The 72,089-nt window shown below is 40.5% G+C and overlaps 1 protein-coding gene across 1 annotated transcript; it reads left to right on the forward strand.

Moving 5' to 3' along the window:
• Positions 1–22,729: 22,729 nt before the first annotated feature.
• lingo1a (leucine rich repeat and Ig domain containing 1a) lies at positions 22,730–56,406 on the forward strand. Its single transcript, XM_062390644.1, has 2 exons — positions 22,730–23,406; positions 51,523–56,406. The coding sequence occupies exon 2, from the start codon at positions 51,535–51,537 to the stop codon at positions 53,380–53,382; it is 1,848 nt and encodes a 615-aa protein (XP_062246628.1). The 5' UTR covers positions 22,730–23,406; positions 51,523–51,534; the 3' UTR covers positions 53,383–56,406.
• Positions 56,407–72,089: the final 15,683 nt, after the last annotated feature.

The raw sequence follows: 72,089 nt of genomic DNA on the forward strand, positions 1-72,089 counted from the left end.
CCTTTTTCTAAAGTGTTGAATGTTCTATCAGCCCTGGTTCAATTTATTATTTTACTTTTATCCTGCATGATGATCAAAGCTGATGACAGAAACTTGTGTCACATATGATGCACAATGTGAAAAACCAAAAACATTTCTCTCTATGTCTCACTCACTTACACACACAGAGAAGGACGGATAAATAACAGCCAGTATTCAGCTCAGCAAGCTTTGCTTATTGTCTCTTGGAGCAGGAGCCTATTTTCTCCAGCCGAGGTAGACAGGTGGGGAAAAAGACAATGATCACAGAGGTATTTCCTCCTCAAGGTCAAGAGTAAAAGCATTAGAGAGAAACAGAGAAGTCGAGAAATTGCTTTTTCATCCTTGGTGACAAACAAATCTCTGAAGGAAAATAACAAAATAACAAAAGACTGCTCTTTAAACTTTCTTTATACAAAATTCAATCATAACAAGAGGCGCACTCCAAGGGAAAAACATATCTGCACTGAAACAGATTTGCCAGAAATAAACAAAATTGTAATGATTATTATTATTATTATTATTATTTTGGTTTAAATGTAGTTCTCTCCAAGCCTGGAGATCGGTGAAGCATGCCAGTGCAGTGGTAAGACAGTAAGCAGACCTTAATTGATACTACCAATTGTGTCTACTGGCAATGAAGCGCAGCACATCACAGTGAGCAGCCCATTGGTTTAGTCAGACTAGGTGTCCTGGTATTAGCTTCAGTGGGTTTGATGAGGACAACCAACAAGGAGAATACTACTGATGATGCCAGTCTCGGATCACAGGAGCAATTCATTAGACCCACAGCCAGTGGAAAGCTACACAGCCATTCCCACGCTGCCTGTGTGGTCTGCAGTGTGAGAAGGCACGTGGTCCTCCAGCACTCTTATCAAGTAGACTTCATCTAAAGCACCTGCATGGCAAAGATTTATGTTCTTTGTGAGGTCCAGGAGTGTTTAATAGCAGTGTACTGTAAGATTCTTCATCATGGCCACTTTAGTGTTGAAGTCAGCCGTCAGTCTCTTTGCTCCTATTCACTGGGAAACCAATCTAGTAACGCAGCCTCACCAACAGCATACTTGAACTACTTGTTTGACAAATAACTTGCGGTGGAACCAAGTGGCAGGTACTAATGTGTTGCATCTGAGGGAAATGGCATTGATTGTGAAAGAGTCATTTACTCCCTATTGAGAGGCGATTTGTTGGGTGTTGTTTTTGCAGAACGTGAAGGATGGTTTCTCGATGCTGGAGGTGCAGGTCAGCGGGTGGGAGGGAGGTTGCTGTAGATGATGTGTGCCACAACAAAGATCAAGCCAAAGGTGCTTTAATGATCTGGCAATTGGATCACTGAAAAAGAGCGAAGGGCAATTAATCATTTGTAAAAGAGAGGCATCAAGGTAATTGCAGACCAAGGCCCTCTGAGCACAGCTTCTAATCTTTTCCTCTACCCATGATTACTCGCAGCTCCGAGCATATCACTGTGGGAGGTTGAAAGGCACGTTAGATAATGCCACTATCATGGGAATTACATTAGAACCCTAGAGACTTCAAAATGGGTTCCTTACAACAGCAATTAAGTCGCCTTTTTTCCCCTGAAATTATTTCATGCCAGAACATTGTGCCTATAGCTTAAAAAGTGAAGGGCTAAGTAGGACTCAAGGGGCCGTGCAAAATGTCACTTCAAGGTCACCTTTAGACCGTCCGGTAGCGCAAAGGCTAGTTTAAAAAACTGAATGTGCTGCGATCTCTGGGAAGTGGAGATTGATGTTGTTTTGAGATTGGCACATCTGTGAAAGGCTTCAGCAGACACATTTGTTTGGAATCTGTATTCCAGAATGGGACAGCTTCTGGATAAATGACAGATTTGATGTTCAAACTTCAACCGAATTCAAACTCAGTATACTGGCATGCATAATAGACAGTTAATTGAATTGCTAGTTCAATAAAACACTTTTGATGCTCAGGTATCACTCTCAATGTTAATAATTCCACTTCTCCATTCTATTAATAGTTCCACTTTGTTGAAGTCTTGCTGCATATAATGTGTACAATGGAATAACACACTACCTCAATTGAAAAGTGTACTGCATATCTCTCACTTCCCCTCTTTCAATGCCATTTAGTTGTGTCACGACACTTGAAGGGAGGTTTTAGTATTAAGCAATTCACACAGTCACAAATAAAAGCACAAGGTCTTCTTTTGATTCCGGCGTAGCAGTTCCTAACAACAACTTCACTCAAATGTGTTAGTAAAATAGATGGTACCAATATTTATGAATCGGTCACAAGTTTTATAACCTAGAGTTTAAACCTTCACGATGCTCACAGCAGAAGAGAGAAAAAAACACGCAAAGTGCTGCTTTTGAAAAATTGCAATCTGGAACTATTTAAAAGCTATTTGAATTATAAACAATGTAGAAAAGGCAGTCAATGCATCCAGACGACCAAGAGTCCCTCATCATCCCCATTCAATGACATGCATCTGTCTAATGACACATAATTATCCAGCCTAAATAAACAATTAGGAATCCACTTGTACTTGAAAAGTTAGGCCATAAATCGAGCAAAAGTACAAGACTGAGATGAATGTTAAAAGTGGTGTAGGTTGGATTTCTGCATCAAGCACTTGGCATGAAGCATTGGATTTGATTATCTGTATTTAATCTCAAACTAATACAGTTTCAGTAAACAGCAACTACATTTTATAAATATTTTTTTTCAGGATACCATTACGGTTTCATCCTTACAAGTCTAAATGGCCATTAAGGAACAATTAGTACTACAACCAGTGGTTAAGGTAAGAAGGAAATAAGGAAAAGACATTTTGCCAAAAGGTGCTGACAGTACAAGAGTTAATCTTATTTAGTAACATTTCTGCAAAAAAAATCTGGAATATTGACTACACAAATAAGAAAAAAAAAACTGTAATTTGATAGTTAAAATTATAGTCACGAATGACAGAATCTTTTGGCCAGGAAAGATCTTGTTGGGTAACATCCAACTTTCAGTGGACATGGTTAAGTGCATCCTTGCACCCGGCCTTGGAGGCCCTTGGCTTGGATCATGTTATTCCAATACCCTGTACCTGTTTCCCCCCATGGCTGTAGGTGGGTGGGCCACCTTCTGCATGAATTCCCAAAGATGACCTTCAACTTAACCATGTTTTCTGCTTGTGTCACTGGTGTTTCAGCTGTCCACTTTGCATCCTGATCTTGTGGTGATGCCTGCACATCTGACTTGACCTCTGCACATCATCTAACTCTGCACTTGTTGAAACAACCTGGTAGGTGTGATCCCTTTATTTGTCTCAGCCTTTCCTCTGCCTATTTCACTGACCTGGGTATGTTGCTTCCGACAGTGCCCGAGGAATTATACCATTTAAACATGGTCATTGGGTTTACGTCAATCAATGGTACATCCTCTTCCTGGTCTATGCGCTGGAATTCTTCTCTTCTTCTACTTATATTTAGGATTGTTGAGTTGTTATAGTTAATCTGCGTTTAATAGTTAAGCTTTTCCGGATTCTGCCAATAGGTGGTGAAATTGGCAGTCTTGTCCCACTTGGATATTCGAATGTAACTGGTGATCAATTCCCTGTTGTGGTGGGAATTGCCGTGTTGAACAGGCTGTGATTGATTCATCCAAACATGTTTCCCAAGTTGAGCCAGACAACTTGATTGCCTTTGCTCTGTTTGGCCTCCTGGATCAGCTGATTAAGGACTTGCATGTCCTCCAGACATACAGGACATGCCTGAGATACCGCTACTGCTGGTAGCTTGGCCATATGCCCCTCTGGGACATCCTTAGTCCACCTAACAGCATTGGAGCAACAGAGAGAAAATGTGTTTTTCAAATATATTTGGATAATATATTTTAAGATATTATTTTGGGAATTAAGCCTTTATTGTCATGACAGTTTAACATAATTATAATTATATTATGCATTATAAGTGAGATAGTTTAAATAATTTATTCAAAGTCAAACTTCTTTATTCTGTTTTTTTTAGGAATTTCATTGACCAGTTGTTTGATTTTGTGGTTGTGGAAACCTCCGCTGATCGTTTGGCCCCCAATATAAACCTCCACATCAATACATACTAAAGCTATCCTAAGTGAGAGAATGTGACTGTTTTTAATTGTAGAATTCTTACACGTCAACTGTTTGATGAACTTACATGGTTTGTTACATTAACAAACACTATTAATTTGGCCTTTAATAGGAAGAAGCAGCATAACAAGATGCCTTTTGGTCAGGTAGCCAGTTTGACAACAAAAGTATTTGTTTTCGGGCAATGTTAAACTCTATGAAAGAGTTAATTTCCCTGTATTTTGGTGAGGGAACAAAATTACATAGCAACAATAATTTTGTTTTTAGATGAAAAACAGTATAAAGTACTGTAAGGCCACACAGCATGTGTCATTGTACACACTTTGCTGAGCTCACCTTGCCCTATGAATCGCTCAGGAGACCTTTTAATCCTGCTGCTTCCCTGTGGCATTGGCTCTTCTCCAGCTGAGAGCAGCAAGTGTTTATTGGCTTTAGTATCAGTAGGATACTTGTGGTGGCCTGCCTCACCATTCATTCCGAGATTCCTGCCAAGGCTGTTTCGTTCTTTGACTTAACCCATCAACTACAAACTCTGGTCTTGTTTGGCGCTCTTAAATAGATTGAAGCACAGTTATATCGAGGGCACCACCATAACTTCTGTTCCTCTTGACATATAAATTAAACTTTTGATCAGATCAAATACAGTGACTTAACTGAAATACTATCTACTAACATACATAATCTCTTGTAGTGCTGTCATTTGCCTGACCATGCCAGGAAGACAAATGTTGCCACTCTGTTTTAGTTTTATACTAATTGTTCAGATTAGGCGGTGTAATTAAAGGTCACAACTTCAAAAATTGAAAGGCCCTAACCCTATTAGTCCATGATCTTTTCCCAGATTGGCAAAATTCAATTAATTTATGTTTGTAAATATTTTTTTCCTGCTTATGAGAGAGCGAAAGGGAATATTTACACCAGCAGACAAGTGGGAGTCACGACTCTAGTTAGTAGAGTGTGTACATGTTTGAAACTAGGAAGGAGAGTGAGAAAACCCATTAAGGAAAAGTGATTATGATATTATGTGTTTTAGGAGATTAGTTACAGGAGAGGAATAATTTGAATACAATTAAAAAGATTGGATAGCATAACATTAGAGTGCAGGGCTGGCTATGTTAGATTGAGTGGTTCAGGGTTAGGCAGCGGATGTGTGTGTGTGTGTGTGTCATTTAGACATTCTTGGTTCCAATATAACTGTCGGTAAGTGTAAGCCAGCCCTCAGTTGAACTGGCAAACTCAACTAAACACAGATTCAGTGTCTAGTTTAATGGTCTTATTGGTCTGGTTATACATATTCACAAATCTCAATGTATTTCAGTGAAAAACAATGACTGATTTAACTCAATTGTTAACTTAAACCGTTTCTGAGTTATTGCACAAAAAGTTATTCCTTTGGTCCAATAGCTGATTGAATTATTCATTGAAAGTGTGATGCGTGTGTTTCATGAAGGCCTGAAGTATAATTTGTTTTCAACAGCACTACCTCATATGGAAATGTTATAGATGAGATTAATTTTGTACACATTTCCAAAAAACGTTGTGATTTATTTTCATATCATTAAGGACAATGGGGTTTATGAGAGGAATTTAAAATGAAGTTACGTGGTATATATTGTCAACCAATCTATTGAAATGTGATCTTGGGTGCAGCATAATCTTATGTTGAAATGTAGGATCTTTGTCTTTCATATTCAGACAAAAAGAATCACGTGTAATATCTTTGACAGCACTGACTGAATTGTGACACACTATAAATTACACAGAAATATAACTTTGAATTCCTCTTTGTTACATGTAATCTCTTCAGTACAACATGTCCATCACGCATTCATTTCTGCTCTTCTCAAATGTCGACTGATTTACCAGCACAAAGGCTCCTAAGAGAGAATCCCTGACAGGTTTATCTAGATTTGAGCATTGACACTGGACCTTAAGTATCACAGGTGCGAGTCTTAGAGTGGACATGGTTGAATAGCTATGTCTTCCCCTCCTCAGCCTTGGCATGTAATTAACCTTCAATCACCATTCAGTGTCAAATGTAATTTTTCAAATGTAATTTAGCACCACAGGGGTCTCCTTGTGAGGGAGAAGTAACGTGCTATGTTATTGATAGCTCATCTCAAAGCAAGAATCACTTAACATGTGCTGAAAGGCTTTTATTTTTGACGACATGTGCTGCCCGAGCTCTTATTTCAGGGGAACAGTGAACGCCCCAACAGTCCTCATGAGAAAATCCTGCTGTTAGTGTTAGAATCACTGTGCCATGCATCAGCAATCATGAGAAAAGACCTGAGTATGACGTTTAATGTATTTGTGATGCAAGGTGCTTTTTGTGTTCTGAAACATGCGCCAGGTGCGTTTCACAGCATGTTTCTCTGTGGGCTCCTCAAGGTCACTTTAATGACCTATGTTTTCCTCAAACTGCCGTGATGCACTGTGTGAGATTGGTGATGAAATATATTCATTTGTTGTGGGGCTGCATAAAGAAGTAAATTGACCTTAAACCTAAATAAGCCACAATGTGGGATAGCATTGAAACAATACATTAGTATATTAGGTTGGTGTGTTAGACCCTTTCATTCCTTTAAAAAACCTTGTACTCTACAGTATACCACATTTTGAAACCAAAGTAAAACACTATCATGGAAGCACGTACCCTTGTTTATGTTTACACTGTTTGTCTATTGTCCAAAGGAAGATAGAGAGATCCTGATCCCAATTACACTACATGAGTAAACAACAGCATCATTCACTCAATTTGTGCCGTCTATAGTTAGTAATCTTTTTAGACTTCCTGGGCTTATTTTCTGCACTTCTTTTCGAAGTATCTCTGATATCAGAGATACGAAAGAAGTGCATCTTTTTTTCTTGGCAGAACCCATAGGGAGGAAAAAAATCAATAACCAACGCAAGGGCATAGCACACACTCTGTGAAATTCCACTGATCACATCAACTCATACTAACAAATTCAACCTGGAAGCTACCACATCTCAGTCCGACTCAAAATTAAACCAACCTACTCAATACTGCTAATGATGCAAAAAGCTACATCTTATTCTATGAATAAAACTAGATGGGCTCGGTCCACAATTAAGTTTTCAGTGATATTTTCATCCTCAAACGTGAGCACTGCCGGGCCAAATTATCTTCTCCTCTGACATTGGACTGCATTGGGTGCTCTGAATGTAGGGAAATTAATACATCAGAAACTTGGTGGAGGGGGTGGGGGTCAATAGGAAGCTCCCTGTATTGTTTCTGGCTAAGCTCTGCTCAGTGCGGTTTAGTTCAGCCCTCTGTAATTACCAGAAGAAAAGCAGAGTCCTCTTTGATATTTTACACCAAAGTGACTTAAATTCCCCGCAGCCAATTCCACAATTGCTTTTCACCAGTGGAAGCGCAAACAATAATCAGAACGCATCCGAATCCATTCAGTGACACGCACACACCGCAAGGGGACAGGCATGGCGCTCTGAGCCACACACTGAGTAATGGCCATAACCCTTGGACAAATAAAGCCACCCAATAGAGAGCTAGTATTTCCCCGACCGATAATTGCCTCAGAAGCTGAATGGAAATAATGAGATTCTGCTGACACAATGCGGCAACAAGACTGACTGCAATATGCAGTATATTGTCTCCAGCCTTCCCACAGTTAGCTTGACTCTGTGTGTGGATATTTAAGTGTGTGTGTGTGCGCCCAAACATTTATGTAATTGCCATTTGCCTCGCCAGGGTACACAGGTTGAAAAGGTTAAATGCTTGTATTCGCTACAGCCTGTTAGTTCTCCTGAAAATCCTATCTTCATGCTCCTGTGAAATTGCCATTGTGCAGCGATAGTTATCCTCTGAAAAAAACCTGGGAAAGAAGGTTACAATAACAGATTTCATCCCATTGCTTTATACGGACCGATATGCCACGAGCAGATCACTACAAGAGAGCGAACTCTTTTAAGAGTTGTATGTTAGAAAAAATGTACGGAAGAGCATTCCTTTGGTCGTTAAATTGAGCTGGAAGTTTTAAAGTGTATTGACTGACAGGGCAACAGCTGCATCAGGGCAGGAAAAAAACAAAATGATCACTATATGCAGTTGATTACTACAAACGAATGCCTAACTTCTTTAGGATAGTCCCAGAACTCTAACACTCTTTAAAATTGTATTCAAGGGGTCCGACTATTTGCAGTCGGACACATGCAAATAGTGTCACAGGACTCATGTGTTAACTCAGACTGGGTAAAAACAACAGATTTTGTAAAATTAGGTAAGGTCTGGAGAGCCGGGGCTGATGGTGGGGTGCTCGATAAGGTCGCGGAGATCTGGTGAAATCTGTCCAAAACTAAATTTTAACAGTCCAGACATGTACGAAAAGACCCAACGAACAACGTAAGCGTTTTTTACCTGATCACCATAACCACATTTTATGAAGCGCATTTGTATAGAAGCGGATCTTTCCCAAGTTTTCGATCCATTTAAATGGTTGATCACATTTTCCACTGTATATCACTATGACCTTTCTAATTCAATGAATTTAACTGCTTCTCCTTAGCACGGTGTTACTTGGTGCAGGTATGCCAGGTTTGGGTCATGCAGTCTTGAGTGGAATCAAAGTCTTTGAAGAGTCAGTTTTGAAAATAACTAAAAAGCAGGTTTGTCCCTAACAGACTTGAACATCAATGCATGTATCCACAGAATAGGAAAATCCTCTGTGTAGTTTGTAGAGATCCAGCAGAAGGAAGTTGTTGTGCCGACCTTCGAGCTTGTCATTGCTTTGCAGCTCTATGATTTTGTGTTGTAGGTGCTCAGCCACATCCGCTGGTTCCACAATAAATGCTTTAACAAATATATTCAGGGGCAACCCGACAGCTGAATGGTGAGGGTGCAGCAGGAATATCCCCTCGCCAGCTGGAGCGTTTTCCTCTTCTCATCCCTGTCTCTGCTTCACTCTCTCTGTGTAATAAAGGCAAAAATACCAAAGAAACTAAAAGATATGTTCAATTCCTTCAGTATACTTTTTTTCGTCCTGAATTCCTGAAGGTTTGCAAACTCCCCGGCAGATGCCATAGAAGGGTTTTGCTCCTGCACAGTCGTTTAATGCACAGTGTTCAGTGTTGATTTTTTTCCCAGTGCGAGCAGATCAACAGTGGCAACAAGGCTCTCCTCCACAAATTCTTTCAGAGTGAGGTGTCAACTTCTTATCTATTAACTTGCTCTGACGTCGCAGTTCATCTAGTTAATGTACATGTTTAAAGCTCTAGAGACACACTGGCACTGGCTTTTCTTTTGATTCAACAAATAAAAATTCATGTCTTTGGAAAGTGCAACATACTGTACCTACTTTTCTTTCCATGACAGCTTTAAAATGTAAGACATGCTCTAAAAAGGATAATAATACTAATAATAATGAAGGGATAATACATTTTGCCTTTTTTATATTTAATAATCTTGCTGGCCATTTCCATCCTGGTAGAAGCTAGACATTGCTAAGTAAGGCTGTTAGATGATATGTGCTGCTCTTGCACATTATTTATTAATATTTTCTAATCTAGCTGTTCTCAACAATTCATGGACACACTTTTTTTTTTGAATTAGTGGAGGCAACAGGGAGCTGAAGTGAATAGTATCTGTCCCGCAGTCGGAAACTGAGTGTTCAAGCCTAAGCGTCAGCAAGCTTCGAGAGTGTTTAGTGTGCCACGGAGATCAATAAAGTGGAATTATTATCATATTATTATTTATTTGGTGAGGAGGGAGTTCAACACTCCAGCCAATAAGATTACACTCTTTATAACACTATGACACTTTTGGTACCAGTTGTAAAAGAAAATTCTCTCAGGTTTCATTAAAGACGGGAAAAAAAGAAAAAACTGTTTTTCTTTGGTGTGTAAATTCTACTTGTTTTTTGTTCTAAACATTTCGAGCAAACGTTGGCAGATGCAGCTCTGTTTGACTGTGTTCCTGACAGACTTTGGATCACAGTGGGTTGTCCGTGCTGGATCGCACATTGTTGTAAATCAAACAAGACAAGAGCTGTGGATTCTGTTTTCATTTGAATCACATTTGATTAATAAGCCAAACACCATGGTGTGTTGTGTCAGATAGCAGCCAGTAGACTTCCAGCAAGGTCACTCTGAAATGCTCAAGGACTTGCGCACATTAAAGACAAAGATGCAAATGAAGTACGTCAAAAATTAACAGTAGAATCTCAAAGGGCAATTTTACGCTAATTACCAATGTAGTAAAATGCCCATTATAGCACTCTGAGGGCTGCAAGTATTCACCAAATCGTGTGTGTTGTGCTCATATGTTCTGCTGAAAACTGCACAGGACGATTCCTCATGTGTCCATCCCAATCTGACAGTGGAGCTTGTGAATTGTGGTGACAGTGATTCGAAATTCAGTCAAAGAAATGTGCTGTATAGTGAAATAAATTGCATAAGCAACGGCAGCTACATCCAGCTGATGAAACAGGGAGATGATTATTAGGTCCACAGCACAGCATGGATTCATAGGCTCAGAGGGGAAATATGTTACCACCCACCATGTCTTAAAGTGAAATACTCAAAGTATCCCCTACAGTAAAAAGTGAATTTTTAACCCAGAATGAAGGCTGTAGTGGTTTTACTGTGATCACTGGCGGTGTATCGTTCTTTTATACAGCTGCTACTGGTAAGTGCTGGGAGGTGAGGGTTGTTGTTAGATGTACGTTGGGTTATATTTACTGGAAGCAGACCCAGAAGAATTTGAAGCTGTTTTCATACATACACTCTGGGAAATGTCCAGACAATGGGGTTCCGGATGTTGTGCAGAGCTTGTTTTTCACATATGAAGAACGCAGCAGGAGGTTCTCTGAGTCCAACTGGAGGGTTCAGGTGAGGGGTGGTGCCTGGGGTAGAGCCTGCAGGAGGCAGGACATTACATTTAAAGTCTGCTGTTGGGATCATCTGCTTCTGTTTACATCACGTTAACGCTGGCGTCCCCATCCCGTAAAACCAAAAGCTCTTTAAACTATAATAGTCTTTCCAAGGTGACATCTTTTTCGAAGTCTACTCCGTGAATTAGACCATTTTTCATCCTTTCAGTTTTGCATCTGGCGTGTGATAGAAACAATGCCTCGTTTTACTGGGGGGGCTGACAGGAAAAACATCTCCGACTCTTTTAACTGACAGTAATGGCAAGTGGAACTTTGTTATGGCCAAATGTATCTTGTAGAATATGGCAATTTAGTTTAGTTTAGAAGACAGCGGCAGTTCAAATAAACATTACGCTACAATGTCCAACTGTGTATAAACATAAAAGAATATGTATTAAATTACCCAGTTATCTGGAGAAAGCCAAGAAAAAAATTTTTATAAAGTCAATTTACAGATATGTATTAGTTCTGCTTTTTGATTTCAATTTCAATTTCATGTCTGTGTGTTTGAGTGTTTGTGTCTTCTCTTTTTTCTTTTTTCCATGTTTTGTTTATGTTGTACAGGAAGAGGAAGTTTGTGTTTGTTAATTATGGCTGTCTGGTTATCACAAGAGGGGATGGGCCAAATGCATTGGCATGACAGAATAATAATTAATATTCTTTGTGTTCATTAATTGTCATATATACCTGGTCCACCTTTTTGTGACATTATGTGTGTGTAGTATATTTCAAGTTTCCAACATAAAATTTGGGGGGGGTCATGAACTGACAGAATGGGAACCTGCTTGGTCCGAGTCGCCACCTTGTTCAGACGAGGCAGTGGATCCAAGCCATTTAGCATTTTCCCAGTGTGAGGGGTTGAAAAGCAATCTGTCTGTCAGGTGCTTATTATGAAGGTGCTCTGCTGAGAAAACAAATGATTTTTAAAGAGGAATGGATTTGTGCTGTCCCAGTGGAGCTGCGCTGCACAGCAAATAACAGACAGGTAAGTGGAAGACAGTTTGTCAAGGGGAAGGTAGAGCTTAGATTTTGCATTGTAAGAATGTGAAGTCACTTTGCATTCCGGTGTTTGTGTGTTGACATAATGATAATATTTATACATCATTACCTTAATGTGTCTTTTTAGCAGCAGTATATAGTCAGACAGTATGGGTCAACTCATGAATACTGGATGAATAGGTTGAGTGAATTTATTTTATACAAAGTAGAAGAAACAGCACAGAATCACAATGTTCCCCGGGGGCCTTTGTAAATGTAGCTGAATAGGCATTTATTACAAAAGATTTTCTTTCTTTTTTTCTCACATAATTAATCAAAAGCATTCTTTCTTTCTTTCTTTTTTCTCTATAATCATTAAGGTTATACAATGATTATTGAACATGATCCTTGGAATCCACCAATTTTCTTTTTAATAGGAAATTGCCCTTTTTTCATATATTTATGAGGCAGTGCAGCTCATACACGTTGCCTCGTAATTTTTCCATGACTCAGACATTTTGGTGACAATATTAAATGCATGAATAGCATTAAGAGTGGAGGCCCTGGGAAAGAAGCTAGAGGCACTGGGCCTCTATAAGCATTGTAATGTATGTTATATCAGCAAAATCCAGGAGCCCGACAATCTAGATCTTTGTAAGAAGCCTCTGTGAAGTGCAAAGTGACTTCATCATATTGTGTCCATGTTGTCATGTCAGCATGTGTCAGCTGAAGGAAGTGGCACTTCTACAATAGCCTGTATCAAGTCGGTAAAGCTCTGGGTTTCAGGATTGGTATCTTCTCATGATGCTTCTAACTTTCTTTCAACTCAGAATCTGATAAGGGGAAAATACCCAAACTTCATGTGTGTTCATTTACAGTCCGGCAGACACTGAAGAGAAAATGAGATTGGACCTTTCGCAGCATGCAATCACTCAAAGGATTGACATGGATTTGGCAGTCAACCATTTACCAAAGCCATCATGGCAATGATAAAGTGATTGAAATCTCTCCACCCTTTGGAATGGTGTGGTGATGTGGCTGGGAGGGGGTGAACCCAAAACGGCACTGATTACTTAACCAGCGTACAATATTCCAATCCGATTCCTCACCCCCTCCTTGATTCTGAAAAACAAAATGATGGGATTTGATTTAGAGCCAGATTTGATTTATGTGTGTGTGTGTGTGTATTCTGTGTGTGCTCCTGTGATCGCTTGTCTGTGGCATCGTGCGTCCAAGCACATGTTTATGTGGGTCTGTGTCGCACAGAGATCGAGGGGTGGCAACATCTTTTACAAGGAGCTATCGTGTCAGGAAGCCATGGTCTGTGCGGTGAGATGACAGGTGAGTAGCCCCGGCGATGGATGGTGCCCTGCAGATGAAAAAAATAAATACAAATGGAAGCGGAGGCCATTAGCAGAATATCTGCAGGGGTCTCAGGCCAAAGAGCTGCTCGTAATAGTTTGTCTATTGGGAAATACATTTGTCACGTTTGTCTTGTTGGCAAAACGAAAACCAAATGGCTTTACAAGATGAAATAGCATCTACATTTGTTGACCAGTAAATGTATGGCCTAGGCTTTCATATAGCCATGTGATTTTTGTCCTGCCTAGGGAGTGCATTTGCTTAAGTCTTGAATATTTCTTTAATGATATATATATATATATATATATCAAACAGTTTCCCCAATCATTTCCTTTGCATATTTTTAGTTGCATATACATCATTTTGATAATCATTACAATTCAGATCTATCATATGTCTTTTTGACCTTTTACTCCAGAAAGACAACATCAAAACACAAAAAATACATTTTATAAGAGCACAAAAAATACTTGTCTGGCTGTTGGCAATGAGTCTTAAAAAGGAAAAATGTTGTCAAAGCAAGCATGCTGAGTTATTCACACTACCTTGAGAGTTAAGTTATGCTTTCACTAGTCCCCATTCCTCAACTTCTTTTACTTTTCATCACAGCCTGTTGGACAGTTCGAACACTCTGTTCAGTCCCCCCCCCTGGGGGAGCTGTCGTTATTGATATACTAAATTAGTCGAGGCTGATGCAACTGATGCGGATTGAAGAGTTGCTTTGAACTTCGTTTTATAATGAGTGGAGAAGATACTTTTGAAATATCTAGTTTAAACCTATTTCAATATTAAAGTCTGATCCGGAGTAATACTGTGTTTAAAGACTCCAGTGAACCCAGTTGCAAGAAGTTCTGTCTCCGTACTCTGAACGAATTTGACTACACCTGGGTCGGTATATGTGGGAACTTTTTGCTTCTGCTACACATCTAATTATACGTCTATGAAACACTTTCATAAATGCAGTGTGTCAATAAATTCACCCTGTGTAATCACACAAGTGACTCTCAAAGGTACAAGACACTGCATTTCTTCTTATCCAGATGACACTCTGTTTTATATTTATAATATTAAAATAACTGACACTTACTTCTCAAGATACTTCTCATATAGTGAAAACAAATACTGACTGTTGTGCCATTTATCAATGAGAAACAGAGCATTCTAAACACATCCAACTTATTGTAGTAATGCATGATTTACAAATGCCTATTATCTCCCATGAAATTAAAAGAAAAAATACTTTATTTTCAGGGTTGAGTCCCAAATGTAGTCTTGATGCTGTTATTGTTCTGTGACAATGAGCCATTAGAGAAACAAGTGATCCGTTATATTGGCTATTACAACTGTTGCAAAACGTCTGAGAACTGAGGTCGTAATTGTTGTTATTAGTGGAAAGTTGTTCTGTGCTGACATATTGTCATCATCACGTCTGTTTGCCTGACTGCTCATGCTTTTGACAGTATGTTTAAAAGGTTACTTACCCGGCATTCATATTCGACTCGAAACGACACCATTCACACCAAGTTTTTAGCCTGAAGTATTCGCGCTGGAATGTTAAACGGTAACATTTAGCTTTAAAATATTCTCTCAAAATAAACACACAAGACGCTCGGTGTGAGAAGAATCACATCCTGCACAATGGTTATATGTTTTAATCCATTGTTGTTGTTTGAGCAGTGAAATGAAAGATTATTTACTTGTGTCTGCCTGGGACGTTGAAGGACGCAATCAATGTCCCCGAAACGAGAAATTAATGTAGTAAAATTGCCGCGGAAATCTGTGGCGATGTGGAATGCAAGAAGGCAAATTGCAGAGGATTATGCATTTTCATTTGGGCCTCAGTGATAGATTAAGCTCCAGCATTCAAAGGCAATATGTTTTGTTCAAGGGTGGAAGTGACTTTGCCGAGACATTGCAAGATAAGAAGCTAACTGTTATTAGTTTAATGGGAGTGATAGTCTGCCCCAAGCAGTGTGTGCAAGTGGCGGGGGAGCATCGCTTCTCTTTGCAGTCTCTCTTGCCCAGCGCTGAGGCTGAGCTTGCCGATTGTTTTGTTAGAAATCTAAACCACCGAAGACAAAGTGTTGCTCACATGACCACTGGCCTAACGGAGCTGGCTCCAATTTACTCCACTTTGTTTTAACAAGCCCCATTCGTATACCCCTTTGAAATCCAGAATAGATCAGTGGACGGTGTGCACCTAACAATCTGGTATTGGCGAATAATTCCATTGCTACACTCGTTGTAGAGGTAGTAACCAAAGAACGTGAGAGATAGACTTCTATCTAAGGTTTTTTCCGATCCTGTGTGGGAACGTTTGTGTGGAGGCAACTGTTTTAATAATTACTTTTGCTATGATTATGGGTTTTAAGATGCTGGGTGTAGTAAGCTGCTCGTTGAAAACATGTTGTCATCTTTACAACCTGCACAAAGACTGTCCCCTGGAGTAGCGCCTTTGTCTCCGGCACATTTTCACTTTATTGATGGCTGTCATTACCCTGTTGCTTCGACACCTTGGCAACATTTCAGTTTTTGTAACACTGCCTGTCCTTTAAATTGCTTTTATACAAGGATGCTGCATATTGCAAAGCCAAAATGGCCATCCCAGAAACCCTATGCAGCCAGTGAACACTATCCTATACAGTAAATGAGAGGAGGGTATTATCAGGTCTGTGCATGTTCAAGGATAAAACCACATGTCAGTAATGCCACATCGAATTCCGTGCACATTTGGTCGCTGCCTGCAAGCCTGTATTGTTATGCTTATTCAGGGCCTCTGCAATTCGTAACCCATTGAGGGTAGTATCCCCCCCTCCAACCTCGCCAAACACACTGCTTTCTATTTCCACTGCACCAGTCATTTCACACAGCAGCATACTAATACAAGTGAGGGCAAATGAGTGGCTGCGAGGGTGAGCGTGACCGACAATGAGTGAGTCAATGTATATGTCTGTGTGTGTGTTTGTGTGTGTTTGAGTGTGTGCATGTGTGTGTTTTTGAGTAAGATGCAGTGAAAGAAATAGAAAGTTTGTTGAAAGGAGACTAAAGTTGCACACCTTTGTTATCTTGTCACAAGGAGACAAAGTGTGACGAACTGATGAGGCCCGGATCAATTCAATCCAATTAATTTAGCCGTACTTTGCCTCTGTGTGTGTGCTCACTGATAATGTGAGGTGGATCTGACACACGGAAAATGAAAGGATGTGTCGTGCAGGACATCTTTGCGTGTTTGTCTGCCTACGTCCTGCACAGTGGGAGTAGAGACAGGAAGAAAGAGTCTGTTTGGTGTTTCTGCCAGGCAAGCCCGCAAGGAGGTACAAGCCTAGTTCAGTAATATAAAAAGTGCCTGTGCCAGTAAAGTATACTCAATTAAAAGGTCAGACGGAGAGGCATGTTTAATGATGGGGGGAATTTAGGGAGACGGCTAAAAAGGTAACAAGGAGCATAGGATGGATATATTGGTCTTATTGTGATAATGCTTTTTTTAAATCAGGTGTTAATCTAATCTATTAACAAAAAAAACTGAAAAGAGATTGCAAAAGAAAATTATACTTTCATGGATGTCAGATCTCTTTTAAAGCAATTTTCAGGCTGAACTCTTAAACATGTTTTATTTGTTTCTTCAGTTTTGATTCAGCTCCACAGAATACTGGTCTGACATGGAAGTGTCGTAACACCACTGTCACTAAACTGAGGTGTGGGTTTGATGTGAACATCTGGCTCTTCCTTTTTAACCCTTTGATACACAACATGGGTCAAAAGTGAGGGTTAGGGTGAGTTTTAATTGTAAATATCTTTGCAATAAATTGATTTCATCTTTCAGAATTACAGGATTTCCTCAATTAACTATAGATTTTAAAAAGAAATAGCAAAGAACCACAGCCATGCATGAAATAACATGTGAAATGAATACGGGTAATTTTTGACCCATGTTGGGCCTTAGAAGGGTAGTGATATGAAAATGATTTTTATTAAAAAAGTAGAAAAAGACAAATGAAAATAAGAATTTTCGATGATCAAAAACAAGTTAATTGAGGATTTCCTGGAATTCTGAATGATGAAATACATTTATTGCAAAGATATTTACAATTAAAACTCCACCGGGTCATTTTTGACCAATGTGTGTACACTTGATGTAAAAAAAAACTTTTTAGTTAAAAACTTGAGAAAGAGAATGAAAATAATGATTTGTAGTAATCAAAAACAAGATATTTAATGAATACTTTGTATATTAAATAAGGAAATAAATTGATTTCCAAAAATATAGCAAAGAAACACTCAGCCGTGCATGAAATAACATTGTAGTTCAATATGGGTCATTTGAGACCCATGTTGTGCCTTAAAAGGGGTTTGCATAGCTTATGTATCAAAGGGTTAAACAAAAGCCTCATTCCAACAGCTTGTAATTTTACAAAGCCTAACATTTAGTTGCCATATATAACATGTAGTTTATGATCGAGTAATTTTTCAGGGGAGTTTGTGGTCATTGTGAACTGACTTTGGAAGACATATCCGTATCAATTATTGCGTAGAATGTCAGCAGAATTTGGTCTGGACTTTCTCCAGAGTTTGTCTTTCACACATGAACAACGCAGCGGGGATCCTCCGCTCAGACACGTTCTCAGCCACACAGGAATCCGAGCGCTCGGGTGAGTGGGTGGTGCAGCAGGAAGTGGCAGCATGTTCCGTATCAACTCCACTGCGGAGAGATCTCATGTTTTTGTTTACAGCACATCGTCGGCCCTTACCACAACATGGCACCTTCGTCTGTCTCTTTTACACGTGGATCTGCAAATTATCTGGTTTGCACCTGTCTGGTTTTAAAAAAGTCATCAACGTGCCCACTGGTTTGCTGTGACTCCTGTGGAAGATCCCCTGCTGTGTTCTCATCAGCTCATTATCCCGGGTCTTAACCAAGGGAATGGCAGAAGAATGTCTGGAGAAAGCCTGGAGCCTCTCACTCAGACATGTGGTTGCTCACATACAGCCCCTGCTCAGAATGCCAATCATATCGATGTGTTTTTGTGCCAGTATCAGCTGCCTAAATGTGACCTTGACATGGGCAATAAGATTTCTGAAACCGACAGACCTTGGAAAGAAATACTATTGACATGACATCGCAGGCCAAGTTTAGCCGTTCACATCTGGGGTTTCTCCTCCTGCCGCAGTAGCAGAGGCTGCCCTGTCCTTGTTGACTGGGATAAATTAAGAACAGGATGGTAAATAATGATGCTATAATGTATCTGGGGTTCTGTGTCGGCTGCTGTAAAAAGGACAACATGGCGTCCATGAGACTGTGGATATGCTGCTAGGATCTGGATATATGCAGGGTGGTGATAAAGCGCTGCTCTGCATGTTCCTGAAATCAGAGTGTATAAGTAACCTGTCATGCAGCTCCGAATTATAGCATTCATATATGTTCATGTTATTTAATCTATGTCAATGTAACTGGGTGTAGTGGTGCTTGACTGTTTGTAATGAATTTGAAAGGCTTATTTAATAGAAGAGGGGTGGGGGGGGGGTCTACTTTCTATAGATCAGATTCTGTGTTTGTTTGTTTTCAGTGGGGGGCCTTGGCTGACTTCCTCTCTTATCAAGAGCAATCCAAATCATGCGCTGGGAGAATAACTGTGCAGCGCTTTGGCCGGGCTGCTGTCACAGCATGGTGCAAACTGCTGTTTGGACCTGAAACAAAAAACAATACTTTCCACTAAAGTTTCAAACTTCTCTGATAACAGACCCTGCACAGAGAGAAACTCCCTCAGTGACAAAACGTTCAACTGCAACGTATGGGTTTCATCCCCATCTTCATTCGAAGCGCTGTCTCTCAGTTTGAGAACGGGACTTGCTCTTACTCTGAACCACAAATGTCCCCTGCTTGTGAATGGCTCATCTATTATTTTTCTTCAGCTCTTGATTTTTTTTTTGCGCAATAAGTCTGCATTTATGCTTCAGATATATTATATCAACTACAGTGCAATAAAGTGGTCAAGTGCAGCCGAGTGTTGAATACATTACTGCATACGATACCTTTTCTGGGCTACATTTCTTTTGTTTCTCTGGGTCTTTTTTTTTATTTTAAAGATTATTTACAGATTTTTGTAATTTTACTCAGAAAAAAGATCATGAATACCTATTGTCACATCAAATAGAAACGATTTGTGGTATGAACCAATCCGTCACGTTCAATTGTAAAAGATATATAGGCAGAAAAAGTGTGCACACGTGAATTCTGCTTTCACCTCATGTAGATTTCACTCTTAAAATTCCATTTTGTCACCTCCTTTGGGCAACAAACTTTCACTCCGAACACCAGAATTTAATTTGACACAAGGTGGAAAATGAGTTAAGCTGGAGTACGAGCTCGACTTGCAGACACGTTTGCATGACTTTGGTTGAAAGGGTGTCTGAATTCCAACTCTGCCGCAATCTTGTCATTTTGTGGCCGTGTTGTCATGATGCAGTGAAGAGTATTAATATCAGAATAGGAGTGATGCTCATTATAGAATGAGCCTAATCAATAGCTAGAATGATCGCAATCACAAAATGGTTATTCATTGTAGAGCTATTTATTTGATAGTGTCCGTGTGACAGGCGGCCCTCACATCCAGTATTACAAAAGATTAAGGACAAGCGTGCGTGCCAGCGTTGAGGAACACAGCAGAACAAATTAATTATTGATGGGATGCTTTAAAAGCTTGTGGCGTCACTAGGTATCCATTGTTACCTCTGTTTATGTTGTTCGCAGCTCTTAGTGGGGCAACGAATGAAGACGAGGCGGGCACGGCTACAGACCAGGAATTTCCCCTCCCACTCTCCTCCCTCCTCATGAAGTGCATCCTGTCACAGCTATTCTTTAAATCTCATTCTCTCTGTGTTTTATGCAGCCAGCAACACTCGCCACACATTTTGACCGGGGCACACACACATGGGTCATGGTTGGTTTATGGGCTTAACACATTAAAGGATTGAGCTGATGAGAGTGTCACACAAGCACGTATAAAAACATGTTGATATGCATCAGTAACTAATTATTTTAAATTGTTCCGAATGGAATTCATTAGCGTTCACAGAGAAATGTAATGTCAACTGAGTTGTTTGAAGTAGCCGTTGAGTAACCCCCGTATTTGAGTTTGGATCTAGTCAGTGTGAGTGAACTGATCTGGAAAGAAAGAGCCTGAATCCCGCCCTCGAGGAGTGGTTTCACGGCCAGCCAGTAGAAAACAGCTGTAAAAGACAGAGAAAATACCATGTACCCATGGCAAGGGTGCCCTGGCCATGCGTGAACTGATGCTGATGACATTCACATGTAGCTGGGATGCCTGAGTGGTTTAAGTTGCTCGGAGGGTCTCTGCAGAGACGCTGGAGGATGCGAGGAGGACAGAGACGCATTTCAACACTGCCAGACAAATACTTTTGTGGCATTTTCTCTGTTGTGCGCTCAGAGGGAAAACTTCACGGAAACATTCACGTGATGAGTGTTAGACGAGGTGAAGCAAATGCACCATTACTTCTCCATCTTTCATCATATTCAGCTCACATTAACTACCCATGCCATATTTGAATAACTTACACATTCAATTACTGACAGGTTAGGTTAGAACCTAATCCCTTTAAACCATGTCCCTGCATTTTTCTTAGATATTCAGTGTTCTCAGAATGGTGAGGGTATAACTTATTTTTTTACCTATCGCACCATGCAACACACTCCTTATTACACCTGACAGTGTCTGGTCTCCTTCCAATAACTAAATTGCTAATTAACTGCTGTTTAGTGTAATGTAAGGGTTAAGATTTGGTGCAAGATGATCTGAAATCTCACTTCACTGCTCACTAGAGAGTAAACTGTTAGGCAAGAGTGAATGGGTAAACAAGGAAATGGTTTTAGACACAGCCAGAGGCAGCTGTTGATTCAGCGCGAGCTCTTAAGTTCTTTTGTCTCATTCCTCATGTTTTTCTGGCTACCTTTGGGAACATTATAAACCTGTTTGCCTCCAACAAGGATGTGATGTTTGTGTGTTTGTTTGTTTGTTAGTTAAAAGAATTATATAAGAGCTTGTTGACCGTTATCCATTACACGTTTATGGGGGGGCATGGCCAGAGGAACATTGCACTGCTGTGGAATCCGGATCCAGGAATTATTGTTATTTATATTTTAATCAGACATGTTTAAGGTAATCATATTTATGAGTGCGTGAAATTTGTTGCAGATCCAAATACAAAACTGGATCTAAGTTAAATGTGGTGTCAAACTGCTGCCTTGGTGAAGGTATGCATTCTGAGTGCCATTATGGATTGTTCATGGACATAATACTAATATCCATGTTGATTTAAAATGCAAAAATGGCTGTATTTGTGTGAAATGTGCTGTCACTGGCCAAAGATCTACAGAAACAATCTGATAAGAACTTCCTTGTATTCCTCTCAACCGTCCAAACTTCATGAATAATAATACTTTTAACAGATACATAGTTTTTTATTTAATTATTTTGTCACTTAAAGAATGGTATCTATAGCTTGTATTGAATTCTTGTTTAACAATTGAGATCAAATATGCCCTAATCCCCCACAACACGCAGGAGACTAATGACTAACCGGGGCCTCTCACAGTCCAGCAGAGGCTACAGTGTTGACAAACGCCCACACCACAAGGAATCCGTAGCTAATCAATGTATAACATGGGCGGCGATTGCAAATTAATTCTATCATTCGGCTGCTTATATCGACATGAGATGCATTAAACCTGAACAGAACAGATCCCGGATCCCTTAGAGATGAATGAATGAGGCTGAGTTCCCTTCATCATCATGTATTGAGAGAACAACAATCTTCTTCTTGGGCATCAAATTAAAGATAACAGACAATAACAGAGTGGACAAGATAAGAGTTTTCAGCTATGAAATATGTATGCTTCAAATTCTGACTGATTAATACCACATTTAAAGTCACAGAGGATAGACCGAGGATCAGATATGTATCAGATAAGATATACACTGATACCAGCCGCCTGGAAGAGACTGTGTTGTAACTGTACCCTTTGTGTGTGTGTGTGTGTCTGTGTGTCTGTGTGTGTGAGCAGTATATGAAGCCCACAGTGCCATCAGGCCCTCATAAGAGGAACTGCTACTTTCTTGTGCCTCCTCACCACTGTCTCCACTCCAGCCTTAAATTTGATTCTTATTTCTATTTGCCAGCAGCTTCTCTATGAAACCTTTGAACGAGTGCATGTTGTGCTGGTACTGGGAGTTCTTTTTTTGTATTCACTACACTGTCAGTTGACGTGTCATATGTGGGTGTCTCCGTGCGTCTTCGTGCGCGTAAACCAGTGGGCTCGGGAGGGGTGGCTGGGATCTTGGCAGACAAATCTGGACAGATAAGATTGCTTCCCAAAACGCGGAGAATCTAAACACACACGCAAGCAAATGGACAGACTGCGTGCGTATGGTGATCAGACTCATATGGGCACAAAACGACGCACACTCACTCTTCCACACATACACGCGCGCACACAGCTGAGTAGGACACTGGGCAGAGTGCGTTCCGCCGATCATCTCCGTCCCTCCCTCCAGCCAGTGGATTGTGTGCGCCTCTTCCTCCTGCCACAGTGCTGAGAGAGAGTGCGAGCCTGTGGGTCGAGAGACTGCATCAAGAGCTGCTTGCATCTGGGAGCGGGTGCGTGGGAGTTGTTCTCTCTCCACCTGCCATTTGCATTCTGTCTTTATTCTCCGGCTCTTTGCGCTCATCCTCGGACGAGTCCGGTACGCGCAGGGAGTCCCATTACCCACCGAGGGAGCATCGCCGCTGTGTGTGTCTGCGGTGAGGGTTTTGGCTTTTCCAACCACAGCTGTCCTCGGTACACGACCTCTAGAAATCGTTGGAAATCTGCATAGAAACGACTGGCTGCGTCGTTTTCGCCTTTTTTTCCGAGAGCTGGGTTTCAAGCGAATGGACTTGAGATAGTGCGTCTCAATTTGCGTCTTGGTGGCTGGGAGTTGCCGTCGGGAAGAAATGCGAAAGGATGCTTGGACGCAGTGAAGGCTACAGCAGGTGAGTGTCCGATCCCGATGGCACAAAAGCGGGTCCTTCTTTTATTGTCCCAACGGTGTTCGTGCGTAATGTAGCCGCAGTTTAATGTGGGCCAAGCTTTTTTGATGGAATGCAGCTAAAAACACGATCTCTGCGCTACTTGGGAGAAAAACACATCGCTCAAACGTGTGACTTCTTAATGTGCTTCCGAACAACGGAGACTTTACTTCAGCAGAGATACAGACGGAGCTCATCCCGGTATAATATCGGATCCGGCAAAGTCCGCGGTGATCACCGGGCAGCACTGGTTGTCAGGGCAGGGAAGCAGGAGCAGGTTCTCGGAGTGTGGTTAGGCGCGTCCTCTGCAGGTAAAAAACGCATCTCATCCGCGCTGATTATGAAAATTAATTTATAGATTTGTTATCGATGAACCTTCGGACTATTTAATCATCTTTTCTGGTCATTCATTCATGTGTGTGTGTGTGTGTGTGTGTGTGTGTGTGTGTGCGCCTGTCTGAGAGGATGAAGGCTTAAGCCATTAATCAAATTTAATTGTCCCGCAAATGTGTGTGAGTGTGTGTGTTGGAGGTGGAGAGGGTTGGGGGGGGGTGGGGGGGGGGGTTGAATTGAAAAATGTTATCTTAATCTAGCCTTTATTTGGCCTCGTACACGCAGTGGGCTGAGGTTACCATTCCTCATTGTGTGGAAGTGTGAGGCAGGTCCTCCCCGCATGCCATTTTATTCATCTGCAAAAAAAAGATGGCTATCTGTTAAATGGGCTGTGTATATACACAACAACAAAACAAAAAGCTGGCCAGGGCTTCTGCTGCAAAGGAGTTGTGCATTTTATATTGATTCCTCTCAAAATGACTTGGGGATTCTTGTTTTCATCAAGGCAGCAGTCGTGGGATCCCACACTGCCACTACACAGGACACAGGGTGAAACTTGTGTGTTGGTGGGAGCCACACACCGTCGGTTGTTGGTTATTCAAGGCGGCATTTGCACAGAACATATGACAGTGGCCTCCCCTGATTATTTCTTCTCCTTATTTCCCTTTTCTCGCCTTGTATTGTCCGGCACTGGCTCTCATAATGACACACCAGACACCCAGTCGCGGCAGAGTATCAGAAGACTCTGTGATGCTGTGCCTGCGGACATTCATAAAGTGCTGTAGCTGTATTGGTTATAAATAGCCGGAGGGAGCGGACAGCCAGATACAGCAGGAGCAGCCTCCTGTAGTTGGAGGCGCAGCAGCACAGCCTCTCCAGCTTTATCTGGACCCACAATCCAAGATGATAGATGGCTGATACACTCTGAGATGTCACGCAGATACAGGGGCAAGGGTGTGGCACAAGGAGGGGGGTTTAAAGGGGCATTATTGCCTATCCTTTGTTTTGTGTTTTCCCCTCAGCTTTTGTGTCCTCTCATGACCAAACAATTATTTTTCCATTTCAGTAGTTATTTTAGAGCGACCTTATCACATTAAATGTTTCTCTGTATACCAGCAAGGTGTCACAACATCCCTAAAGGCATGTTTGATTTCACTCCCAGGACTGAAATCCTCTTTTTCTGTGTGGTTTTCCGGTTGATCCAGTTGATGAATGTGTTGCTGCAGACTCAATAATGTCTGTCTCAGGAAAGCGGGGCGGCTGAAGAGTGCGACAGCTTTGTCCCCACCCCTCTGGCCCCCTTCATTAAACAAATGTGCGGCCGCTGACCTTGACCATCCACGAGCCGTCAATGAGATTCACCTCTTTGCCCTGCAGCAGGCTACAGGACATATGCAGCAAAGAGCACCACCACCACCCTTCTACCCCACAACATTATGCTACTGGGGACACGCTGTATTGAATTACAACACGTTGATCAATGTTTGCAATAAGCCAAACCTCTACATAGTGGCCAGTATAACAGAGTATCAGATGTCAGGAAAATCATGCTCCTGATAACAGCATTATATATCAGGGAATTTATGGAGTGATTATTACATCTTAGCATGTTTGTAATTTAATCGCATATGAGAAGAATGGGGAGGCTCACCAATGAGGAAAGAATACGCGTGTGTGCATAATTTAAATCATTTATGAAAGAAATCAGCCCTCGCCATAGTTTTGTCGGCGTGACAGGGGCAGAGGAGCAACCGAGACCGAGTGGGCGGCGATGGTGTGGACAACGATGCGGCTGCATGATGACTGATCACACACTAAATGACCAATAGCCTTAGTGAGCAGGGCAATGCTGGCTTATGACGGGAATATGCATGTCTCCTGGAGACAGTCATCCTGGGTGTAAAGCTGACACCTACTGCAATGACAAGGTGTTTATTAGCTCCCAGTTGCGAGGCCATGATGCCTACATAATGCTCTGATGACACAGTGCTGAGAGCTTCCACCCGGGACCGCAATTAAGTTGTTTTCATAAGACCCGACTGCCATTCTACTTGATGCCACTGCCTTGATACGTCAGTGCCCGAGGCTGGGTGGCATGTTTATAAAAGGCCCGTAGTAGCTGTTTGATTGGCGGGGGGGAGGGTGGCGGCTGCTCACAAGTCTGTGTTGTCCTTGGTAGATGTCTTTTGAATCAGATAAGGAGGAAGAACAGCAGCAGCAATTGTTTAAAAAATCCTCAGGATTCCTTTTTTGGGCCGTCTTTTACAGATTCAGCCGTGCATTCCCTTGGAGCAGGGTACGTGCCACCTATGGTTAAATTGTCCTAGTCTCTGTGGCAGTGGCATTTAACACAGCTTCATAATATCATCAATCTAATATTCAATTCACTTGTTTCAAAATGAGTCGAACATCTGAAGCATAGTAGCAAATGGTTGTCTGGTTGCACTCTGCCCCCAAAACACCAGGTCTTGTTACTTGCAGCAGTGTGCGTGCTCAGTCATTTATTGCTCTCGCAGCGGGAACAGCTTTATGGTTTGCAGGCCTCTGGGTGACCAATAATCAAAAGAAGCTCATCTGTTAGGCACCAGACATTTCATGCTGCTTTGACTAAACTCAGTCCAATATATATGAATTCATCCAGGGTTTCAGCAGTAAATGCTGCAATATATAAACACACATCAAACCTGTGTGTTGCCCTCTACTTTACCTTCATTAGTGGGAAAGTGGCTCTAACTGCATCATTTCTCCTTTGCTCTCAATCCCATGATGTTGGACACATTAACATAATGAATGTATACAATAATACAGCATTCATACAAAAAAGGTTAGCGTGTATTTTTCACATCAATGACTCTGGCCACTGATTGTGCTCATTAGTTAAGTGGCTATATTTCCACGGCTCGTTCTAACTAAACACAGCTATTAAAAAAAGACTGGCCAATTACGATGACAACAATATTTGTATTTGAATGGATTCTTTAGGTGAAGAGTCACTTCACAGTAGTTGTCAGGGGCCTGTCAAAATGCATTCACATTAGCCTGTAGGGTTCCTTCACCTTTAAAGGAATCAGCTTATTGTGATCTGCTTCACAGCGCTGAGGAAGAGAAATCTTTAGGGAATTTCTGCAAAGGTGGCCTGAGGGAGCAATTGCACATTTCATGCCTGCGTAAAAAAGAAAATCAAGATATCCACACAGAAGAGCGAGAGTCCTGTTCTTCCAAGTTTTTACCGTATTCAACCCACATGCAAGTGCATCCATGTATTATAAATGTAATGGGACTTGACCACTGCTCATATTTTGATGATCTCTTGAATTCCCTCACCTTCAACTTTCAATGAAATTATATTGCGAAGCGTTTACTTTAATTAGATGCAAACTCCTAATCATTGTCAAGCCTGAAATAACCTCCTGCTATAAAGCACTCGGAGTCCCCTTGGAGGATGCATCATTAAAAAAGGCATTGATGGTGGACGAGGTTATGGGTCAAGGGTTGGGGAGGTGTTATTGTGCTTACTAAGGCTCCGCTCCAACACCCTGGAGAAGGCATTTGTATTCACTGCAGAGGGACTGATCAATGCCTATGCTGGTGCCCCTGTTGCTAGGCAGATTTAAACTTAGACATCTCTCTTTGAGATGATTGTGTGATTGACACATAAGGGAACAGTGCTGCTGGTGCTAAAGCTCCTCATGCAGTAGATGTCCTCAGACTGGCTGCTTCGTAGAAGAGGTCGCTGCTAAAACAACGACAGTGAGTTCCAACAGGAAAAATTCTCTCTCTAACTTGTGTTTGCTGCCAGTAGCCATCTGCAATTTATTCTTGGCGCTGGTTATATTTCAAGTATATAAGCTCGACACAAAGCAGCACAAAACCAAATGTGATGTATTTTGGTGTGAATTCTAATCCCATTGTTATTAACAATGGCTTCCCTTTCTTACCATCTGCAGACAATGGATATTATTGTCTCATTTGATACTCGCATTTCTGACTAGACCCGGAGGAAATTGTTTGCAGCCGTGATGATTAGCATTGTGCAGCAAAATGACAATATGTTGCATCTGCTCCACAGCAAGCATCTATTCAAACTGCACTATTCAGTGGCCACTGGAAATACAACAGCAGCTCCACTTACACGGCCACACTTAAATGGAGCGTGTGATATTTCCAATAAATGGGAGCAAGTTTTGTCTTTTGCCTCATCTCCCTGATGTAATGGCTGTTAAAACACCCTGTTGAGATTCAGAGTTCAGTGAGTTCGGTGTTTAGAAACAATATTAGTGCTCTCAGCCCTCTCATGTCTGGGTAGAAGGCCGACCGAGTAGCTACTTAGGAGTGGAGTTGTCATTTACATCCGATCTGCTTCAGGTTTGCTCCGGTTTCAAAGTTGCTGGAGCTTAAAATATATCAATTTTGTCATTTAAAAAAAAAGAAAAACATTTTAGGATCATATTTTCCATGATGTGGAAACAGTCCACCGTTTCACACTAAGCAAATTCATTTTAAATAGATATGAACATGTCGTTGAACTTGTACTGCTCTTTCAAAAGTGCCATCAACTCATCCAATTAGAAACCATTAGAAATAATTGGACACCCCTGTTCAAGTGCTCCCACAGTACAGTACACAAAGGCTGCCCTCCGTGATGCTTGGATTAGAGCGCTCCCTGATAATTCAAATATCTGAATGTGGCCGGTATCTCCTCCTTATGTCAGATCAGTGAAGTTGCTTTATCATCCCTTGACAGTCTGGTCCCATTTATCATGTGATTCAAGACAACACGGCCATCAGCAGGAGGCTTTTCCCCTAAAAGCTCACTTTCCCAGTCTCTTTGCTCTCACTCCCTCTGTTAAACTTCCCTGAAAGCACTCTCTCTCTCTCTCTCTCTCTCTCTCTCTCTCTCTCTCTCTCTCTCTCTCTCTCTCTCTCTCTCTCTCTCCTCTCTCTCTCTCTCTCTCTCTCTCTCTCTCTCTCTCTCTCTCTCTCTCTCTCTCTCTCTCTCTCTCTCTCTCTCTCTCTCTCTCTCTCTCTCTCTCTCTCTCTCTCTCTCTCTCTCTCTCTCTCTCTCTCTCTCTCTATGCAGTGTCGGGGAGAGAGAGAGAGCAAGGAATGACAGAACAATGTAATAAAGACCCACTAATACCGTCGATGGAGGGGAGCGAAAGTGCAGGGTGGAAACAAGAGGTCGGATTTCAGGTTATCGACCAGCCTGGGTGGCTTGAGGGAGATGTTAGTTTGCTAGACATGAAGAAGCGGCAGTATTCGAGCCCAATGGTTAGACCTGAAACAGAGCTTACTCATATCTTAAAGAACTGCTATGAAAGAATACAGAGGAATTAGCATATTTGGCTCTTTAACATAAGCACCATATTCTTTTTGTATTCTGGGATTCCTCTGTCTTGGAAATTAAATAACCGCTTATGACAGCTGGGATGTGACACAATATCCTGTCTGTCTTTGGGATGTGACAAACAATGCAGAGGCAGATTCCATTTTGTCATGTGCGTTCCCGTTTAGTGGAAAACATGTCCAAGATGGAGCGAAATCTAGAATATAACAGGGCCACAAATAATAACCATTCTCCTCACAAACATTGTCGTTTGCTCAACAATACTTTAAAAAATAATGACGAATCCCGAAATCTGTTGACTGTTTAAACATATACTTAAGATATCAGAGAGTGAGAAAGTCCAAGTCAGTTCCCCAGTAAAGCCTCCACATAATGTAACACAGAGCGCTGCAAAAAGCGCTGCAAAAAAAAAACTAAAAACAAAAAGAATATAAATATCTCAGAATGAAAAAGAGTTGCCGTAAACGTAGAATATTTCAACTTGGAAAAACAACGAGAGTCAAGAGCTTAATCGACAGTAGAATTTAAACGTGTTATTGGGAATGCGCCTGAGCGGAGAATCTCCTGCTGCGTTATTCATGTGTTCAAGGCAAACTCTGAACAATGTCCTTACCTAACAAAAGCTAGAGAGACCATCATCTTTTACCTGAGATATTTTGGTTGACTTCTTGTTTAAATGGACAGAAGATATAAGAGGGGTGGGAGGGGAGGTGGGATTCCTAGTCGGACTCAAACCAGGGATGTTGTTATTTCATATCCACCATATGAAACCCCTAAATCTGTCTCATACACGGCAGCATGCTCGAGTGCAGTGGCTCTGATGCGAGAGAGATTTGATCTGAAATATGTGGTTTGTTTGATGGAACCTTGCGCGGCAGCAAAAAAACGCAGCCTCCTTCTCGGAGCGGAGCTGCACGGTGCAGGCGGGGCTGATTACGCAGAGAGCCAAGATGGAGATTCTCATTTAGTCGGAAGAGAACGCAGGGAGCTTTTTTCAGGTGCGGCTGACGACTTTGAGATTAATGTTTGCCATAAGTAAATCCACACCTCGGTCCACTCTGATTATTTTTCTCATCTGGTCTAAAAGCAAAGTGTAGCTCCGACTTCACGAGCTGGAGATCGATTGCTCCTGTTAATACCTCTGGACAGACTTTTTTTCTTAAACTCCCGTTGATGCCAGTCACATCCGTTGAAGATGGGGGAGGGCAGTTTAACCAGTGAGAAGGTTCTGTTGGTGGTGGTGGTGGCATGTGGGTGGGGAGGGTGAGACTGATGAAAGAGCCAGTCAGCGATCAAAGGCGAGAAAATGACATGGCATTTGACCTGGTTGGCCACAGAAGTGCAAAGTAGTTTGGGAACCTGTGGGAATAGAGGGGGGGTGGCAAGGATGGGCTTTTTTAGCCTTCCATCTCATAACTGATTTAGCATGGGACTCCCAAGGTGCAAAGGTGGGAACAAGTCATTACGATGACAAAATGAATATATATCTATATATATAGATATATATTGTTGTAGTGAAACGTGTTGTAGGTCTCACTGTGCATTACTGCTGTGAATAGGCAAAGCTTTTTCTGTATAAAGACACAGGAGTAATAATATGATCCCTCCTCACCCTTGTCTTAAACATGTGGTAGATATGCAAATGTCATATAAATAATTCAGATCTTCCGTATTTCTTTGTGCTCGTACCTGCCATGTTGGCAATAATGAGTCAAAGAAAAACAAGTGCATTTTCCATTTCCCATAGCTCGTCCCTCAGCCTAAGCCCCTTAACAGCATGCACCCAGTTATTTTCTTTATCATCTGATTTGCCGTCTGCTTAATAATGCATCACGGACAACAGTAGATAACAGTCTGCCCTAAATGTACACGAGTATAATTCAATTTATAGATTAAATTTAATTGTTTTTATCTCAAATGTCATACTTTCATTTTATTATATTTTTTATTTCATGTGACTCAAGACCTTGATCACATGGGATGGCGCCCAAAGAGAACGTACAAAAACGACACAGGGCAAAGGTAGGATCCATTCTCCAAAACAAGCCCGGAGTCTGGAGGGTTGTCATCCATCTTGTTTTGGCCAACAATCTAAACACAGGAAATGTTTTGCTCGATGAATACTTAGAAGGAATTGTTTGAATTATGAATATAGTTATTAATAGATTTCTCTGTTGAATGACTCATCGATTAATAGACCTATTTAATTCTGAGTGCAGCATTTAAATGATACTAAAATTAGACCACTGCAGTGCATCTGTTTATCGTCTGGTCTCTGTTTAGTTTCAGGAGAGCTTTCATCTTAGCAGGATGGTGTCTGTTAATCCACCATTGCTGTTATTTCGTCCATCGGCCAAAAGCTATAAATAGGTTTTTAATCACCCAGACTGCACCGATTTTTATTTTTAAAAAACAAGAAACATGTCTGCAGTTAGCTCTGCCTGCGTACGTCTCCTCTGTAGATGTCATACAAGTAACATCCCAACGGGGTGAACATGACAAGACCACAAAGATGGACTTTCTAAAATGTATCTGCCTGTCAGTAGCGACGCAGCGCTTTGTGAGAAGAGAGAAAAAAAAGCAGTCGTTCTCCTTAATTAAGGCAAAAGTGGCAGAGCGGATCTCACTGCCTTCGCTCCGCAGACTGACGCTGGACCAGCTTTGATACCAATTTTAATAAGACTATAAAGAGGGTTTCCCAGTGTTAGGAGATATAAATGCACACATGGCGTATATGAGCTTATCAAAACCGACCATTTGAAATCTGTTCTATCATAATCGCTTTGAGGATTTCAAAGCCAAAAAGGAGCAACATTTTAACGAATCTATTTTTCTTCTGTAATGATTTCTAAGAGGGTGCACAAGTGTTGACAGGGGATTTGCCGTGTCCCCGCCACCCTAAAGTCATCCGGTAATACTACACAGGGTCACCTTATCCCTGATCCATGTGCAGCATGTGAAATACCTAGATGCCTTTCGTAAAGATGAAATTCTGCTTCCTCTAGTACCCGGCGGATTAGCGGAGCCAGTGAGATGCGATTCTCTTCTTTTCACTATCTTTATGACCTCCTCTCGTACTACGGGGAGCCAAAGATAGGGAATGGGGAGGATACAAGGACAGCTTAGACAAGTAATTTTGCCTTTAATTGCTCGAACCTCCCATGAGTGCGGTTGCTTAAGTACTCCAAAAACTGTTGTTGTTTTCCTGCACGCAATCTTTGATTATATGAAGGTCAGCGTTTTTTCCTCTAAGCTACTTATGAACGAATTTGGAGCAGGTGGATTGCGCGGAGAGATGAGACGAAACTCCCTCGCTGGAGTCGAGAGCGAGAGTGAACTGTCCAATTTTTTCTTTCAGGACTTACTTTGCTAACTGTCTCCTAAGCCAATCTCAGCCATATATACAGAAGTATTTGTCCCCCCCCCCCCTTCTGCTTAGTCCTCATTTCCCAGTCTGTATCAATAGAGTCATTATGTGGGGTTTTATCTGGCTAATTAAGGCTTCATCTTTCTGGGCGATCTCTCAGAGGACATGGATTAAGCTCCCCTATCTCTGCACTGGAGCCACGCTGGGGTCGGCCAAGCCTGCGCTTCTCTCTCACTCTGCGCCGGGGTGGGAAAAGCATTGACATGTTAAGGTTGTTTTTCGGTGAAACGATACTCTTGAGAAGGAGAGGAATATAAATATTGCACGCCAAACGCGGGAATCACACACCCTGCAAGCTCAGAATGTGCAGGATTGTGTTTGCTTTTCATCGATTCACGTCCTGTGTGTTAAAGCTTAGACTGCCTACCAGCTACAAAAACAAAACAAAAATCTTTGTGTTTGTGTGCGTCAATGTATGTACCTGTTTTACCAACAGAAAGCCATTTGGATAGATACCCCGGCAGACCGCGGCCTTTGGACAATTCGTTTACAGTCGGTTTGACTGCCTCAACAGACTCCATTTTGTTTGCATAAACAATCAGGTTGTCCATTTGAGTTGGAGCCGGCATCCTGAGTCACCGTTTACCAGCGCAAGTGCGGCACCATATGAATTTCAATTGCCTTGTTGTTGTGGGTCCACTCGACATTTTAGCGCTGAATGTCGACAGATGAAGGTCCGGGTCAGGCCTCATTAAAACAACAGCCACATTACGCGAACCACATTACGCGAACCATCCACACAGAGGATGAGAGGGAAGACCTCATAGTGATCCACTGCCGACCCGAGGTTAAATCTCCCTTTTCTCTCGTTGCTGCGGAGAGCGTCGCAAAGAAAACCTTTTGTTTTGATGGTGCAGAGGCACAATCAGACTCAGAGCTTTGGCTCACGTGCACCTCTGGTTTTTGATAAAGCACCTATGAGACAGTGCTTTTGTCTGAGCCCGTGCCATTGGAGGAGATAAATCCTAAATGAGTAAACCGAAGTCTCTTCCCTTCGGCTGTTTTATACCAGAGCCTGAACATTTAAGAGCCATAAATCAAGACCTATGGTGTGGTGATGGTGTGGAGGGAGGGTCACCTTCATGGACATTCTACAACAACCAAGTATTTAGAAGAAAAAATAAGAAAATGACTAAGCATTTAAAAAAAAAGGGAGAGGGAGATGAATAGCCCCAAGGCTGAGGCAGAGGAGTTGTTTTATTGCTTATTTTCCTTTTTTGTGATATATGTGAAAACGTGCTAGTGGCGAAGTGTGAAATGGTACATATAGAGGCCGTGGGAGATGGATGGCACGACTGTGGCTTTAATCAGTCCAATGCCACTGAATTCTTGCTTGAATAAAAATGACTGTTGCAACTCATGACCGCATTATTAGAAATCATTTCGAGTGATATTGAACATTTTCTCTCTAGTCATAAAGGGAAAGTCATGAAGGTATATTTAAAGATAAATCCTGACATTCAAGGTTTATTACAAAGATTGAAAGCTTGTTTTAAACAAAGAAACGAAAAGAGTCAAACCAACAGCAGATTCTTGAACTACAAGGGCATTGGTGATATTGTTGTCCATTATTAAAAACGACATTTTAGTTATGATCTTATATAGGCTTAACTGTTAACAGACAAATGTTGCGTTAACACAGTTATATATTGTCTTTCTGTTCTGACATTTCTGTTAAGACTGAAATATTCAGGATAAGCTATACAAGCTACTATGGTTAGTAGTCAGTTCGATTGTCCATACAATTATGCCTCATTGTAAAACAAATATAAATACAAATTGTGATAAATCCAGGTGTGCATTATTTTAAATATCACCAATGATTTACAGTCCAATGCATATAAAGAAGCAATACGTTTATGGTAAATGGGTGGCATCAACTCAAATACTTTAAGGTGTACCAGAGTCCCTTAAAGTAATACATAAATTGGTAACAGAATTGACTGCAACCAGAACGGTGAACTAGTGGCAGAAACTTGGTCTATGGGCGGAGAAGGCTTCTGGTTCGTCTCTGGTTCGATTCCACGGAGAAACAACAAAAAGATGAACCAGGATTCTCCCTACCCTGTCTAGTGCCCCTGAGCAAGGCACCTTACTCCCCCAACATCTGCTCCCCGGGCGCCGTAGATGGTCGCTCACTGCTCTGTGTGTCCTGCACCAGATGGGTCAAAAGCAGAGGTTAAATTTTCCTACCCGCATGAGTGTGCCTGTGCATTTCTGTGCATGTGTTTGGGACAAATAAATGCATCTTAATCTTAATCTGAATCTTAAAAAAAATTGAAATAAATAATTGAAAAAACAAAACAAATCCTATTAATGTGGTTATTAAAAATGAACTGTAACATCCACGGGACATTGTACAGTCTTAAAATAAATCTCTTAGTGCTTTCTAAAAGTCAATAATTGCTACACTCTCCCTAAACTACTTATAATGCATCTATGGCATTTATGATGCTCACATTCTTTTTTATCAGGAAACACATGCAGTGAAGCGGGAGACTGTATCTGCAATTGACAATTATCCAAATCTCTAATACTGAAGCATCCAATTTATCATTTGAAGCCCATTGAACAGTACAAACACTGAATGCAGCATCTTTATCATTTGTCCTTTTCAACCACACAAGCATTTCTTTGGGCTTATTTCTAGAACACAAAGACCGACACACACAGTAATCAATGTGGAAAACAATCCTTGTTTTGTTAGAGTTCACATTCGCCACTGTTTGGTCTGTAATCTTCGCCGCTCTCCACCACAGTATGTTATGCAGCAGCATCCTCAGATGAGAGATGTCAATGCATTAGTGTGGCATTTTCTGCATCAGGGTCACCTCTCCATCAACTAATTACAGCTCGTTTTCCTTTAAAGGCCTCACTGTGCAATGCAGGGCCGACTAAGCAGCGAAGGCACATTTCCTTCACCACACTGAGAGGCAAGCCTTTCGTTGCCAGTCACTATTAAAGTCAATATGGCCTTGAGCCGCAGCACACTGTGCCCATCACATTTCCTAGCAGCAGAAAGGATATAGACTAAATTATTTATTATGAAATGTAGGCATATTTCCATGTTGACTCCCGTAATTGTGGAGCCAGTGTAGCTTGCGGTGGAGTCGCAGCTAAGGAAGCTACAAGCTACAGCCGAGTGTGGTAGGAATTGATATAGTGATTCTTCCCCATTTAGCATGAGAGCGCACATACTCACTCTGGGCAACTGCCAAATCCACTCATTTCATCTCAGGGAAAAAAATGTATTCACTCACAAATTGAGTGAGAAGAGTAATATTTCACTGGCTCCCCCCTTAGTTAAAGTTGATCCACCCTTGAATTAATTTGCTGAGATATTCCGTACGGTTCTCAAGCAGAAGTTTTACAATTTCAACATCTCCACCTTTCAAAAAAGGAAAAAACTATCCTTCCCCCATAGCACTACTCGAGGACTAGAGGTAAGAGCTTGATTTTGCGGCATAATATTAACTCATTGCTCATTAATTTTTAATTCTGAGATAAAGTATGGATTAATTTAAATCAGTGTGGCTGAACGGATAGGCACCATGTTTGTTTATGTAACTGTATATGTCCTGCAGCCTTGTGTAAATAGATTCCTCAATATCAGTCTTTAATGCCATACATAAAAACATGAACAGTGCACCGTTTCTCATTCATTTGAAAGTGGTGTCAGTTGTTGGACTCCACTGTAGATGGCAATATAGAAAAATAAAAAATTTAAGGTGAAACGCAAATGAAGCAGAGTGATTTGTGAAATTTCAGTTACTACTGGTCTCTGTTTTAAGTTGAGTTTTACTCAACTCTCTTACAGCTGCTTTTTAATAAAAATCGATTCTAGTTCTGTGCAACAAAAAAGCTGCATTGTGCAGATGAAGAAAATATGGATTATTACATACGTTAAATGTTTTCATGGCTGCTCCACAAAGCAGCAATGGGCGAACCTGCTTATTGGCCTAAGCTCCTTTGCTTCTTGCACAAAAGCCTGTAAATTCATTACAATAATAATATTGAGACATCAGTGTTTCTTCATAATCAGAAGCTTGTGCTCCCTGATACCAGAGAGGAAAAGGGGTTCCTTAATTTTGGAAATGAAAAACTACAAGGGGAGAATGAATTAAAGTGTCATTTAAAAAGTATTAACCTTTAAATTAACAACAAGTTATCTTAACTGTTAGCTCATGTTTTTAGTGCAAACAATCAGGGCCTCTTTCTTTTTCATTACTATTAAAAGGGTTTATATGCAGAAACATATCCGGGCCTATTTTCAGTTAAGTTCCTGTCGAAAAAAACGTGTATACTGACTAAGGTAAAGCAAATTGATCTGAACTAACCTTTACTACGAAATTCACTTTGTTTGCAAGCAGAAAAGTTCAGAAGTTCAGTGGCAAATATCATCTGTGTGCACAGTGCAAACATTCTGGATGCTCAGACACAGCCCTGCACCAACACTTTGTGAAATCAGTTCCACCACTGAGTTCCAGGATAACTGCTGGCTTGTTATTTGAGTAGGGCTAAAATAGATGAATATTTGAAGGACAGGTGAATTTTGTACATTTCAGTTCATTGTTATAAATAAATGTCACAAAAAGGCCCATCAGTTCCAATGGCCAAGTCTTAAAGGAGCTTACCAACCAAGAAAAAGATAAGATTTTTCATTTTGATGAAAGAAAACTGAATTACAGCAACTTCTCCAGTTTAAGAATCCAGAACGAGCTAATGTGATATCTTTCTTGATAAAGTCAATTTAATGATTAATCGCTTATCAGTCTTATCGAGCTATCCTTCGTGGATCGATGAATAAGATTGTATCGGAGGCTGACTCTTTAAACATGGCTGGCCTGACAGTCGTTTACATCTTGCTAACAATTTGTGTGACTTGTTGGTGAAACAAGATGATAATCACAAACTTTAATAAAATAGTCTGAAAAGAACTGCAAACTAAAGAGAGGACCATTCTCATTGGCCAGTTGCTTGAAACAGACAAAAGGAACCTCCTGGGGCCTTGTTAGTACTGGCCTCTCTATCTTCCAAACTAAACAAAGTAGATCCGGCCAGGTTCGTCCCACGCACATTATTTACAGCAACACACAAAACCCAAGATCAGTATCCAAGTATAACATAAAAACCTTGTGTGACCTTCATGGATTATTGTCTGTCCTACATTCACTGTCACTGTGCTTTTCCAATCTATCACTCAGCGGTGCTGCGGTGAACCGAAGGATGGCGTCTCCTGTAGTGTTTGCAGAGGAGTCAATGTGCAGCTGCTTGTGGCCCGAGACATAATCGCCTCAAGTGTTGAAGGCTCCGTCAGCAAGTTGTCCCCAAACTAAAAGATCAAGTCTCAGAGTAAGGGGCACAGTATTATGGGACAAAGCAACGCACAGACAAACAGAGATTGTATAACAGCATTGGCAGCATTGTGTGTGTGTGTGTGTGAATGTGTGCATGTGTGTGTTGCCTGACAAGCATTTTCTCTCAGCCTTAAGGGGAAAAAAAGGAAACTGCCATTCCAGCACCTCTCTCTGGGGGAGCTCAACCTTTCCCAGTGTAGCTGTTCTGTTTACTGACTTTGTGCCCAAACACTTCAGTTGGCCTGTTAAAATAAATATGTCCCCCACTCCGAGCACTGTATGTCCAGAGTAATTGGTTTATACTTTAAAAAGGTAGCAGTGTGTACGATTTAGGTGAAAGGTATTTTTGGTAGACATTTTATATAAAATAATCCTAGAGATGTTTTCACTGTTGGGTTTCATCTAAATTGTATGAATTGTTGTTTTCTTTACCCTAGAATGGACCCTTTATATTTAAATATTTTTTATATCTATATCCGGCGCAGGTCCTCTCTAAGGAGGCTGCCATGTTTTTTACAGTCATCCGAACTGGACAAACTAAACAGCTTTTGAGTTTTTATGACGAATTAATTATGCCACCAGTTCTCTTTAATTTTTAGAAGGGGTGGGTAAGGTGAGGGATATTCTTCTGCAATGTGCAACCTCACCACTATATGTCACTAAATTCTACACACTGAACCTTTAAATCTTTGCATGTTTTATCTGTATTTAATGAGACCAAGAGTGTTTTGTTTTTGAATTTTGGAAAAGACAGTGAAAATTGACTTGTCCTTATTTTGGTGATCAAATTCCTTTTTGTACAATGCCGTCATCGGGTCAGTCAATATTCTTGACCTTGATTTATGAAGCGATAACTGCACAACCAAAGACAAATGATCAGGACAACCCACTGATCAGTCCACCTGCTAAACATCAACATGTTGGCGTTGTTGTAATGATCATATTAGCCGCAGGATTTTAGCATTCAGCTCAGAAGATCAGTACTGTGAGTCCACGTAGAAAATGCTTTTGTTGAAACTGTGAACCATGGTTCCCTTTACTGAGTTTTTAATTAAAAAAATATGATATAATACAATTGTAGACAAGGTTAATAAGAGTGAAAGTCATGTAAGAACTTTATTCTTTACCTCGGAGGCACTTTAAAGACTTTTGATCAAGGTTATACAAGTAATAAATTGAATATGTTGGATATAAGGTAGCTGAGTAGTTTGATACAGACTATATGTTTTCATATTTCACTGGTTTTACAGGTTTCATCCTTTCACAGGTGAAATCAAATAAAGGTAAATAAAAAAAAAGATAAATATTATGATTCATTCAAATACAATGAATACAATATTTTGACCTCTTTTCACCAGCATATAGTTTCCTGTGGTTGTTTTTATTTAGATCTAATGTAGCCAGATGCTGAAAATATATAGAAAAGTTTGCACTGCCAAACCAGTCTTGATATCAGTCAAATTTAGTTTTCATGGGGAAATGAGGTCTGGTTTTTTAATTCCTCTAAACACACTGTTGGCTGGCTTCTTTCCATTAGCTGGATGTTGTGAAAGAAAGGCGGGTTCTCATTAGCGAGCACTGATCAGCGTCCTTCCGCATTCCTGGATCCACTTTATAAAAGTCTGACATTCTGGAGGCCGCGCCTCTTTGAAAACACGTCTCCTTAAGAGCAAAAAATTCATGGTGATTCTCCGAACAGAGCTGGGGAGACGGGGCTAATGAGCTTAATAATGATGGAACATCACAAAGGGAGGCAATGTCCCTCTCTCACACAGAACCACATCTATGGGGTTCTATTTGAGAGGGGGGAGGCTGGATGAGCTTGGGAATAATGAAATGTAACTTTCAGAGTTTCAACAATAATATTTTGTATTGACTGTTTTCACCCACAAAACTCAGTAAGGTCACAGCAGAGGGTCAATAGCCCTTACAAGTGACAATATCACTTTTGGATCAGAAAATTAAGAATTTATATAAGACTCTTGCATCGCTCATATTAACCTTTTATTTTACTCTTACAAGCCAGGTATTTAAATACATATGTGCAGGTAAAGGGTATCCACTCAGTCTCAAGGTTAATAGGGACGTCTTGCTAAAGCTAATGAAGTCTATCCAGTACGTTAGTCTTGCAGTGCAGCCTGATGTCTTGAAAGGTTACAGTCGTAGGTTATTTTTTGCAATTTAATTCAAATTTGTTTGCCATAGTTTGTGATTCAGGTGAATTATTATAGTGAACATTTTTTTTTATAACATTTCATTATTAAAACGTTCAAATAATCAATATTTTTTGTGAGAGACCTGAGTACATCAGAGAAAAATGAAAATAAGCATGGCCCTGTACAAATATTTTTTGTCTGCCCCATTAATTTAAATCAGAACAACCTAAAATTCTTCTTTTAACTTGTCTGTGTGCAAGGGCTACTGTCCTAGTCCCTCTAAATGAGATATCCTCTAATTAAATATATTTGTAGCCGTGCAGCATTAGTAAGCTGAGGACCCGCAAAGAGCCACTAAATGACCCCTCCCGGAGGTGAAGTTCAGGTGGGACATGTTGACAGGATTCATGACAGAGTTTCCTCGGGACAACAGCTGGCCACTGTTGGAATTCTGCACCTTGTTGCACCAACCAGCTTCTTCGCCTGGATTAGGGCTTTGCCGTCCATCTGTCGGGCGTTGGCTTACATTTAAGCCCTGCCATTTCACAGGCCAGGCCACGGCCAGCAATCCCAACAGGCGGCTTAGCTTCTCAATGACACAAAGGTAACCTTTCTCTCAAAATTCTGCGCAGCGACCCCAAAGCAGTGTGAAAGTGAGCTTACTTGGGGAGCTTAAGGTCAGACCGCTCCTGGTTAAGATGGATTTTGGGCAAAGTGTGGCTGTCAATATACATGTTCTGTGTTAAAAGTCCAAGCTGCTTCTTATAAGAGAAAGTTGAATCAGTAAGCATCTTAAGAAGCAGTTTATCTAATATTATCTCAAGAAAAATTAAACTGATTCATTTTTAAATAATGAAAAAAATACAAAACTGCAGTGTTGAAAGTTAATGCCGTTAAAATATGAGTTACATCTGCTAAAATATTAAATTGGAGATAGGGACATCTGCTTACCTCTAAAAACCTGTAAAAGCCTTGCAATTTCTACTGGATAGCCTATCAAAGTCATGTAGGAACAGTAAATAAATTCCTGCAGCCGGGTCCGTCCATTCAGGATTAGTCTAGCAGCTGACTGAGCAATTTTACAGAGGAATGGGCATTAAAGGTTTTTAACACTTTGTGCTACAGATAACGTCAGCATCATCTCAAGGATTTCCCAGAAGCTTACAGGTGTTTGACTATGGTATTTAACAGGGCTCAGGAGTGATGGTTGGTGACAGGTAAACTAAAGCACGGGGCGATGGTTAGGTCTTAACAATGCCCCTCCCTACCTGTGTATAATGTGCTTATTGTGAAGAACTTAATGATGATAGACAGACTCATTCAGATGCACAGAGGGAGATTTAGGGAAGCAGTAGCGTATTGTATGTGAAAGCCACACCAGGCAATCAATAATTTACAACAAGTGGGTGCATTCAACTTGTTTAATGGGGAGCCAAATGTCTTAAAGGAAGTTAATCAAAGGAATAGTGACCCTCATAGAAGAAAAACACCTCAGAGAGAGAATTATATGCAATTTACACTTTCCAATTAACCTGATCTGATGACTAAAATGGGGCAGGAGCTGAACGTGTGAACCCTCACATTGTCATTCGGTGCAAAGGGAAAGTGAAAATCGTACCTGTCGTCCATTTAATTAGGATTGTACATCCACCGATGAAGTGACTGCTGTAATGCCATCTATTGTAGAAGGAGCATAGGGCTACATCCTCTTCAAGAAGCCAAGCAAGATCACTTCCGGTTATGGAAGCTTAGGAAGCAGACGCATGGTGCCGTGCTCCGCTTACTAGCTTACTGACATTGGCCTTCTGCCGACTTTTCACCAAGTCAACTCAACGATAACCGTGCTCTAATAAGTGGAAACACTGAAAACGAGACCATGCCACCGAAAAAGAACGACGGAAACAAAGATGAGAAGAACAAGCAAGTGCCGTCAATGAGTGCTAGCAGCGGCGGCGGGCTAGCTGACCAGCCTCCACAGAACGCGCCTCAGTGGTTCATCTCTGAAATGGAGAAAGGAATAAATAGGATCGAGTCCATGATTGAGGGACGTTTAAACAGGCTTTCTGAAACAATGGAAAAGATCGTCAATGACAACGAAGCTATTGGACACCGAGTAAAGAGCATCGAGGGGAAGCAATGTGAGTTTGAAGACGCGCTAGCCGCCATGCAGTGTGAGTTGGATGACTACAAAAAAACTACGGACGGTGAACTGAGTGACCTGAGGGAACAACTGGATGACCAAGAGAACCGAGCCCGTAGGAAGAACCTGAGGCTGGTCGGCTTTCCAGAAGGAGTGGAGGGGAAGGACACGGTAGCATTTATACGAGAATGGCTACCCAAGATGCTTGACTTAGAAGGGGAAATTTTTGAAGTGGAGCGTGCTCACAGGTCTCTGCTACAACGCCCAACAGACGGCGCCAGACCCCGCGCCATTGTGATCCGGCTGCTCCGCTTCTCTGACACGGTCAAGATCACCGAGGCAGCCCGAAACAAACGTTCGCTACAATATGGCAACTCGGCCATAATGATATTCAGAGATATGTCAACAGCCCTGTACAAGAAGAGGAAAGCCTTTGCACCTCTGAAAAAGAAACTCAAAGAAAAGAACATCACCTTCAGGCTGCTGCATCCAACCACTTTCATAATGGATCTGGAGGGGGGACGGCGCACCTTCACAACGCCACAGGCTGCTGAAAATTATCTGAAGAGATACCACCCAGATGTGCTGCCATAAATCTAACTTACTACAAGGTAAACTGGATTACGCATCTTGACCCTGTTCCGTGATCTACAAAGACTTATATCAGCGGCAGATGGACAGGACTGACTTCCGGTGGCCGAAGAAACTTATTTCCCCAGCTGGTGCAATTTTACCGCCCAACAGTGCTTGAATGACACGGACCTGTTTGGCCAGAGGATTTTTGTTCTTGCTCCGACGCGGTGTCGGTGTTCTCTGGAGAAACTGCATGTCTGCCGTTGGCATCGTTTTGGACTTGTAACCTGGCTGTCACTCTCCTTCTGGACACTGTTCAAACTTGTTCATCTTTATCGCGGACCCCAGAGGTGAGTAGGTTACTAGGGGGGTGCATTTGTGTTTTAAACTATGTTTGAAGCACAAATGCAGACATGGTCTTACTTGTGTATATTGACGTTGTTTTGGGTAATTGTTATTACATACATTGTTCCCTCACCTTAAATAGGCTAGTTGTAGTTTTCTGGTGTGAACTTGGCTTAATGGCTAATAGATTACTTGATTTTTAAGGAGGTTAGGCACCATTCAATGACGCAGCAATATAGGTTTCAGCTGCGTTAAGAAAGCGTCAGGAAGATTAGGGGTTCAGCACTTCCTCAGTTGGGGAGGGAGTGGGGCAAGAGGGGTGTTTTCTTGTTTTTTGTTTTTTTTTGTTGTTTTTTTTCTGTTTAGTCTATTTTTTTTTTTTTTTTTATTCCTTCTACATTCTTACTCTGTACACAAGACATAGAAATGTATCCATTAGATAAAACAATAGCCTGGATTTATTGCCTGTTTCTGGACATTACGTCACCTCATAGGAGAAATAGATATCTAGGGGGGGAAAATGACAGCGGTAGCTTTTAAGTTTTTGACATGGAATACTAATGGCATCAATGATTTGTCAAAACGCAGAAAGGTACTTAACTTTCTTAAGAATCATAAAATAGATATAGCTCTTCTACAGGAGACTCATCTAACCGATGCTGAGCATGCTAGACTAACACGCCAATGGCAAGGGCCGACCTTCTACTCCTCCTTCAAATCCCAATCCCGAGGTGTCGCCACGCTGATAGGTAAAAATGTCCCTCTACAAGTAGATAATGTTGAAAAAGACAAACAGGGCAGATACTTGATACTTAAAGGCTCCCTATCAGGTGAACCCATCACGTTAGTTAATATATATGGCCCAAATTACGACTGTCCTCAATTTTTCCAAAGTTTATTTTTCACACTAACTTGTCATGCTAGTGAACTTTTCATAGGTGGTGATATGAATTTAGTCCTGGATCCATCCAAAGATCGATCATCCTCTAACCCCAAAACTCTGTCTCAAGCAGCGAAAACTCTCAAAAAAGAAATGGCTGATTTCAAACTTGTAGATGTCTGGAGAGATAAACACAAGTCAATACGTGAGTATTCCTTCTACTCACATGCTCATAAAAGCTACTCTAGAATTGATATTTTTCTTACTCATGCTGACAGATTTCACCTTATATCCTCATGTGAATATCTAGCTATGACTCACTCGGACCATGCTCCTCTCATGCTCCAGATGGCCCAAAAGAACGCTACTAGTAATTTTAGAATTTGGCGATTCCCCACACACCTACTTAACGATGTAGATTATGTTAAACTTATTAGTGATAGAATGGACAGTTTTATTAGCATTAATAAAGGGACTGCCTCGCCAACAGCTGTTTGGGAATCCTTAAAAGCTTATGTGAGAGGTGAGACTATAAGCTATACATCATGGAAAAAAAAACAATACATGCTGAAAACCAAAACAGTTGAATCAGAGATTAGGAATCTTGAAAGGGAACACTCTCAGACTCATAGTGATACGACTTTAGATCTTTTAAACATCAAGAGGACTGAATATAATCTGCTAACCACTAGGGTGATCGAGAATGCTATGGCTAGAACGAAACAACAATGTTACGAACATGGCGATAAAAGTGGTAAATTATTAGCCTGGCAGATCCGAAAAGAAGAAAACTCTAGATGCATCCCCTCAGTCAAGACCAGGGATGGTGCCACAATAGTCCATGATCCCAAATGTATTAATGACATTTTTAAGGACTTCTATGTTGACTTGTATTCCTCTCAGGGGGTCGATACTCATAAACTGATTGGCTTCTTAGAGGGGCTGGACGCTCCGGGGTTGGGGATGGGGACACGGGAGAGCCTAGAGGCAGATATTACTAAACAGGAGGTTTTGAATGCAATTGGTAAACTTTCGGCAGGAAAATCTCCAGGGCCAGATGGGTTCTCTATGGACTTCTATAAAGCATTTGCATCTAATTTAATAACACCGCTAATGGATATGTTCAAACACTCACTTGAAATACATCAACTACCTAAAACTCTAGAACAGGCTCTGATTATTGTCCTGCTGAAACCTGGTAAGGACCCAAAACTCTGTGGTTCCTATAGGCCCATAGCTCTTCTCTCATCAGAATATAAGGTATTCACCAAGGTCATAGCTACCAGGCTGGAGAAAGTGATACCCGACCTCATATATAAAGATCAGACTGGCTTCATTCAGAATCGCTTTTCCTCTGACAACATTCGTAGGTTCCTCAATGTAATTTGCTGCGCCAAAAACATCAACACGCCGGCCGTTGCTCTTTCATTAGATGCTGAAAAGGCATTTGATCGTTTAGAATGGCCCTATCTCTTTGCAGTTTTAGAAAAAATGAATTTTGGTCCAAATTTGATACAAATGATAAAAATACTCTATCTTAATCCATCAGCAATGATTCGAACAAATGCTGACATCTCATCACTTTTTACCCTGTCACGCGGCACTCGCCAGGGCTGCCCCCTGTCCCCTCTCCTCTTCTCATTGGCAGTCGAGCCCCTCGCAGTTGCTATTAGAACGCATCCTGTAATAGAAGGTGTTATGGTCGAAGACAGAAAGCACGTAATTTCGCTTTATGCCGACGACATTATGCTGTATTTGACTAATTTGGAGACGTCGCTACCTGCCCTCTGCACCCTGTTAGAGGAATATAGCTGCATATCGGGGTACAGGATAAACAAACAGAAAAGTGTGATGATGCCTCTTAACCCAGCTGCTCAGGGATTATCAAGAGGAGACATTTCCTTTCATTGGGACCCCTGTAAAATTTGCTACCTTGGTCTGCAAATATCCAACCAGCTACATCAGATTTACTCTCTCAACTATGAATCCCTGTTTAAAAAAGTTGAAGCAGACCTAGACAGATGGAGGTCTCTTCCCATATCCCTAATTGGAAGAATAAATTGTATTAAAATGAATATTTTACCCAAATTTCTTTACTTGTTTCAAGCACTGCCAACACCAATTCCGAAATTTTTCTTTAAAAACCTGGACAGACTGATATCTAGATTTCTGTGGAATGGTAAAACTCCCAGAGTCAAGCTCAAAACACTCTGTCGGCCCCCTGAACAGGGAGGGCTAAATTTACCAGATTTTCGGCTATACTATTTAGCTGCTCAATCCCGAGCTATCTGGACTTGGATTAAAGATTTAGAACACCCTCCAGCTTGGAAACAGATTGAACAGTCTCATACAGCGGAAGCTTTGTGTAGCATTCCATTTATTAACTCTTATCACAAGCAAAAACCTGTATCCTCAAATCCAATGATAAAATTTACATCACAAATCTGGGATGAAATTAGAGCAAAGTCCCATAGTGTTCGCACACTGTATGGCTCTACTCCATTTCATTTTAACCCAGCCTTACCTGGGGCTTTGAGAGATGGTATTACTAGAGAGTGGTATAGCAGAGGTATATGCACCTTTGGACACTTATATGAGCACAATAATTTGAGATCCTTGGAGCAACTGAAGCTCTCTTTTGGGCTCCCCTCTGCTCATTTTTATAAATACTTACAAGTCCGGGATTTCATTAGGGTACAGCAAGGTGGGAAACTTACCCCCTTAGAGGACTCTGAGATAGACAGTATGATGCGAGACAAGCATAACTCTAAAGGCTTTTTATCCTATGCTTACAACAGACTAATGAGCCTGTCAGAAAATACAGCTTTGAAGGTAAAACTTAAGTGGGAAACAGACATTGATTATGCCTTTGAGGACTCTGAATGGAAGAAGATTTGTAGTAGCTCTCAATCATTCTCCTATAACAGCCGACACAAATTATTACAGTTTAATCTTATACACAGGGTTTACTTGACTCCTCATCGTCTCCATAAGATAAGTAGTAACTACTCTGAATTCTGCCCTAGGTGTAAGACTGAAATAGGATCCCTTCTTCACATGTTCTGGACGTGTGATTGTTTGGAGCAGTACTGGAGCTCTATCTTTGACATTGTTAAAAGAATTGTAGGGGTGGAAATCCCGGCCAATCCACGGCTGACACTATTGGGGGACCTGTTGATTTTACCAATTAATATGAGAGTCAACACTCGTTTTATCAGATTAGCCCTGATTGCAGCTAATAAATGCATAGCTATCAACTGGAAAAGTGAGGACCCCCCTGGTGTTTCCTTGTGGCTTAAAGAGCTCTCATCATATTTACCATCAGAAAAGATTTTATGTGGTCTCAGGGGGAGGCCATCAGTTTTTGATAAGTGTTGGGGAGGATTTGTGGCATTCCTACACAGTGGAGCTGCTCCTGGGCGTGACACGGGTGGTCAATATTGAGATAGGACTGGATACACTGAATGGGACTGTTGTTATGTTGTTACATTGTGTGTGATCTGGATTTTGTTATGGTTTATTTTTGTTTATTTATTTAATGTATTTTTTTTTAAATTTATTTATTTTTTAATTTATTTTATCTTTTTTTGTTTTGATTTGTCAGTATTATCTTCGCTGATGTTGTTGTTATTTTATTTTATTTGTTATTTATTTTTTTTATTTTTTTATTTATTTTTTGTTGCTGTGGTTATTGCTGTTGTCCTTTTTCGTTCCACTCTGGCCCATGGGGTGGGGGTGGGGGTGGGGGGGGGGGGCAGGGATTTGATGCCCTGTATCACTGTTGTTTGTTTGAAAAATTGAAATAAATAAATTGTTAAAAAAAAAAAAAGAAGCCAAGCAACATCTTTGGGATCCCAGTGGATCCTGTCATAAAGGCGTTAATCTCACCATTCACTGATCTAGTTATTACTGGTGTTGGACCAGCGGGTCTTCATTTATTGTGCACCGTTGTCTTACTTATCCTCAACCGCATTTTTTCCTTTCAGAAGCACGCCCCCTCTCATTTCACCTCAATTAATGTAATTCTCTGGGAGCTCACTGGAGTGCTGATTGGACTGAGGAACTGCATTCAGGCTACATGCCTGTGAGGAAACGATAACAACAGATCATTAACAAAACAGAGCTGTGGATGTTAACCCATTGGATGACACACTTCATCTTAATGTTTCCCTGTCTTTACTCGTCTCTCTGCGTATTTGCCGCCTAAGTCACGTGCATTGCATGTCTGGGCTGCGCACAATTTGAGGGAGGGATTGTAAAAGCTTTAGGAAAACATCCCCCCTTCATAACAGCTGTTTAAAATACTTTAGTGAAGTGTATTGTTTTTTGTGGCCATTTCCCCCGTGTGTAGGACTCCAAGGACTCATTGAGATGCCTTGACTGGCGTCTATAACCTGCTGCAGTTATGGAGCTTTACCAACGAGGGATAATGATTTGATTCTTTTCCTGATTGCGTTTCAGTGTCACTGGTAATAAAGTTGGACAATACGATCTCATAGACTGATATCCAATATGTGATAGTCACATGATAGACGGTGACAGATGTTATTGAGACTGTGAAAAGGCCACTCCTTCTTAGGTGTCTTAGTATGCCACACAAAGCCCCACACTACTCCATCTAACAGCGCTCAGCACCGACTTGATCAATGTGGGTTACAGAATAAGAATGATTTAGTATAGCTGAAGGCAACAAGGAGCACAGCAGGCTGCGGCGCAGGTCTCTGATCTCCGACACACCATCATCTCTGCCTGTTTTGAAATCACTTGGTTTCCCTTGATTACAGATGGTATCATCTATTCCCCAATCTGAACTCTGACCTTTGAGGAAATCACATGAAATTTGAGTAAAGTAAATCTCACTCATAAACCCCCCGTTTTTAAGTCTGATGTCCAGCTGACTGTCGATCCCCTGGGGAAAAAGTTATTAGTGGTGACCACTATGGCAGTGCCATGTCAACCATAGTAATGCATATTCCTCCTCCTTCCTTACAGTCTTATTCTGCCATATGTGATAAGGTGTTTGAAATGAGCTGAAGCACAAAGAGGTACAATATCATCCTTCAAAAAACCTTATGTGATTAAGGAAGACGCGCCATGTGTCAACTTCGCAATCAACCTCAAAGACACATTTAAAACAAGAGATGAAGCTGTGTACCTATGGCAAAATGCTATGTAGTTTGAAAACAGCCATCACACATAGACAGGAGCTCCCAAGAGACATGTCTTAAATTGAGTGTGAATTAGATGTGAGTTTTTTTTTCTTGCCTGCATTATGTCAGTAAATAAAACCCCCACCTCCATTTGGTTCTGTAGAAATATTGTCCTTTTAGTGCTAATTAAATACCTCCTCAGGGCTTTCCACAAGGAGACGTAGGATCCAGGCAGTGAGGAAAAGTAACCTCCCACAGACTCACACATCGTCCCACACATAACAAACATTTTGGCCTTAAAAGCCGAAATTGAATGGCCTCGGGCAAATTCTTAATTATTGCATATTTTAATGACTTTTCTTACCAAATTTTTACTGCGTGAATTGTTTTTAAGGAGAAATGTTTTAACTCAAATAATATTTAAATAGTTTAATAAACCATATTAACTGAATGACCTTACTTTTTTATTTTTATTGTATATATTTATTGAGATGAAATGTATGATGTGGAGAAACAATTTCTTAATCATAAACTGTATGTTATTGGAGGAAGTTGCATCATGTTGTATTTTTAAGCCATATGTCTGCACATTGAGTCAATCGAAGCAAATTCCAGAAAATACTACAGAGAGGCAGATTCTATATTTCATTTGTACATGTTACTTTGAATTCACAGAGTTTTTTAGTGTGTTTCCAATTTATTTGAGATGGTCCGCTCTCAAAAGGTGGATATGTGGAAAATGAGGCACTTTCAGTGGACTTTTTGTTGTCTTAGGAGGATGTTCCCTGTCTGTGCAACAATGGATCATTGTTGTCATCAATTATTTTGCTAATGTATCACTGAGGAATACTCTCCTACTCTCTACATCCCTATAGACCATGTCGGGGCTCGACTGATACAAACAGGCACGTTTCTCTATCACCATGCACACAATGTTTTGAATAGGACTGTAGTAATGAAAAGAAAGCAACATGCTGTGTATTAATCAAAACTATTTTATCAGGGTTAAATAGATTTAAGAAGTTAAACAGGTTTAATGAAATAAAGTAGCTGGTTGGACATACATGAATAGTTAGCTACATGTTAATTTTCATGCTTGAATTTAACTGGTTCCATTTTTGCAGAAAGCTGGAAACTCTGTTTTGATCATCTGAGCTGTTGATTGCACTGTTAGCTGTAAGGGAGGAGGCACACTAACAGATGGTATTTCAAATTAAATAGGGTTTGTTTTTTTTTTGCTCTTAAAGCCTGTATTTATCCCTCTGTATCCAATTCCCTGGTGCTGTGTGGTCTATATTTTATCATAAAAGATTGCATGAGCCACGCGTCAGCCAGAGCACATACATCACACTTGTCACCATCCGTCTTTGATTGCATCCTCCTGCTACTGCCGCTCCACCCCCCACCGTTTTTTTGCCCGCGCACAAAATTCAGACTGGAAGCACAAAGAAAAGAGCAGGGGTGAAAAAAGACAGAGCAAACCACAGATGTTCTCAGCAGATGTGTCTGGGACACAGCATGAATTGGATTACTATCTGAAAAATGCTGTTAATTCCACTTGAAGCCGTGTCCCTTCACTTCATATCAGGGTGATAGCATTGACTGATTGATCGTGTGCAAGGTGTGCAGTGGAAATGGTGCTCAGCATTCCACAGCAGACAAAATGAGGGTGCAGTGCCAGATATATGTAATTTACCAGGAGCATTTGGCCTGTGATTTTCTAGCTAGGTTCATTACCTCCTCTTCTACATCATAAATGGGTCTGATAGAATGCTGAAAAACCTGCAGCAGCAACTTGTATTTGAAATACCCTTTGGAAGCTTTGTGCACAAAGTGAACAATGCAGAATTTGAAACTGTCAGCACACTCAATTATGCAAACACATACCTTATTCCTTGTAGCCACCCATCTCCATTCATCTTGTGTCCGTGGCATCAATTTTGCAGCAGGAATCCTATTCTCTGTTCTGTTAGGAATTGTGTCACATGAGAATGCCATCCTTTTAGCACTTATTATTGCAGCACTAACTTGCCGAAAATAGACACAATAGCCAAAGGGAAGAGTTATAATAAGAGTTCACATCTATGTCATTTCATACTGCTGTCCGTCACGTCGACCACATGTGATGAGAAATTGCTGAATTTACAGCCCATAGCTCAGTGGTCTGGAGGCCATAATATCTCATTTGAATATCCTTCTATTGTCCACGTTTGAGCTGATGCATTTAAATGTATTGCATTCTGCAATGAAATATCCCCTTGCCTTAAAAAAAGATTCACAACAGACCTTTGGATTGGGTTGTCGAAATCGTCAGTGTCACACAGGAGTGATTTAATCTTCTAAATGTTCTGCTTATCTATGTGTCTCCCCAGGTAACCGATAAGATGGTGGCCAGGGAAGCGACTGGGCACAGCTACCTGGTGGCTTGCTGGCAGCCCATTCTGATCCTGATGCTGGGCACTGTGCTGTCTGGCTCCACCACAGGCTGTCCATCCCGCTGTGAGTGCAATGTTCAAGAGCGCTCTGTGATGTGCCACCGCAAGAAGCTCATGACAGTTCCTGAGGGCATCCCTGCAGAAACAAGACTGCTGGATCTGAGCAAAAACCGCATTAGAACCATTAACCCAGATGAGTTTGTCAACTTTGCCAGCCTCGAACACCTGGAGCTCAGTGAAAACACGATTTCCACTATTGAACCCGGAGCGTTCAACAACCTCTACGGCTTGCGGACATTGGGGCTGCGTAGCAACAAGCTTAAGCTAATCCAGCTCGGTGTCTTCACAGGCCTAAGCAATCTCACACAGCTGGACATAAGTGAGAACAAAATTGTCATCCTGTTGGACTATATGTTCCAGGATTTGTACAACCTGCGATCTTTAGAGGTAGGTGATAACGATCTGGTTTTCATCTCCCACCGGGCTTTTCATGGCCTAAGTAGCCTTGAGCACTTGAGTCTTGAGAAGTGCAACTTGTCCTCTGTGCCAACAGAGGCGTTTACTCACCTCCACAGTTTGATCACTCTCAAGCTGCGTCATCTCAATATCAATGTGATACGGGATTACTCCTTTAAAAGGCTCTATCGGCTGAAAGTGCTGGAAATAGCAAACTGGCCATACTTGGATACCATGACCCCTAATTGCCTGTACGGATTAAATCTCACCTCCCTGACAATTGCAAATGCCAACCTGACCACAATCCCTTATGTCGCCCTACGGCACCTGGTTTATTTGCGCTTTCTTAATCTTTCATATAATCCTATCCATACCATTGAGGGGAATAAGCTCCATGATCTTCTGCGTCTGCAGGAGTTCCACCTGGTGGGAGGCAGACTGGCAATGATTGAGCCCTACTCGTTCCGTGGTCTGAACTACCTGAAGATTCTAAATGTGTCTGGTAACTCTCTTACCACTTTAGAGGAGTCTGCTTTTCATTCAGTCGGCAACCTGGAAACCCTCGCCTTGTATGATAATCCCCTGGCCTGTGACTGCCGACTGTTATGGGTTTTCAGACGACGCTGGCGACTGAACTTCAACAGGCAACAGCCCACCTGTGCCTCTCCCGAGTTTGTCCAAGGCAAAGAATTCAAGGACTTCCCAGATGTTCTGCAGCCGAACTACTTCACATGTCGCAAATCAAGGATTAGAGATCGCAAGCCCCAGCAGAAGTTTGTTGACGAGGGAGCCATTGTTCATTTTGCTTGTCAAGCAGATGGAGATCCTTCTCCAGTGATAATGTGGCTATCCCCACAAAAAAAGTTCATCACCAGCAAGACAATCGGAAGGCTCTCCGTGCTGCCAGACGGTACCCTTGAGGTGCGTTATGCCCAGATTCAAGACAATGGAACATATGTGTGTATAGCTAGCAACGCAGGCGGTAATGACACCTCCCTTTCTCACCTGCATATCCATAGCTACTCGCCCGACTGGCCACACCAGCCCAATAAGACGTTTGCCTTCATTTCCAACCAGCCCACAGAAACAGGTGCTAATGGCACAAGAGCCAATGTCCCATTCCCATTTGACATAAAGACGTTGATCATTGCGACCACAATGGGCTTCATCTCTTTTCTCGGTGTTGTCTTGTTTTGTCTGGTGCTGCTCTTCCTTTGGAGCAGAGGAAAAGGCAACACTAAACACAATATTGAGATCGAGTATGTGCCAAGGAAATCCGACGCTGGCATGAGCAGCAGCACAGTGGATGCTCCTCGCAAGTTCAACATGAAAATGATTTAAAGGAGGTACTAATTTTGAACTTAACGATAAGACAAATGGAACAGAAGACATTTTCTTTCCTCTTCTGCAAACCTGTGGATCCTGGTCTGTCAACACAGAGTAATATGTTTTTCCTAACCTGAAGGACTAGAGACTTTCACAAGTGAGAGGGAATAAAAGCTCACCCAGTACTACAGGGCATTGGTGGATTCTTCATGGCCTGTGGGGACACTGATTGAACAGCAGATTTGTCAAAAGCGGTTCATATTTCTGTGGATTTATATTGGGAAAAAATATATCAGAAAAGAAAAAGACTTCAAACAGCCAGAATGCAAGGGGCAGATCATAATTTGGCCATTGCGGTTTTTGTCTGTGTTTTTTATTTAAAGTTTGTTTTTTGTTTCAAAGGTTAGATGTCAAGTTATGAAAGAGATGTGTATGGGTTGATGAGCACATTTATACCAATTGGATGCATTACATCATTACAATTCAATAGTGTTTCAATTGTGAAAGCTGTGTGCTACATAGTGTCCATTTTTTTCTTACAGTGATGATTGTACTGTGATCCATCAAATGTATATCTCTGTCACAGTACATGATAAACTCTGTTGAAGTTACATTCCCCAGCAATTTGTAGAAATACAGGAGTTAGTATGACACAACAATAATTATGGGAAATACAAAACTGTCGTATGTAAACTGTAACTGTAACCATCTTGTTAAGCAAAAAAGTAAAGGGAATGGGATTAGATAAAAAGTTTACACCTGTCACATGCGTCATGCCCTTTTAAACTAGGGGGCACATGCTTCACCAAATGATTTAATCTTATTTTTATAAGTTATTTTTATAATATATCATAAAAAGAAATATGGATTATACCTCAAAACATCACACACTCCATGTCCTTGTGTTATTGGGTTTTTCCTGCACAGGGCTTTGTTGCAAAACATTTTAGAAAACATAGGCTACAGCTCAATGGTATTTTGCTGTGGTGCTTTGTTAAGCATAAACAATTCTTCAAATTTGCATACAAAATGCAATTAGTTTTTCAGACTTGACTGCATTTGAGAAATATTGCATTGTTTGCTTTGCAAGATAGTTAATAGCCATCGCTCAATATGGTTGTCTAGCCCTCTTGCCTACTAGCTAGTCAAATGCAATATAGCATTGGTTAGAGCTGTCTCAAGCTTGTGGACACCACTAGCAAAACACTGTATTCCATGTGATATCTTGAGGTGAAGATGCAGAGGAAAATGTTTTCATTCTTAAGAAAAACGTCAAGAAAGCTTATTCCTCAGTTCATAGGTTCACAGTGAAGGCGGGTTGTGAGATGGACAAGATTTCGCTCATATTCAAGAAAACTAGCAGATGTAGAAGCTAGTGTCAAGTATCTCTTTAATTAAACATAACGGCAGATTAAATTGACATGGTAATCTAAATCTAAATATTCATAAATATTTATCCTGAAATCAGTTGGGAGTTTAACATTGCTCTAAAACACATTAAGTGAAATAATCCAAACCAAAAGTCTAATATATATATATATATATTTATTGTCCATAGCCCAGCTCTAAATGTGCCCCCCCAGTATTTTGGCTTGCCTGACGCTCCTGACACTGGCCATCATGTGACCTGAAAAACTGAATGATGTACAAGAGTAAGTGCTCTGAAAATGTCTAGATTCAGTGACAAAGGGATGCATCAACTCACCTTTACTATGAATACCAATTCTCCATACAGCACAATAAGATTTTAAAGTATGTTAGAGTAATTACGTTGTTAGAAAAGTTCATGTGACAGGTTTTAGTTATGAAAAGTAGAGGAGAGTCCAGTTGTTAATTTAAAACTTTAACATTGAGGAAATGCTCTGATGTAGCCTTTTGAGCCCTGTATCTGATCAGAGTAACTCTCCCTCCAGTTCTCAGATGCAACCCGGACGGTACACACTCGTAGATTGAGAGCATGATACAGAGAGAATTGCGAGATGTTGTAGATATGATTTGTAACAACTTTGTAACAAGAATAGATGCAACATCTGTCACACAGTTCAGCCATCAAACTGTGTGGTGGCGTTGGTTCCTTGATACTATAAAAGCTTATCCCTGACCTTAGAAATTGCATTTAAAAAAACTATTATGTAATGGTATTATTTCGTGCTCAACGTGATTGTGAGGAATAAAGTCGGGGTGCTCACGTCATTGGACACAATGTGCTCCTCAAGCTGTAGAATGTTTCCTTTTGTTGTGGGGTTATTTTTCTTGATTGTTTGATGAAATCAGTGATTTACTAATGCGCCCCGCCACCCCCACCCCCCTCCCCCCCATTAAAGCCATGGAAATATTACCCACCAGGATCATTTACAGGTTTGCTACTCCCCATGAAATGTGTATTGTTTGTGAGGGGAAAAAAGAACTGCCACATATTATGCTCCCAGTTGGTCCTGCATACGCAAACCCGATGTTACAGCCTTACCTTTACAAGTACACACTGTGGACTGCTGGGCTTTGCAAACGTGTGTGACGATAAAGGCTAGGTCATTTACCATGGATGACATTACAGACAATGACACAGTAATGGCCTGGAACTATGGACTGATATGCAGATGGTTGGAGGGACGCAGATGTTTTCACCCCGCGGAGCAATATGAAGCAGCTTTGGTGTAATCCGTTTTGCATAAAGGAAAAAAAACAACAATGGATATGGCTCATGGTTCTCCCTCTTGCTGATAATGAATGCTCTCTTCGTTCAAAGTGTGGCTACTGTACCTAGCCTTTTTTGGCCCGAGTGAACCCGGGATTCTGTTTTTTCTTTTCAGTTATTCCTTTTTTTTAATTTTGACCCTGGACTATATTGACCATGTAGTCCGAGCCAACTTTTTACAAAAAAAGATACTAAAAAAATAAATCTATGGAAAATACATTTAAATTGTTCTGTGCAATAAAGGTAATATGCAGATTTTTTTTTTAATTAACAAAATTTTGTTGATGTTGAATTGTTGAGAATATGGTATGTTGTATTAAACAATCTATGGACTTTTTTAAACACATTATGGTCCTATCTTGATTTTAATGAGGTGCTTATAACAGACCTGAGTTTTATTAGAGGCTGCAGTGTATCTGTGGAGTCGGATAATGCTAGTTCATACCAATTAGAAAACTCTTCTTGGCACTATAGTGAAACTGTGACTTTATTACTTATTTCCTCATACCACCTTTACCAGATTTATGAAAAGGCGAAATTTAGCGCTTTGCCAACCAAGCACAAATTAAAGTCTAGCCAAAGGTGTGGGTGTGATTTTCACGTGTCAATGACCAAATGAGCAATTTAATGTTTGATTCATATGATTGATTTCCTCATTAAATGATGATGCAATCTGCAAGGTAATTTATATAATATGTTCCAGTGGTAATTGCTTGTTTACAGGGGGATTTGAAGTTCACTTGTTTACTTGCCTGGCCTCTAAACATTAATTAGCCGCCATTAGTGAAGGATCACAGACATGATGATCTTTAAAGGGAATATTACTAATTTATGCTGCACATTTGTCATCTTAAAGAGACAAAATTGGTCAAGTAATTAGTTAATTTTAGTTCAAAATGAAACAAACATTAGTAGCTGCATTGCATTGAACAACTGTTTTTATTTCGGAAAGTCTCTAAGCAAAACATTAGAAAATGAGGTTACACTTTGAAGGTTACGGGAAATGACCAGGGATATGACTGGGACAGCCTAGTTTTATAAAACATGGTGCTGCTCTGCAATAAATTTGGATCTCGGTCTCTTTCCCTTTTATTTCACATCTTGGCTGCCTTTGTTAGGACTCTACAGGGACGTATGCCGTTCTCTTCCCCCCTCAAGCTGTATCAAAGCATGCTCATTTATCTTGTGACTTGAAGTAAGACAGGCAGAATAGAAGCACTGAGAAGCTTTTCTTGAGGCCTCACAGCCTCGGGGAGTAATGGAGACATCCATTGTTTTCATTCCTCAGATATTAGATCTGTGCTTAAAAAATTCTAGGTCAGGAACAAACTGATGGATTCTGACACCGTGCGACAAGTCGCCTCTCCTCAACTGAGCATGAAAATACAGACGCACCTCTGGGTGTCCCTTGCACTCATCAAAATCCATGTGCTTCACAACACGGGGGAAACACTTCATATAAGCAAACAACAGTGTGAATTTGCTTTTGGCGGTGCCTCTGTCACACAACAGACGCTTCAGATTCCTAAAATAAAGAGTAAATCACTTGAGATTCATGTTTAGATGTTGAATCCCCACTCATGGCAGGTTGGCTGTTTCTCATATCCATATCAAAGACCCCCATTTAAAGCCTTGTTTAGCTCTACGAGGTACGGATGTGTTTATTTTGCCTACTTTATGCTAATTATTCTATTTTACAAACTGCCAGTCAAACATATGTCAAATTCCCAGGACTGAACTAATGAAATAAGCATTAGTGGACTGTAAATCAAGTTTTTTTTATTGTATTTGAAATGCCATAGCATCTAACTATCAAATGCCATTTAATTCACAAGGGTTACATTTTAATTACTTAAATCAGGCAACTGCATCAAACAGCTTACTCTATGGAATTAGAGATTATACTGTAATGTGTTGCAACTGACACTAGTCCACTAATGAAATGCAGCACCTATCCCTTACAGCATGTTGTAAAAAAATATACAATAAAAAACCTATAGTCACATGAAACAAATATTCTCAAGAGTAAAGCTGTAGCCCAGTAGAGCAGTTGAATTAAATACATGGATTTTTTTTAGAAATCATACATAGTAGAGGGTTTGATAACTCACAATTTATACATACTCCAACAAGAAGGTTGCCGGTTCAAACCCCACTCTCTCCCATCTGCATGCCGAAGTGTCCTTGGCAAGATACTGAACCCCTAAATGGCCCCTCATAAATGTTGAGTGTACTAATTGTAAGTCGCTTTGGACAAAAGCGTCAGTCAAATGAGATGTAATGTAATGTATACAAATCCTAGAATAAGCATTGGTTATGATATGAATATTGTATCTCATAATCTCTTTCAGACAATCATTTCCAATTGGAAACCCCCAGACACAAATTGAAGTCTTATGTACAAGGTGAAATCCGAAATACCAGCTTTAATGTTATTTTAAATAGTGAAATGACTACTATACTAATGTGATGGGATGAGTTCGGCTCAGAGACGTATAACTTATCATGCTTAACGTGGAGTGGTGTGGTTGTTTAGAGTTTATTACTTCGCTGTAAAACTTTGTCTGCTGCAGATAGTCATTTGCACGCATCATTAAGGCAAACAGGCTGTAGCAGCAAACAATTTTCAACAAAACAGCATTAACTCGGGCGTCTGAAAGCATCAATTCCCCCAACAGTCACCAATGGCTGCTTATTTTTTATCATTTGACTGTTCTTTGTGGAAGGCTTACATGGTTACTCTGCAATTGGCTGGGTGCAAGTGCCGATCACAAAGGGTATCACACTAGTTTGTTTGAATGTTCTTTAAATTTAGATCTAAATGTGTGCGAATAGAATTCCTTCTTATTTCACACGGAACAATATATTTGCACATGTCAGGCACTGAACATTTGTGATTTGTCCGTCCAGTTAGCATCCTTTGCATTTAAAGTGATTTCAGGCTAAGTACTCCATGAAGGAAAACCAGAGGGATGAGAGGAGGATTAAGTAAATAGATTTGCACGCGTCAGATGTTCTCAGACTTATTACAGATGTTCTGTCATTACTGAATATACAGGGTACAGGTTTATGGTACACCATATTCCTTAAGTTAACCCTCAAGACCTATTTAAGAAGCAGTTGTGGTTTTATTGACCTAAAAAAGAGAAGTTTACATCCGTCTATAGCAACCTAGTGGACATTACTCACACCAAAAGGGAAAAACCCTTAGCATAAACAAAATAGCTGTTAATACTGACATGCTATACCTCATTAGAACAGGCAGACGCTCGGCTAAACGCCGATGAAAACCACTTTAACCCAAACAAAACTCAATTCAAAAACCAAGCAACTAAATTGGCATGTTGTACAAACTTCCACAAAGCCGGCACTTTCATACATGATTTGGTATCTTCTGTCAGATACAACCCAACAAACATGAATTCTGTTCATACATATGTATATGATTGAGAACAGGAAATTCAGCCATTATGTGAATAAGACTGACCACACTACATGTGGCTAGACAGATTGCTGCTGCTGAAGAGACGGGGAACAAAGCCCAGGAGCTTCGTGTCTGAACGTTGACATGAACGTTGATTTTGTTAGCGATTCCCATGGACTGACTGATAAAGTTACAGGGGCTACCAGATAAGCCAGACAGCAGCAAGCCCACTTTATATAATTGTTAGCTGGGACACCGCTTCACTGATCCCATTTGGATTTGTGCCTGCACATCCTCAACTGCATTTTCTGGATGTTCCCAAGGTGATAGTGACCTTCTGTTTCCTATGGGACCCTCACTGGAATAGCAGCTACTGGGACTGGTTAGTAGAAAGTAGAAAAAGTAGATTTAGTAATAATAATAATAGTTAATTGATTTAATAACAGTTATTATTATAATTATAGTATTGTACCTTCTAAACCTTCACAAAAAACACAAATATATAAAACATTGAAGGCAAGAAGCAAATTAGCACAATGACATTTAATGTAAACTACAATAAATGATCTAAAACTAAATCTAAAATCATTATGATACAACATCAACTATAGCAAAGAAAATGATAAAAGAAACATAAGTATTAGCAAAGAATAATCAAGCAAAAGTCACTCACTAAAAGTAAAAGTAACCCACTACTATACCACAGTGGATCATTAGGGGGTGATGACGTCTACTCACTGTACATTCTCCCACATTGGATAATATGGCAGATGGTTTCCTGGTGTTTTGGGTGGTTTACTTCTATTTATGACATCATATGATGTCATAAATAGAAGTACACCATCATATTATATATTCATAATATTAATATGTATTTAATGTGCTTTAAGTTCAATAGTAGGTGAAAATTTGATCCTTCTGGGTTCACAGGTTTATGTCTGGTGTGGCTCCCATGAGGGGACTTAGCTTTTGCTTTGATGTTGAGCAGACAGATCTGCATGGTAAATAAACAACTCCCTGAGCCCTGCTGCTTGAAAAAATAAATACAAAGCCACCTGACTCTCCTCTGTTACTTGCCTTTAACTGCCTTGCTATTGTTTAACAGTCTAGGCTGGCTCGTGGCTATAGCATGCAGCAGGATGGCATCAAAAAGGGGGATCTGTTGAGGCCCATATTTGCCTGGGCCATATGCCACAGCTCATGTCTCTGTAGGCGACTCAATCCAACCTCCTTATTTATTTAACAACCCCATGAAAGAGTTATGAGTTCCCAATTCCAAAAATGCGACAGCCAAAAGACTGCATCTGTCTGCCATTAAAACCATCTTTCTGGCAGGCTGCTAAAATGGCTCCACCACCGGGGAGCGTCTATTCCGGACCTATAATTCGTGCTCCCTTTATTGGGAAGGCAGTTTGTTTGCAGCCAGATGTATCACCAAGGTGATCTGGGAAAATATTATCAAGGTGAATAGGTGAGGAGGCAAGGGGTGATCCATCCAATAATTCTGCCCTATTTCTAATTCCCTCACGTCAGGCCTGAATATGCCACTGTGAAATAATTGAGAGCTCAGTTGTTGTTTCACCTTGAAGTGACTAACCAGTCTGCAAATAATTTGGCTTCTGCGTACTTGCCTCAAGGACAGCGAGCTGCTGAAATTTGATGGGGCAGCGGAGGCAGCTGCCATTGCAAGATAGACAACGTGATCTGATGAAAACGGCCCAGCCGGGCTGCTGCCTCCATTTGTCAGCATTGTTCCAAGATATCTGCAGGTGAGTGTGAGCTTCATTTTTCATTATTTTCTCCATCTGCCCTTCTGTTATTGGGTTCTGGTCTCAGGAGTTTTCCAGAGCTCCAACCATCACGTCAGCTCCGGGATGTTAAAGGTTCATCATCATGTACATAAATAACACAAAAAAGAAATTGAAATTGTGTGATGTTGGTACATCTGCTATTGTTTGGCTTTGCTCTCATAAAATTGGATCCAGAAACGGAGGATCCCGTTAGTTTGTGTTAATATGATTGTGATTCATATTACATTGCATACATTTAGTTCTGTGGTATTTATTACAGCTATAATTTATATCAGTGCCCCCGCTTAACATCATGAGAACAAAAATCCTATATAACCTGTGAGCGTTCAATTGTATTGGATTCATTTCTGTCTTAATACATTTACTGCTTGGTGTAGGGCGCCAGCCAAATAAGAGCTTCCTCGGGATGTAGCTCTCTGCGCCCAAGACATTCCCACTGTTAATTACAGCGAATTGGTATTGTTTTAATTTTTTTTCTAATGTGATTGGAGGATCCTCAACGACGTCTCAGGGACACCTGCCGACAATTAGGTCCTTCTGCTGGGAGCTGACTCTGGTCATTTCTTTACAAAAACACCATTTCATAAGTGCTGACTTTTGAATATATTTAAAGATTAAAGTATTAAAAGTAACTTGCAAGGTATATTCTATTCCCTAATGCAACAGCCCGACTACACCACTCGCTGTGCCTTCTGTATATTCTATTTAATACAAGAATAATACAGACCTGAAAATATATCTACTTCATTGAAGTACAGATACATACAAAATGTATTAAAGAACAGTAACAAGATAAATGTACTTCTTATATTCAATCACTGATAGTCCGGCCATTAAGTCCATAATTTGATGAATCTAAAATGTGTCATACATAAAAGATGAGTAAAAGGTGTATGATGGAAATGAGAGCTGCAGTTCTTAGAGATCTTTATACTGTCTTACCACAAAGCGATCTAATTCCCAGGTGTCAGTGCTGTTAGTTTAGTCCCTTTATCTGTTATCTGTTCAATTGAAGTTATTGACAGACTTAAATCTTCCCTTACGTTCCCGGGTGTATTGCAGCCCCACTGTGGACCGGACTGAGCTGTAATCAACTCAGAGGCTGTGTTTGTGATGTTTGAGTTTCTCGGCCTTTGCTCACTGCTCAATGAAGGTCCATTGGTCCTGAGGGGAATGGGATCCACATTGAGACACTGAGCTCTTTCCTAGACAGAAACACATCTTCATATGCTCTGCTTTCTTTCCTCTTTTCTCTGCATTACTTTGTTGAATGATAAGAAAACTGTATAAATTATTTTTCAGTATGCATAACTGTTCATTAGAAAATAAAGGGTTTTACAATTATTATTTCAGAAAATGCCTAACATTATTCCCACTTAAAAAATTCAGACTATACGTGATTACATCCTGAACACCTTCACAATGATAAGCTCCAGTTCCTTGGGCAAAACAACGTCTGAATAGTCGATGGAAACTCTTATGCCTCGTATACTAGAAATAAATAATTCCCAAAACACAGCTGTGCGTAATCAAATGCCCGTTTTCCCAATTGAGCACATTCAAGCACTCATTAAAGTAATGATAGGCTGCATTAAAACGGCTGTCATCATTATGATCAATGTGCTCCCTATATTACAAGTGCATACAGTGAAAAGACTGCATATTGATTGATTACATGCTGGATACATATCGTGTTTTAAAATCACTTACTATTATGATGGCTGAACATTATAATTATTGTTTGGAATGGGCTTTGTCAAATGCAGTAATTTACGGAGACAGAAGGTAATTTTCTGTGGAGCTAATAAAGATGTGACAGGGTAACTTCAAAGGACCAATTGAAATCTCAAACTCCCCATTAAAAAATGTTCAGAGGGACTCAACGTGCGATCAATCCAGTCTCTCTGAAACCCAAATCCATCGGAGTAAAAAAGCGCCGATGTCAGAAAACCAGTTGAATGTCTCAGCAAAGACTTCCTCTGTGCAAAGCTCTGGGGATGAGCAATGCAACAATGGCAAGACGCCACACAGCTGTGGAGATATTACAAATCTAAGCTGTTTTGGCTTTTTCAACAGTATCACTGCAGGAGCCCACAGAAGAATTTCCCCTCATTCAGTGGGACAGAATTGCCCGGCTTTGCTCGGCTTTCAATTATTTAAAAGGAGTCACAGGGAGAGAGATGAGGGTGAGAAAATCCTGCTTCTCTCACATTACGCCACAGAGGAGAGCCCTTGAGATGCCTCAGTTGTCAAATAGAATAATAGAGAGTGCCCTGACATTCCTATATTTCTCCCTTTTTTCGGACTTTGGATTACTTGGCTGTGAAATTGCTTATTCCCTGCATCAAAACAACACCAGCACCAGCAGCGTGTGTAGTGTGCCAATAAGGTGTGTTTGTTATGAAATGTCAGAAAGTAGAGGGTTAGGGTTAAATCAATAGACATCAGCAAATTTTCAGTTGTTATTTCAGCTTTAAAAAGAAGAATTATTATCCAGTAGTTTGGGCTATTACATGCTAAAAGCCTATTTTACTCAGAGATCATAATTAAAGTAAAATAAAATGCTGCAGGGTGTGAAAAAACATATAATGTATTGCGGTATTTGGGCAGCAGAGGGGTTGGCTCTGCTAATTAGCTCAAGAATAAGTAAGCTTACAATCCCCAGGCAATTAAATAACGTGTTTGTAATTGTGAGAAATAAAACTTTGAACGTTTAAAAACAACTGTGTAGAATGTATTCAGCCTTTGCTATTGTTTGCATCCTGTGAGTCTGTTTACGAGTATATGTGTGTGTGTCACCATGGCAACATGTGGTTCTTGTAGCAGGAGCCTTCACAGAGGTGGCCTTGAGCAAGGTGGCGGCTACACATCCATCTGTGGACATATTTCCAGCAACACAATCATAGCATGAGATTTTAAATGAACTACTTTACTTTAATTTGAAATCAAAAAGGCTTCAAACAGAGAGTACTCAAGTAAATATATGGTAATGACTGTTAAATAGTCATCTAATAGTACTTGAATCTACCCACAGGTCAGAACTCCAACATGTTGACTGTGCGATCTAATTGCTGGTTTGATTGTCAAGTTTGTGAAAAAAATTTTATAAAAAAATAAACAAGAACATTTTATCCATTAGCAACTAGCATGTCTCTGCTTGAATACAAATACAATTCTCATACCATTATAGGACAATAATAGTTGGTAGTTGGTAGTCCGTTCCCCGGAATTTTTAATTTAGCGCCACATCATAGCAGGAGTTATCTCAGAGCAGGTCTATAGACTGTACCCACAATATTTCATCAGTACAATGACTTCACTTATCAGACAGTACAACATGAGATGAGGTTTGTAAAGAAACACTAAAGCAGCTTTGGCTTGTTGGTTCTGCAAGTTGCACAAACACAATACAGAAGCCACTGCCAACGTGTTGACTTCTGCTCTTTGATTCAGTTTAACGAAAAAGCTCAAGACGCTTGGTGCTTTTCTCTGTGGATTTGCATGGACTGCTCATGACATGGGGTTGAATTTGCATACGTACATGTGATGTGAGTAATTATGGAATACATGTGCAGCTTTCTAATATGCAGCTTAATTATCGAGAGTTGGTTGCCTGAGCACTTTTTGTTCTAATTTAAAAATATCCCTACCTTTAGAACATTTTAATTACAAATTGCTTGATCTGAAAAATGGTCCGTTAATTAAATATTTATCAAAAAATACAAATTGCAATCTATGTTCGAAATCAAGTTGCACATTCCTCCGTCCTGCAGTCTTTGTGTAATCTCGATCAAAAATCGTGCGAACCAACCCTCACGCAAACAGACAGGGGTGATAACAGAACTGTCTTGGCTGAGATAATAATATAAATAATAATAATGACAAGATTATATTATTATGTTCCATTTGATGCTGTTAATTACTGTTTCCCTTAATTTCATCAAATGTGGATGAGTAAGTATTTTGCGTGTGAACCATAAGTGTGTCTAAAGCTAATATTATGTGAGAGCCTACGTTTTGAAACATAAAGGCTATGACAACTAAGTTGTGTCTTGGTCAGCTGTAACTGGAAGTAGGAGCTGCACAGTTTTGCCCTAGAGACAAAATATCTAAATTTCCACCTGCTGCCAGCCTATGTTAGTAGGCTCAGCAATCTGGAACAATGGTACAAGCGAGTGAGGAAGAATATGTTCACAAATCCCACACTCCCCTTTTCTGACAGACGCTGTGACACCTCCGACTGCAGAGACCAAGTGTTCCTGGGGTGAATTTACCTGAGGACTAGTTTCTTGACACATTAAAGACGGCCTTGAGACTCTAAAGTTCTATGATCTTTGAAACCACGAAAGCCATGTAAACTGGGGGCGTGTGGCTTTAAAAAGTATAGTTAAGAAAAAAAAAGCAAAAACAAGTGTGTTGTTATACCACAGCTTGACACTTCTGAACAAAGTGCAGACTGAGATATTGTAAAGAAAACAAGAAAAATAATTAGTGCTGTTTTTGTCATACCTGCATGGGTTAGTAATTTGTGAGTCAATGGCAGAGGCACAGATTTGCAGACGCAGACAATTCATGACAGCTGCACACCTGGTAAAGGAGAATGAAGGTTCCCGCAGAGAAGACACAGATTAAAAAGAGACAAAGACACAGAAGCAGGTGCAGCATAGTGCTCTATAAAAAGCCACATACAGTATTTTGTTCAGGTGCGCTGTGTTAAGGCAGAGCCACCAAAGCTTTCCCATTTTCATTTTGTGACTCGATGACTGCTCCGACTTCTCACTGAGCCAAATAGATGACAGCGGCATTGGAGACATTCCTGGAAGCTGATGAAGTGATAACAAGGCATCACAGAACAACATGTGACTAACACTGTAACATCTCCTCTCGTTTTAATAGCATAGCTCGTATTTGCCAAGTTTTTCTCGAGGTTACAGACAGTGTGACTGCAGTGGGAATTGAAGATGTTTTTTTTTCACAGAAACTATATTTTGATTTACAGTTTGGGTGCCAAGAGCTGTGTAGCCTTTTGGGGGGTTCAATTTATCTCTTGGGGTACTCTACTCATCTATTGATATTTGCAAAACCACTAATAGCCTCCTGGTGAATGAGTCTGTAACTCTAATACTTGTGAGGCGAAGACTTATCTTGTTACACTTACATTAAGTCCTGTGAATGATGTATCTCTCACTTCGATTTTTTCTTCTTGCATGGAAGGGTATCCTCAGATGATTAATCTTTGGAGCTGATCAGCCGACGGTCAAGGTCAAGGTTAAGTTTTAAATACCTACTTGTGCTTAATGATTAAAAATGTTAACGATGTATAAATCAGGTAAACCCTTAGCAGGGCAGATAGCAAACCTTTTTCCACCCACTTAAATCCGTAAAGGGTTGGCATAACACTTAAAGGATTCAGATTAGCATATTGTTAACGTATGTATGGATATAGCATTTCTACATTATGCTATATCTTGCATGTGTCCATTTCTGAGAGCCATACTGTCAAGTTAAACAATAAACCTAATTTAAGCTACCCAAGATTGATGGGTCAACCAATATAAAGATGGACAGCACATCTCTTCTTCCTACTATCAAGCAATTAAAATATATGTGACATATATATTTTATAATGCTGCCATCTTCAACACTTGAAGTCAGCGTGTGCGCGGTAGTGGTAGGGGGATGAAACCATGGTAGCGAGGTCATGCCAACACACAAGATCAACCAATTATGAGTCAGGCTCAGCTGTCAGTCATTATGTTTCACTCCATTTTAACGCATAAAATAATTCCTTAAAACCAAACGTAACAGAAAGAGCGCTTGTGGCTGTGACCTGCAGTTAGATGAAACCATCTTTGATGAAAATGTATTTGATCTGTATTTTGACTTTTTAGTCTGGTCAATCTCCCATCCAGCAACTAGAGGAGGTATGACTTTTGACCCATGCTGTAGCCAACCCCAACGTTGTGATCGAGAGGCTTTCACTTTTAGGGAAGAGTCATATCATCCATCTTTATGTAGCATACGGTCTAGGGCAAAGCAACAGATGCTGTTCAGGCTGTAACCAACAAACTCAAACTAAAACTACTAATTATTTTCTTCCAGACTTGCTCCTCGGTCTGTGAATACTCTTGGCAGGTTAGCGGGCTAATACAATTAGTTACAGCTACCATGGACTTGGCTAAGAAGGCAAATTGGCTAACCTGCAGTCAATAATTAGCTCAGTGCCCTTTATGCTCACTTGGCAGGGGGCCCTCATCGTATCAAAGCAGGTGTCACTGTTCACAACTTTGATGAGAGAACGCAGGACTGGCCCTCTGGTCACGGAAACAGAGCGACAGAGAAAAACCCCATTGGAGTGCAGAGTGTGTGTGCAGCGTTCTCTTCTGTCCTAAAGTCATAAAGTAACAGTCTTGGTCAGTTGATATCCATCGCTCTCTGTGTCTGTCAGGCACAGTAACTGAGCCAGACAGTCCATGTTATGGTCTGTCTGTGTTTCGTTAGACATCAAAATGCTGTCACAGGGCATTCATATGTGGAAGAAATTAAACGTTTTTGTCTACATTGTTTAGCCAAAGCTTAATGACTGATATTTTATTTCATCGTTGACCGATAAAGCTGCAGCCACACAGCCTGCAGCTTATTTTGATTGTTTTGAAACATAAACCTGCAGCCGTAGCCTACCGGCGTACATTGTATGGGTTTGGTGGTAGGAAGCATCACAAAATTAATAACAGCTTGTGGGATCAATATAAAAAGATAAATATATTTGTGGCTAGAATATTGTGAAAAAATTGGGTAGAAAATGTTCATTATCTGAGGAATGAACCTGCCTGTTAACTTAGACAATCTGGTCTCAGCTCTGGGTTTTATGAAGCCTGTATATGGTAAACTGCAGGAATAAACAGCAGTTTTCAGGTCAGGCAGCTCCCTGTTATTGTGTTTAAGGCTGATTCATGAATATTCTGTGTTTGACAAGTGCTCCGAGTTTCAGTTTGTGAATCATTTAGACAATAAAGAAGCAGGCTGATGACTATAAAAGCAGAGAGCATACATTATATTACAAATACAATAACAGCAGTCAGCACAGTGGAGCTCTTAGAATGCCAGCAGCACACCAGCATGACTTTTGCCAACACTTTTAAGTTTTACCCTTGCTATGAAATGATGGTTTGTGAGTAGACGCATGTAGCATCATCGCTGCTGCTGCTGCTAGCTAATGTTTCTCATTTGATTATGTGTCAAGCTCGCTGCCAGAGTTGTCTATCCATGGTTGCGTGTGGTTCACTTCCAAACTGTTATTCAACAGGTTCCCAGCAGCCACATTATTTCTCAATAATGAAAATGATCAGCTGTTATGACATGTGGACATGTGTTTTCTGCTCCAGTGCTGTGCAGACATTGCCGCTTGTTTAAAAGACAAACAAACAGATGAGATGTTGAAATGACATTTTATCACTGAGTCAAGTGGATTTTAAAAAACAATGTGGAATCTAACTTCATGACAATAGTCAACTAGAATGATGTCACCTGCTACTAACAGTGCACCGACAGCTGGAATAATTGTTGATGGCATGAACAAAGAAAAGTGGGAGGGGTATCTGTATATGGCTAGTTGGGCCGGTGAATTATGTGGGTGGGCCAGTGCCGCCCTGGTCTATCACTGGCTCCACGTCTGACATGCACACACAAAGGAGGCCTTTAAACTAGTAATCTGTTTTAAAAGCTTTAACGCAGCTGAATGTTTTATTATACTATTTTTAGACATAAAACTTGAGTCATAGTTGTATGAGACCATGAGGGCTTTAATAGTTACCAGTCAACAGGCTCAGTGTAATATTTAATAGTTTTCTTCTATATGTCCATATAGATTTTCAGTTAAATCTTAGGATTCTATAGAAAACATATTTCATGAATTGTGTTTGCTTGTATCCTATTATGTTCTGTGAAGTGTGCTGTGTGTCAACATATCCTTTGACTGTGAGATGGAGCACACTGTTTTACAAGAGAAGGGATTGTAGTGGGAGCACTGGGATGTCTGCGTGATGCTGCCAAATGGTTCACATGGCTCAAGAGTCAGGTAGGATGGCAAATTTTGTGTCTGAGGTCAGGACGGGTTGTGAATTAGCTAGATTACATTCTGTCACATAGTAGTGTGAGAAGGTTTTATAGTATTAGTTTCCTCCTCTCAGACGGCCTCTCTCTTCAATGCGCTGCAGTGTAATGTTACTTAACCAGAAAACACACGAGCTGTGGATGTGTGGCTCCGCCCATTTAGGTGTAACTCAGCCAATGAGCTCATGTCTGCCCCAAGAGCACTGAGAAATGTCTGCATAATTTAGAACACCAATCTGCATGAAATTTAATAAGTTGATCTCGCCCGTGTCATCCATTCCCACACTGACCTCACACACATCTCACACACACAGAACACACATTGCACATTACCGTGTATCATGTGACACAGGCCAACAACAGAAGGCAACCGCTGATATTCAAGAGAATCTTTTACCTCGGGCGCACACACAAACACCCTCACACACACACACACACACACACACACACACACACACACACACACACACACACATTTCTTGATATGCCTTGCTGGAGATTAATGTTACTAATCTCTAATAAATATATACTCACAATTAATCCCAGCCGCTGTTAGCGTTATACAATAAATGTAAATAGCCTTATTGTACAGATTTGTGTCCATGCATCGTATTGTATTTATCAATCAGTCAATTCTCCGCCCCTCCACACACGGCTGGTGTATTTATCCTATATTATTTCCGAGGACGTGTCGATACTTTAGGGTGTGCATAATTATCAAAAAGGTTGATGGCAGTTAATTATTCTCTGTGTCAATGGATAACAATCTCATTCTCTGCATTTCTTTAGAAGACACAAGACATTTTCTTGCCTTAAGCACCACCCCCTACCCAGGCCAACAGTATAATAAATTTATAAGGAATGGACCTTGTTTTTCTCCAGATATGCAGAGCCTGACTTTGCCATTAAAGATAATTAAACCTGCTAAAGGAAATGAGTCGTGGGGAGCGACTGCGGAAGGTCTGATTACTTGGAACGTATATTATATAAGTTTAATTTGAAACTAATCTGTTCAAGGTTAATGCATTTGCTCTGGAATTTGTGGCCACATGACAAAATCTTGCATTTTGCCATCAATTATGCTTGTCCAACAACAAGGCCTCTACAATAAGATGGTGTTAAATGTAAAATGGATGGGGTAAAGAGGGAGTGCAGTTACATTTAAATCACTGCAGATATGTAACAACACAACATTGTTGTGATTGAATCGGTATCTATGGCCTTTAATGCAATCCTGTGTGATAGAGCTATAGTGATATAGTGATGCAACACAAAAGTATTTCTACTTGGGGCATCATTTAAGAGAGAATCCTAAAATAGTTTTATTTTCAAATGTGAACATAAAGGAGATGTTCAACATTTGAGGAAGCATTCTCTCTAACAGAAGAGGATTCAACAAATACTCTGAATAATTACTGTAAATGTCCCAGATTTATTCAATTCATACACAATGAAAAATGTAGAAAAGCTTTTCAGATGTCTTACTAATTATTTTTTTGTGAAGAAATGAATGGTCTTAAATCTCAAGTTATGTACTTCATTGATATAAGAGTAGTACTAATCTAATCTTGTCTCTTTTAATGCGTGCAGTTTCCAAAATGTTAGGCGATTAATTGAAGACAGTAAATGGGCCTATATATTTCAATGGCTGCTGGTTTCTGTCTTATTACATGCAGCCTTTACATTGTTAGTTCAGATGTTGATTTTGATCATTTTTGGAAATTTATCATTAGTTGTCCTATGATATGGTCTCAGTCTAATCTTGGCATCATTAAAGAAAATTTAGTTTTACACAACAATTTGTAAAAATACAATTATAAACAAATCAACCTCAAGACTAACTACCACAGGTTCATCATCTTCTGCATGGGCAATTAGGCCTGTACACTTCCAGTTGTGTGTCTGAATGTGTACATACACACTTGTCTGCAGCACCTATTTATAATTCATGCCGAGAGACCACACAAGATTAACCTTGATCTGTCCTAGAACAATGCTTCACTGTATTGCACACATTTCTAATACTGCAGCTTTAGAAAGCATCTGTTTGATTTGTATTTTATCGCGGCTCAAATTTAATACCGATCCAAAGAAAATCCACAAACTGTCTGCCTGGAGAAATTATAGAAGAAGTGGTAGAGGGGTGTGTGTAGGTGGGTATTTACATAAGAGATGTGCACAGTAAGAATTGATGAGACCCACTGCATGTACTGTGGGCTGCGGGAGTGCATGGGTGGGCTCAGTGCAGGAAATAAGAAATGGATGAAAAGATTTGAATTGTGACTCTCTCAGCCAAAGATAAGGAGCTCTATCACATACATCTCTATTCGAGGAATTATCCTCTTATTCACTCCTCCCATTTTTCCAATAAACCAAATTAAATCAATTCAACTTAAATAGAGCAGAGGGAGGCCTTATTAAAAACAAATGTTTGCAAGGGCGAAGAACCTCTGGATGGGAGGACATATTTTAGTTTCTTAGTAACTTGAGACTTGGCTATATAATACAGTGATTTGTTTTACCCATATAAATATATGAATCTTGAAGTAACATCTCTTATCATCGCAATTTATTATTTATTTTCCAACTTACATCCGCAAAGTTTTGAATCAATCAAATTTTAATTTGTATAAACAATATCACAATCTGACCCTAGTCAAAACATGATAAGATGTCCTTT

This window comes from Platichthys flesus, chromosome 6 (assembly GCF_949316205.1).
Source record: "Platichthys flesus chromosome 6, fPlaFle2.1, whole genome shotgun sequence".
Classification (NCBI taxonomy): Eukaryota; Metazoa; Chordata; class Actinopteri; order Pleuronectiformes; family Pleuronectidae; genus Platichthys; species Platichthys flesus.

What these genes read in the sequence shown, in the direction of transcription:
- lingo1a (XM_062390644.1), top strand. Translation starts at nt 51,535, where the DNA reads ATGGTGGCCAGGGAAGCGACTGGGCACAGCTACCTGGTGGCTTGCTGG.